Source organism: Salvelinus namaycush, chromosome 16, assembly GCF_016432855.1.
Source record: "Salvelinus namaycush isolate Seneca chromosome 16, SaNama_1.0, whole genome shotgun sequence".
In the NCBI taxonomy this organism is placed as follows: Eukaryota; Metazoa; Chordata; class Actinopteri; order Salmoniformes; family Salmonidae; genus Salvelinus; species Salvelinus namaycush.
In genome coordinates, this window is record NC_052322.1 from 247,261 (window position 1) to 308,208 (window position 60,948).

General features: G+C 42.5%; 1 protein-coding gene across 1 annotated transcript; it reads left to right on the forward strand.

Annotated features, from left to right (window-relative positions):
• The first annotated feature begins 20,502 nt into the window (after positions 1-20,502).
• Positions 20,503-50,266, forward strand: LOC120060834 (meteorin-like). The gene is made up of 4 exons (XM_039010254.1): positions 20,503-20,735; positions 40,535-40,971; positions 46,823-46,882; positions 48,171-50,266. Exons 1-4 carry the CDS (start codon positions 20,503-20,505, stop codon positions 48,482-48,484), a joined length of 1,044 nt encoding a protein of 347 aa, XP_038866182.1. The 3' UTR covers positions 48,485-50,266.
• Positions 50,267-60,948: the final 10,682 nt, after the last annotated feature.

The window sequence follows — 60,948 nt, forward strand, 5'->3', positions numbered from 1 at the left end:
ATGAGCCTCATGATTTACCTAAAATCACAGAAAACCAACAGTCTCTTTTTCGCTCGCTCACTCAAAAGCTAAAGCAAGGACAGAATAGATGCCCTACTACTGTAGGTTCTACTACTATGACATTCAAATGTACAAAAATGTATCTGACATTTTTTATACATTTCCCCAACATTTTGAAAACCTGTTTTCACTTTGTCATTAGGGAGTATTGTGTGTAGACTGATGAGGAAAAAATATTATTTAATCCATTTTACAATAAGGCTGTAACATAACATTTAAAAAAAGGGAAGTTGTCTGAATACTTTCTGAATGCACTGTATAAACAAAAGTGTGTGGACACCCCTTCAAATTAGTGGATTCGGCTATTTCAGCCACACCCATTGCAGACAAGTGTTTAAAATCGAGCACACAGCCATGCAATCTCCATAGACAAACATTGGCAGTAGAATGGCCTTACTGAAGTGCTCAGTAACTTTCCATGTGTAACCGACATAGGATGCCACCTTTCGAACAAGTCAGTTTGTCAAATTTCTGCCCTGCTAGATCTTCCCTGGTCAACTGTAAGTGCTGTTATTGTGAAGTGGAGATCGTTGTGGAAGAACTAGTTGCAACTTCAAGTGGAAAGCCTTCCCAGAAGAGTGGAGGCAGTTATAGCAGCAAAGGGGGGTCCAACTTCATATTAATGCCCATGATTTTGGAATGAGATGTTCAACGAGCAGGTTGGTCATGTAGTGTAAATCATGCACTTGTTAATTGTATTGTATATATTGTATACATCCAATAATCTTTCAGCTATAAGATTTTGATGCTGCAGTTGGTTAAGTTAATTAAACAAAAATGTAGACTTGCTTTACTGTGTGGTTTTCTACATACTTTCTAGATTCATTACAGTATTTACGTATTTATAGATTATCTATCTGTTAGACTTTACTGTATATTCACCAAAGCAGCCTCAGTATCATGTAAGGCTCTGTAGCTGGATTTAAATGTTTGTTTAACTAACTAATCCTGATGTGCATAGTATATTTAGACCTGCCAGACCACAACACACACACTGACCTGAAATTGTATATCGGTATTCAATGACAGCAAGAGAAACCAATTCCAAAAGACTTAACTTCTTATGGCTGCAGGGGCAGTATTGAGTAGCTTGGATAAAAGGTGCCCATTTCAAACGGCCTCGTACTCAATTCTTGCTCGTACAATATGCATATTATTATTACTATTGGATAGAAAACACTCTCAAGTTTCTAAAACCGTTTGAATTATATCTGTGAGTAAAACAGAACTCATTTTGCAGCAAACTTCCTGTCAGAAAGTGAAAAATCTGAAATCGAGGCTCTGTTCCAGGGCCTGCCTATAAATGTGCTTGAAATCTATTAGTATACATGCACTTCATACGCCTTCCACTAGATGTCAATAGGCTGTGAGAGGTGAAATGGGGTTTCTAGGTATTTATATGGTCAAAAGAGAGAGCTTGGAATGACATGACCCCCGAATTCCTTTGTTCAGGAAGTGCATAAAGGTCATCAGTATTGGCTTCTGAAAAGCATTCGCTATAGACGTCTAATATCTCCGGCTTTGATTTTATTTGATAAATGTGATAATATCATTGTAAAGTATGTTTTTTCAATATAGTTTTATCCGATTATTTAAAAAATTTCGGGAGTTTAGGCGTGTTGCGTTCTCTACGTTTGGTGACGATGGACAGCTTAGCGCCACTTGGCTAGTTTTGCTTGGTAATTCGAGAGGGAAAAAGGCCATTCTAAAACCAAACAACAATTGTTCTGGACGAAGGACCCCTTGTGCAACATTTTGATGGAAGATCATCAAAAGTAGGACCCATTTATGATGTTATTTCATATATCTGTCGAACATGTTTACTATTAGTTTGCGCCCAGATTTTGGGCGCTCTCTCGCTATAATGTAAGCTGCATGTCGTACTGAAGTTATGTTTAGAATTCTAACACGGCGATTGCATTAAGAACTAGTGTATCTATCATTTCCTATACAACATGTATTTTTTAGTAAAGTTTATGAATAGTTATTTGGTCAGAATAGGTGAGTGTCAGAAATATATCCGGACATTCTGGGAAAAAGATGCTAAGTTTTCACAATGTATAACCACGGATTTCAGCTCTAAATATGCACATTTTCGAACAAACCATATATGTATTGTGTAATATGATGTTATAGGACTGTCATCTGATGAAGTTTATGAAGGTTAGTGAAATAATTAATATCTTTTGCTGGTTTTGTCGCTATCGCTACTGTTGCCTTGAATCAATGTAGCTGTGTGGTTGGCTATTGTAGTAAGCTAATATAATGCTATATTGTGTTTTCGCTGTAAAACACTTAAAGAATCAGAAATATTGGCTGGAATCACAAGATGTTTGTCTTTCATTTGCTGTACACCATGTATTTTTCATAAATGTTTTATGATGAGTATTTAGGTATTTCAATTTGGTCTCTGTAATTGTTCTAGCTGCTTCGGTGCTATTTCCGATTGTAACTGCAATGTAAAACTATGATTTATACCTCAAATATGCACATTTTTCGAACAAAACATAGATTTATTGTATAACATGTTATAAGACTGTCATCTGATGAAGTTGTTTCTTGGTTAGTTTGGTTGGTTCTTGGTTAGTTTGGTTGGTTTTGTGCATGCTACCTGTGCTGTGAAAAATGTCTGCCCTTTTTTGTATTTGGTGGTGAGCTAACATAAATATACGTGGTGTTTTCGCTGTAAAACATTTAAAAAATCGGACATGTTGGCTGGATTCACAAGATGTTTATCTTTCATTTGCTGTATTGGACTTGTTAATGTGTGAAAGTTAAATATTTCTAAAAAATAACTTTTGAATTTCGCGCCCTGCACATGGACGGGCTGTTGTCATATTGAGCCCGACACCGGCCTGCAGCCATAAAAGGTTAATGTGATGGTATCTTACCTATAGCTTTTGTGAGAGTTCAGTGACCAGCCGGAGGAAGACGACACAACAGCACCCTCCTCAGGGGATAGGTACTCAGTGTAAAGCCAAATATTACACAGCTGGGCCCACTAATTGCTTTGGGTCTTCCTCTATATAGGTGTGACAGGAGAGGAGCTCAGGGAGAATGGGGAGTAGCTGTTTTTTGTGTTACTTTCCCTTTTTGGCCACGGCCTTTTGGTCAAAGGTGTAGTTTATTTGTTACGTTACGCTGGTGTTTCAGCGTTGGACATTCCCTGTACTGGAGTTATTTTGTCAGGCGAAAGAAGACCTGTTTAGTAAACGATATAAAAAGATAAGGAACCACAACGACTGCCTCTGGTCTGTTCATTTTATGCCTCCCGCCTGTGTTAGGGTGTTTCGGACAAGCTGATTCGTTCACACTTAACTAAATGTTATTTTACCTATTAGCAGTTTCATTATATTGCAGAGTGGGTGGAGGGGTTGTTAGATTGGAACAATCAGGGGTTTGGGGGGAGTCAAAGTATTGGCATGTTTCTATTGTCCAATGCACACAATTGTCTACGTTTAAACCGTTTCTGTGTGTGTGTGTGTGTGTGTGTGTGTTCATCAAAGGTAAGGAAACGTTTATCATGTATTTTCTGGTTTCTGTTGACTCCAACATGGCGGCTAAATTTACTATTGTTCTGAGCTCCGTCTCAGATTATTGCATGGTTTGCTTTTTCCTTAAAGTTTTTGGGAAATCTGACACAGCGGTTGCATTAAGGAGAGGTATATCTATAATTCCATACTCAGATTTTTTTATATAAACATGAACTTTATCAAACAAAACATGCATGTATTGTGTAACATGAAGTCCTATGAGTGTCATCTGATGAAGATCATCAAAGGTTAGTGATTAACTTTAGCTATATTTCTGCTTTTTGTGACTGCTATCTTTCGCTGGAAAAATGGCTGTGCTTATTGTGGTTTGGTGTGACCTAACATAATCGTTTGTAGTGCTTTCGCTGAAAAGCATATTTGAAATCGGACACTTTGGTGGGATTAACCTGTTTGGGCTGAAGGGGCAGTATTGAGTAGCCAGATAAAAGGTGCCTATTTCAAACGGCCTCGTACTCAATTCTTGCTCGTACAATATGCATATTATTATTACTATTGGATAGAAAACACTCTCTAGTTTCTAAAACCGTTTGAATTATATCTGTGAGTCAAACAGAACTCATTTGGCACAAACTTCCTGACCAGGAAGTGGAAAGTCTGAAATCGAGGCTCTCTTCTAGGTCCTGCCTATAAATGGGCATGATACGTATTAGTATACATGCACTTCATAGACCTTCCCCTGGATGTCAAGAGGCGGTGAGAGAAGAAATTTAGTGTTTATCTTGGTCTGAAGTGGAATACAAGCTCTTTGTATGACGTGTCCCCCATTTCCGGTTTTCTGGAGAGCGCGAAGAGGGACCTGGATTTGCCTTCTGTTTAGCTGCCGTTATAGGCGACTACTATCTCCGGCTTTGATTTTATTTGATACATTTGACCATATCATCGTAAAGTATGTTTTTTCAATATAGTTTAATCAGATTATTGAAATTTTTTCGGGAGTTTTGCCGTGTTCCGTTCTCTGACTTTGTTGACGATGGAGAGATTCGTGCCACTTGGCTAGTGTGCTTGCTAAATCGAGAGGGAAAGTGGCCGTTCTAAATCCAAACAACGATTGTTCTTGACAAAGGACCCCTTGTCCAACATTCTGATGAAAGATCAGCAAAAGTAAGAAACATTTTATGATGCTATTTCATATATCTGTCGTACATGTGAACTAGTCGTCGGCGCCCAACTTTTGGGTACTCTAGCTATACCGAAGCTGGATGTCGTAATGAAGTTATTTTTTAGAATTCTAACACTGCGATTGCATTAAGAACTAATGGATCTATCATTTCCTATACAACATGTATTTTTTAGTTATGTTTATGAATAGCTATTTGGTCAGAATATGTGTGTCAGAAAAAGTGTCAGAAAAAAATCCGGACGTAGTGGGAAAAAGTAGCTAAGTTAGCACAATGTATAACCATTGATTTCAGCTCTAAATATGCACATTTTCGAACAAAACATAAGTGTATGTATAACCTGATGTTATAGGACTGTCATCTGATGAAGAAAATCAAGGTTAGTCAAAAATTATATATCTTTTGCTTGTTTGTTACGATCGCTAACTTTTGCTACTGGGAAATTGCTTGTGTTTTTGGCTATTGTGGTAAGCTAATATAACGCTATATTGTGTTTTCGCTGTAAAACACTTGAGAAATCGGAAATATTGTCTGGAATCACAAGATGCCTGTCTTTCAATTGCTGTACACTATGTATTTTTCAGAAATGTTTTATGATGAGTATTTAGTTATTTGGCGTTGGTGTCTGTAATTATTCTGTCTGCTTTCGGTGCAATTTCTGATTGTAGCTGCAATGTAACTATGATTTATACCTGAAATATGCACATTTTTCGAACAAAACATAGATTTATTGAATAACATGTTATAAGACTGTCATCTGATGAAGTTGTTTCTTGGTTAGTTTGGTTGGTTCTTGGTTAGTTAGGTTGGCTTTGTGCATGCTACCTGTGCTGTGAAAAATGTCTGTCCTTTTTTGTATTTGGTGGTGAGCTAACATAAATATACGTGCTGTTTTCGCTGTACAACATTTAAAAAATCGGACATGTTGGCTGGATTCACAAGATGTGTACCTTTCATATGCTGTATTGGACTTGTTAATGTGTGAAAGTTAAATATTTTAAAAAATATATATTTTGAATTTCACGCCCTGCACTTGAAGTGGCTGTTGTCATATTGTGGGCGGCCTCGGGCTTGCAGCCAGAAGAAGTTAACAACAAGATTACCTTTAAAATGGTATAAGACACATGTATGTCTGAGGAATTTTAATTATGAGATTTCTGTTTTTTGAATTTGGCGCCCTGCACTTTCACTGGCTGTTGTCATATCATCCCGTTAGCGGGATTGCAGCCATAATTAAGTAAATCAATCAAACCTTTATTAATGCAATTGCAGACAGAAGTTGACAATGGAAACAGCACGTATGTTTCAGAGTAAGTTCTGCAAAATAAAACAGGTCAAAGTTGCTTTAATATACTTGCAGTCAACCCCTAGTGCTATAACTGCCTACGTCAACACCTTCTACTCATGAGACTAAGCACATGCATATACAGTTATACAAATTTGCAGGAGAAAACAATAGTCCAGTGTTTACTAGGGGCTCAGCAGTAATTTTCCATTCACGTATGTCTGACTTGTCTCTTATCTATTTACTCCCCTGCAGTTGTCTGTGTCTATGTATCTCTTTTAGCTTTGAGTCGCTTTCTTACACACACCCTGTTTTGACCGCAATGGCTCACACATCTGCTCAGACCGTTTCTATAAGAGGCAGAGACTAGAAAAGAACTGTTAAACTTTATAATGCACACACACGCACACACACACACACACACACACACACACACACACACACACACACACACACAGTATCTATCTCAAATACTCCAGTCCGCCTGCACATTGTACATTTGGTACTGGCACTGACCCTGTACATAGTTTACATTGTTCAGTTTTATTTCTTGTTTCTCGTGTAAACATTTTTGAAATTTTAAATAAGCCGCTGTTGAGTAGGGCCTACAAGTTAAGCATTTCGCTGTACTTGTGCATGTGACAAATAAAACTTGGAACTTGAAAACTTGAAACATCATAAGGAGAAGTACACAATATAGATAGATGTTGTTCCCTCCAAAACACACCCACGCTTAACTCACCCACACCCCCAAACACACCAGCGCGTAACTCCCCCACTCCCCAAAACACACCCATGCTTAATTCACCCACACCCCAAAACACAACCACACTTAACTCACCCACTCCCCAAAACACACCCACGCTTAACTCCCCCACTCCCCAAAACACAACCATGCTTAATTCACCCACACCCCATAACATACCCATGCTTAACTCAGCCACCCCCCAGAGCAGGCCTGGGCAATTATTTTCCATGGAGGGCCACATTAGAATATATTTTTGCCATTCCAGGCCACAATCATATTACAGGATTATACATCATGTGTATGACTATGTTGACAGATACAGTTGAAGTCGGAAGTTTACATACACTTAGGTTGGAGTCATTAAAACTCGTTTTTCAACCACTCCTCAAATTTCTAGTTAACAAACGACAGTTTTGGCAAGTCGGTTAAGACATGTACTTTGTGCACGACACAAGTAATTTTTCCAACAATTGTTTACAGACAGATTATTTCACTTATAATTCACTGTATCACAATTCCAGTGGGTCAGAAGTTTACATACACTAAGTTGACAGGGCCTTTAAACAGCTTGGAAAATTCCAGAAAATGATGTCATGGCTTTAGAAGCTTCTGATAGGCTAATTGACATCATTTGAGTCAATTGGAGGTGTACCTGTGGATGTATTTCAAGACCTACCTTTAAACTCAGTGCCGCTTTGCTTGACATCATGGGAAAATCTAAAGAAATCAGCCAAGACCTCAGAAAAAATATTGTAGACCTCCACAACTCTGGATCATCCTTGGGAGCAATTTCAAAACGCCTGAAGGTACCACGTTCATCTGTACAAACAATAGTACGCAAGTATAAACACCATGGGACCACGCAGCCATCATACCGCTCAGGAAGGAGACGCGTTCTGTCTCCTAGAGATGAACGTACTCTGGTGCGAAAAGTGCGAATCTATCCCAGAACAACGGCAATGGACCTTGTGAAGATGCTGGAGGAAACAGGTACAAAAGTATCTATATCCACAGTAAAACGAGTCCTATATCGACATAACCTGAAAGGCCACTCAGCAAGGAAGAAGCCACTGCTCCAAAACCTCCATAAAAAAGCCAGACTACGATTTGCAACTGCACATGGGGACAAAGATCGTACTTTTTGAGGACAACATAGTCAAGTTATTGGACTGGCCATCACAAAGCCCTGACCTCAAGCCTATAGAAATCCTATAGATTTGTGGGCAGAACTGAAAAGGCATGTGCGACCAAGGAGGCCTACAATCCTGACTCAGTTACACCAGCTCTGTCAGGAGGAATGGGCCAAAATTCACTCAACCTATTATGGGAAGCTTGTGGAAGGCTACCCGAAACGTTTGACCCAAGTTAAAACTTCTTGTCAATAGGGGCGCGCTATTTCCACTTTGGAAAAAATCGTGCCCAATTTAAACGGCCTCGTACTCTATTCTAGATCGTACAATATGCATATTATTATTACTATTGGATAGAAAACACTCAAGTTTCTAAAACCGTTTGAATTATATCTGTGAGTAAAACAGAACTCATTTTGCAGCAAACTTCCTGACAGGAAGTGAAAAATCTGAAATCGAGGCTCTGTTCCAGGGCCTTCCTATTCAATTGCCTGAAATCTATGGATATACATGCACTTCATACGCCTTCCACTAGATGTCAACAGGCAGTGGGAGGTGGAATGGGGTGTCTAGCTTGATCTGAGGTCGAACAAGAGCTCTTGGAATGACGTGACCACAATTTCCTTTGTCTACCAAGGCGCGGGAAGGACATCAGCATTGGCTTCTGAAAAGCGTTCGGTATAGACGGTGGATGTCTCCGGCTCTGATTTTATTTGATAGATGTGATAAAAACATCATAAAGTAGTTTTTTTCAACCGAGTTGTATCAGTTTATTCAACGTTTATTGCGAGTTTTGGAATTTTCCTTTCTTTGCATCAGGAGAATTTGGGCATGTTCACGCCACATGGCTAGCTAATGTTGCTAATTCGACAGGAGAAGAGGACATTCTAAAACCAAACAACGATTTATTCTGGACAAAGGACTCCTTGTACAAGATTCTGATGGAAGCTCAGCAAAAGTAAGAACCATTTATGATGTTATTTCGTATTTCTGTGGAAAATGTTTAGTCCTATTTTCCTTCCTTTTTGCGGGCGCTGTCTCGCTATAACGTAAGCTGTTTGTTATGGTAAAGTTATTTTTAAAAATCTAACACGGCGATTGCATTAACCTCTACTTCATCACCATCCCTGATCCGGGAGCATCCTCATCAGTAAAAAAGCTGACTAGCATAGCCTAGCATAGCGCCACAAGTAAATACTAGCATATAAATATCATGAAATCACAAGTCCAAGACACCAAATGAAAGATACACATATTGTGAATCCAGCCATCATTTCCGATTTTTTAAATGTTTTACAGCGAAAACACAATATGTATTTCTATTAGCTAACCACAATAGCAAAAGACTCAACCGCATATTTTCACCATTTTTGTACCGCATAGGTAGCTATCACAAAACCGACCAAATAGAGATATAATTAGTCACTAACCAAGAAACAACTTCATCAGATGACAGTCTTATAACATGTTATACAATAAATCTATGTTTTGTTCGAAAATGTGCATATTTGAGGTATAAATCATAGTTTTACATTGCAGCTACAATCACAAATAGCACCGAAGCAGCAAGAATAATTACAGAGAGCAACGTGAAATACTTAAATACTCATCATAAAACATTTATGAAAAATACATGGTGTACAGCAAATGAAAGATAAACATCTTGTGAATCCAGCCAATATTTCAGATTTTTTAAGTGTTTTACAGCGAAAACACAATATAGCATTATATTAGCTTACCACAATAGCCAAACACACAACCGCATTCATTCACCGCAAAGGTAGCGATCGCAAAAAACCAGCAAAAGATATAAAATTAATCACTAACCTTGACCAACTTCATCAGATGACAGTCCTATAACATCAGGTTATACAATACACTTATGTTTTGTTCGAAAATGTGCATATTTTGAGCTGCAAACCGTGGTTATACATTGTGAATATGTAGCATCGATTCACCAGAATCTCCGGAGAAATTTTGGACAGTCACCTAATCTAATCAAAGAACTCATCATAAACTTTACTAAAAAATACATGTTGGACAGCAAATGAAAGATACACTAGTTCTTAATGCAATCGCCGTGTTAGATTTTTAAAAATAACTTTACCATAACAAACAGCTTACGTTATAGTGAGACAGCGCCCGCAAAAAGGAAGGAAAATACGACTAAACATTTTCCACAGAAATACGAACTAACATCATAAATGGTTCTTACTTTTGCTGAGCTTCCATCAGAATCTTGTACAAGGAGTCCTTTGTCCAGAATAAATCATTGTTTGGTTTTAGAATGTCCTCTTCTCCTGTCGAATTAGCAACCTTAGCTAGCCAAGTGGCGCAAAGATGTCCATCTTCACCTAACCCAAAGAACGGAAAACTCCAAAACTCCCGATAAAAGTTCAATAATCTGATAAAACTATATTGAAAAAACATACTTTACGATGATATTATCACATGTATCAAATAAAATCAAAGCCGGAGATATTAGCCGTCTATACCGAACGCTTTTCAGAAGCCAATGCTGATGTCCTTCCCGCGCCTTGGTAGACAAAGGAAATTGTGGTCACGTCATTCCAAGAGCTCTTGTTCGACCTCAGATCAAGCAAAACACCCCATTCCACCTCCCACTGCCTGTTGACATCTAGTGGAAGGCGTATGAAGTGCATGTATATCCATAGATTTCAAGCAAATGAATAGGAAGCCCCTGGAACAGAGCCTCGATTTCAGATTTTTCACTTCCTATCAGGAAGTTTGCTGCAAAATTAGTTCTGTTTTACTCACAGATATAATTCAAACGGTTTTAGAAACTTGAGTGTTTTCTATCCAATAGTAATAATAATATGCATATTGTACGATCTAGAATAGAGTACGAGGCAGTTTAATTTGGGCACGATTTTTTACAAAGTGAAAACAGCGCCCCCATATTGACAAGAAGTTAAGAACTAGTGTATCTTTCATTTGCTGTCCAACATGTATTTTTTAGTAAAGTTTATGATGAGTTCTTTGATTAGATTAGGTGACTGTCCAAAATATCTCCGGAGAATTTTGTGCATTTTGGCTACGTATTCACAATGTAAAACCAAGATTTGTACCTCTAAATATGCACATTTTCGAACAAAACATATATGTATTGTGTAACATGATGTTATAAGACTGTCATCTGATGAAGTTGGTCAAGGTTAGTGATTCATTTTATATCTTTTGCTGGGTTTAGCGAATGCTATCTTTGCGGTGAATGAATGCGGTTGTGTGTTTGGCTATTGTGGTAAGCTAATATAATGCTATATTGTGTTTTCGCTGTAAAACACGTTTTGTTTAAAAATTAAAAAATCTGAAATATTGGCTGGATTCACAAGATGTTTATCTTTCATTTGCTGTACACCATGTATTTTTCATAAATGTTTTATGATGAGTATTTAGGTATTTAATGTTGCTCTCTGTAATTATTCTGGCTGCTTTGGTGATATTTTTGATGGTAGCTGCAATGTAAAACTATGATTTATACCTCAAAAATGCACATTTTCGAACAAAACATAGATTTATTGTATAACATGTTATAAGACTGTCATCTGATGAAGTTGTTTCTTGGTTAGTGACTAATTATATCTCTATTTGGTCGGTTTTGTGATAGCTACCTATGCGGTAAAAAAATGGTGAAAATATGCGGTTGAGTCTTTTGCTATTGTGGTTAGCTAATAGAAATACATATTGTGTTTTCGCTGTAAAACATTTAAAAAATCGGAAATGATGGCTGGATTCACAAGATGTTTATCTTTCATTTGCTGTATTGGACTTGTGATTTCATGAAAATTATGTTATATGATATCCCTGTGGCGTTAGTCTAGGCTATGCTAGTCAGCTTTTTTGATGGGGGGGATCCCGGATCCGGGTTTGTGACTTGTTAGATTAAACAATTTTAAGGCAATGCTACCAAATACTAATTGAGTATATGTAAACTTCTGACACACTGGGAATGTGATGAAAGAAATAATAGCTGAAATTATTCATTCTCTCTACTATTATTCTGACATTTCACATTCTTAAAATAAAGTGGTGATCCTAACTGACCTAAGACAGGGAATTTTTACTAGGATTAAATGTCAGGAATTGTGAAAAACTGAGTTTAAATGTATTTTGCTAAGGTGTATGTAAACTTCCGACTTCATCTGTATATCTACTGTAAATCACGTCCAGATATGCTACTCATTTTACTTTTTTAACATGCACAGAAATAAACCACATCCATGTCCTCCTTTTGGTAGGTATTTTCATTATTAAACGTGCAATGAACTACACGGAGGAAAAAGTACACTGTGCATTCAGTACCACGGACAGAACTCTTGTTAACGGGTATGTACAAAAACACAAGAAAGAGAGAGAGCTCAACATTACATTTGGACTACTCAATCAGTGTGAGGAGTGAAGTCTCTGATCGGCATTGACCAGAGCAGTGAAGTCAGGTATAGTTTCTGACGTCGCTATGCACAGGATTGCTGAGACGTGAGAGTCAGTAAGAGATGATCTGTGCCTTGCCTTGTTATATTTCATCACTGAAAATGTCTGTTCACATACATAGGTGGACCCAAACAGTACAAACATCTTCTGAGCATGACTTCTAATCTTTGTAAAATGTTGTTTATTGAGAGATGCATAGAACCTCATCAGTGACATTGTTTTGAATAGTTCTCCAATCACTGCATCAGACTGAAGATCGATAAGCTCAAGTTGCAGGTCAGTGGGAGCGTTATCCACATTGAAGTTGAAAAGAGAGGAAACCAACAGCATGTCATTTTCCAACACCTTGAATACCTCAAAACGTCGAGAAAACTCACCGTTCAAAGCACGCAGCAGCGATGTATATTTCTCCTGCTGGTCATCTGATAGAGAACAGACTAGTAGTGTCGGAAGGTGGGTGAGATGGTTGGCTTCTACTTGGTGGTTAGGAGGAGTAATTTTCCCTTGAACGCTTTGACAAGGCTATACATCTGATGTGCATAAAGGCCCTTCCCTTGTAGTTTGGAATTCAGTTCATTCATGAGGGCCATGATGTCCACGGTGAAGGCAAAATCAGCCAACCATTCTTTATCTTGCAGTTGAGAGAAATCCACATATTTTATTCTTTCATATGCAAAAACTCAGCAATCTCCGACTTTAGGTCCCACACCCTTTTAAGCACCTTCCCCAAACTCAGCCATCTCACATTTGTGTGGTAGGGGAGATCTGCATGACCCGAATCTGTCTCTTCCAACAGTGAGACAAACTGCCTGTGGTTTAAAGATTATGCTCTTATGAAGTTTACCACTTCAGAGACTGTATCCGCAACATGGCTCATTTTCAGAACACATTTACAGAGCACCTCCTGATGAATAATGCAATGCAGGAAAATATTTTTTCTGATCTGAGTTCAGCTCAGCTACTTGATCCTTTTCATAAGGCCAACGTTTTTTTTCTGTCAACTGTGGGCAAACATCAATGGTCACACTGGATAACTTTTCAAAACTCCCAGCTTTGCCACACACGATCGTGGTGTTGCCCTGTGATGAAGGAAGATCTGTCAGGAAGTCCACCGACAGGTGCGACCACAGCCGATGTGGAACGGGTAGGGGTTGTAACTTTCCTCTGGGCAGGTGCCTGGGAGCCTTGCACTGGGCGCACACTGAGCAGGAGGAAACATAAACCCTCACGTACTTGGCCAAGGTGGAACACCAGTACTTCCCACTAAGGCAACGCACCATCCGACCGATGCCAGGGTGACCAGAGGAGGGTGACGTGTGGGCCCAATAGATCAAACGGTCGTGGACAGTAGTCAGAACGTACAGGCGCCCAGCTGGACACTGAGGGGAGTGGGCTCTGTGCGTAACTGTCAAGAGAATTATGTTCTCAATGTTCATAACCCAATTCAATTATACTACTCAGTCTGCGACCTAGAATTTGTAAGATACTGGTCGAATGAAACAGACGGAGGCCCGGCTAAAATAGTCAAAAAGGTTTATTCACAGGAACGTTCTAAAGTCAAGAATACAAAACAATTCATTTTATACTGACTTCTCACGCACACCCATTCACACAAACATACGCACACAATGTCCTGCTACGCACACACATTCACACTAACAGAAGGTATCCTACGCACATACTGTCTCACTACCCAGCCGACAGAGATTAGGGAGACCTTGACCTTGAGACATACTCCCCGTTCTCTCCCAAATCTCCAGTCAGGTCGGCACCGAGCTCAGACAGTCTGTGTTTAAAATACCATAAAGACATCATTAGCTATATTGTTTTACACTACTTCTGACTAGGACTACACATTTATTGATGTTATACATTCTAAACAATTCCATACAATTATATGTTTCAGGGCGGAATATTCTAATCATTCAATTAACAAATAAATCCAACTAACAGTAACACCCGCTCTATGTCCGCGTCCAACTCCCACATCACCGGTGCCACCAGGCAAGAGGCCGGAAGTATGGGAGTGTGATCCATGGACCGCTCCTCTGTGTCATACATCCGGAACAGTGCATCTGCCTTAGCGTTCTGGGAACCTGGTCTGTAGGACAGAGTGAAAACAAAATGGGTAAAGAACATGGCCCACCTTGCCTGGCGAGGGTTCAGTCTCCTCGCTGCCCAGATGTACTCCAGATTGCGGTGGTCAGTACAGATGAGAAAAGGATGTTTAGCCCCCTCAAGCCAATGTCTCCACGCCTTCAGAGCCTTGACAACAGCCAACAGCTCTCTGTCCCCCACATCATAGTTTCGCTCTGCTGGGCTGAGCTTCTTCGAAAAGAAAGCACAGGGGCGGAGCTTTGGTGGCGTGCCCGAGCGCTGAGAGAGCACGGCTCCTATCCCAGCCTCAGACGCGTCCACCTCCACTATGAACTCCAAAGAGGGATCCGGATGAGCCAGCATGGGAGCCGAGGTAAACAGAGCCTTCAGGTGACCAAAAGCCCTGTACGCCTCAGCCGACCACTGCAGCCACACTGGTCCCCCCTTTAGCAGTGAGGTAATGGGAGCTGCTACCTGACCAAAACCCCGGATAAACCTCCGGTAGTAGTTGGCACACCCTAGAAACTGCTGCACTTCCTTTACCTCGGTGGGAGTCGGCCAATTACGCACGGCTGAAATGCGGTCACTCTCCATCTCCACCCCTGAAGTGGAAATGCGGTACCCTAGGAAGGAGACGGACTGTTGGAAGAACAGACATTTCTCAGCCTTGACGTACAGGTCATGCTCCAACAGTCGACCAAGCACCCTGCGCACCAGGGACACATGCTCGGCGCGTGTAACGGAGTATATCACAATGTCGTCGATATACACCACTACACACTGCCCGTGCAGGTCCCGGAAAATCTCATCAACAAAGGCCTGGAAGACTGATGGAGCATTCATCAACCCGTATGTCATGACGAGGTACTCATAGTGCCCTGAGGTGGTACTAAATGCCATCTTCCACCCGTCCCCCTCCCGGATACGCATCAGGTTGTAAGCGCTCCTGAGATCCAATTTTGTGAAGAAGCGCACCCCGTGCATTGACTCGATCGCACTGGCGATGAGAAACACCGGGTAGCTGTACCTCACAGTGATCTGATTGATCCCTCGATAGTCAATACACGGGCGCAGACCCCCATCCTTCTTCTTCACAAAAAAGAAACTCGAGGAGGCAGGTAAAGTGGAGGGCTGAACGTATCCCTGCCCCAGGGATTCGGAGACATATGTTCCCATAGCCACCGTCTCCTCCTGTGACAGAGGATACACGTGACTCCTAGGAAATGCTGCGTCTACCAGGAGATTTATGGGATGCGCACGGTGGAGACCTGGTCTGGACTTTCCATCCACCGTAGTCGCACCGATGGAAACCCCCACACACCTCCCTGAGCACTCTCGTGACCACCCCTTGAGAGCCCTCTGTTGCCACGAAATAGTGGGGTCATGACAGTCCAACCAGCACCACGGGAAACGCAGGAGAATCAATAAGGAAGAGACTGATTTTCTCCTTATGACCCTCCTGCGTAACCATGTCAAGTGGAGCGGTGGCCTCCCTAATAAGCCCTGACCCTAATGGTCGACTATCTAGGGTGTGCACAGGGAAGGGCATTTCCACAGGAACAAGGGGAATCCCTAAACTATGAGCAAATAAACAGTCAATAAAATTCCCAGCTGCGCCTGAATCTACTAGCGCCTTATGCTGGGAATGCGGGGAAAACTCAGGAAATGAAATAAACACATACATGTGAGCAACAGGGGACTCAGGGTGAGCCTGGAGCCGACTCACCTGGGGTGACACGATAGTGCCCTGCCTGCTGCCTCGACTCCCTGAGGAGCCCCCCCAGCACGGACCAGCAGTGTGCCCTCTGCGGCCACAGATGGTGCAGGGAATGGCCCCTCCTCCGGTCGCCCTAAGTGCAGCACCTCCCAGCTCCATGGGCGTCGGAGCGGAGGTGCTGGGGGATGGAACTGATAGGTCCCGATCCGGACGTCCGCGGGCAGTCAGCAGGTTGTCCAGCCGGATGAACATGTCCACCAGCTGGTCCAATGTGAGGGTGGTGTCTCGGCAGGCCAACTCCCGACGGACGTCCTCGTGCAGACTCCACCTGCAGGGATCGATCAGGGCCCTGTCGTTCCATCCCACGCTGGCGGCCAGGGTCCGGAAGTCCAAGGCAAAATCCTGCACGCTCCTCGTCCCCTGCCTCAGGTGGAACAGACGTTCACTCGCCGCTCGACCCTCAGACGGGTGGTCGAACACTGCCCGAAAGTGGCGGATGAACTCTGCGTAATGATCCAACTCCGCGACCCTCACTCCATACGGCGTTGGGCCACTCCAGGGCTTTGCCTGAGAGGCAGGAGACGAGGGCGGACACACTCTCACGCCCCGAAGGAGCCGGGTGGACGGTCGCCAGGTAGCGCTCCACCTGTAGTAGAAACCCCTGGCATCCGGCAGCCATCCCATCATACTCCCTCGGGAGCGCGAGTCGAATCACGCTGGGACCAGGTGGAAGAGGGGTGGACAGTGGGACCTGTTGTGGTGGGGCTAGTGAAGGCGCTGGAAAACCTCCTGCTCTCTCCCAACGATCCATCTTCTGCAGCACGCGATCCATGGCGGTGCCCAGATGTTGCAATATGGTCGCGTGCTGCTGGACACGGTCCTCTATCTCTGAAGGGAGGGTGTCTGCTACTGCTGACTCCATTCTTTCGGGTGAGTGATTCTGTAAGGAAGTCTGTCTGTAGCTGGAGTATAGGAGTCAGGCGCATGACAGCAGACATGAGTAAATAAACGTATTTTACTCAACATATAATAAATGCAATACAAAACAGAGCCCACAATAACGGACATTCCTACATAGAAACAATCACTCATAAACAAACATGGGGGAACGGAGGGTTAAATAATGAACAGGTAATTGGGGGATTGAAACCAGGTGTGTAAGATAAAAACAAAACAAATGGAAAATGAAAAGTGGATCGGCGATGGCTAGAAATGGCCGGTGACGTCGCCCGCCGAACACCTCCCGAACAAGGAGTGGGACCGACTTCGGCGGAAGTCGTGACAACGACTGAAATCGGCCACATGCCACAAACCTCATAAGGGGATAACACTATATATAAGGTAAATGACAGGACAGGCCATGGTTAGAGTAAAATTAAGTTCAACAGCAGCTTGTTTCCATTCAGGCTACAGTAAATAGCTGGGGGGCCTTAAGATATGTATTTATTTTTAAGTATATGATCGATTAATATTGATAAACCTTCACAAATTGATTACCAAATCTTCTATCCTGAGAGAGAGAGAGAGAGGAGGGGGGGTGATCTCCAACTCTCTCTACCACAAGCAAGGGAGATAACGATAGCTTGATTCAAATTAAATTGGCTTTCAAAAGAGGGGAACGTCAACAGAGCAGCCAACCTTACCTGGGGTTTGAGTTGGTTCGTGCATTCCTCAGTGTTCAAAAGCGCACAGGAGAATGCTTCAGCTTATCAGCAAACATGGCAGATGGATTTACTGGTGCTACGTTGTCTCATGACAATCAATGCATGGTCACAGGCTCCACAGGTGGGAGAGAGGGAAAAATAGAGTAAGAAGTAAAGCAGCCACAGAATACACACAGGAAGTATACCGTGGTATTTGGTTTGAGATGCAAATACAGTATAATAGGGTTACTGTACTGTTAAACAAAGGACAAATAGCTTTCAAATTGCATTCCTGTCCCTTCTTACAGCTTAACCTGTTTGGCGTGCAAGCCCGACGTCGGTACACTTATGACAACAGCCAGCTCAAAGTGCAGGGCGCGAAATTCAAAAGATATTTTTTTTAAATATTTAACTTTCACACATTAACAAGTCCAATACAGCATATGAAAGGTACACATCTTGTGAATCAAGCCAACATGTCCGATTTTTAAAATGTTTTACAGGGAAGACACAATATGTAAATCTATTAGCTAACCACATTAGCAAAAGACACCACTTTTCTTACTCCATCAGTTTTTTACTCCATCAGTAGCTATCACAAATTCGACCAAATAAAGATATAAATAGCCACTAACCAAGAAACAACTTCATCAGATGACAGTCTGATAACATATTTATTGTATAGCATATGTTTTGTTAGAAAAATGTGCATATTTCAGGTATAAATCATAGTTTACATTGCAGTTAGTCAGAAATTGCACCGAAAGCAGACAGAAAATTTACAGACACCAACGCCAAATAACTAAATACTCATCATAAAACATTTCTGAAAAATACATAGTGTACAGCAATTGAAAGACAGGCATCTTGTGATTCCAGACAATATTTCCGATTTATCAAGTGTTTTACAGCGAAAACACAATATAGCGTTATATTAGCGTAGCCACAATAGCCAAAAAACACAAGCAATTTCCCAGTAGCAAAAGTAAGCGATCGTAACAAACAGGCAAAAGATATATAATTTTTGACTAACCTTGATTTTCTTCCTCAGATGACAGTCCTATAACATCAGGTTATACATACACTTATGTTTTGTTCAAAAATGTGCATATTTAGAGCTGAAATCAGTGGTTACCCATTATGCTAACGTAGCTACTATTTCCCACAACGTTCGGATATTTTACTGACACTTTTTCTGACACACATATTCTGACCAAATAGCTATTCATAAACATAACTAAAAAATACATGTTGTATAGGAAATGATAGATCCATTAGTTATTAATGAAATCACAGTGTTAGAATTCTAAAAATAACTTCATTACGTTATGCAGCTTCGGTATAGCTTAGAGTAGCCAAAACGTTGGCCGCCCACGACTAGTACACAGTTCGACAGATATATGAAATAGCATCATAAAATGGGTCTTACTTTTGCTGATCTTTCATCAGAATGTTGGACAAGGTGTCCTTTGTCCAGAACAGTCGGTGTTTGGATTTAGAACCTTCAATTTCCCTCTCGATTTAGGAAGCGCACTTGCCAAGTGGCACAAAGCTCTCCAACGTCAACAAAGTCAGAGAACGGAACACGGCAAAACTCCCGAAAATTTTTCAATAATCTGATGAAACTATATTGAAAAAACATACTTTACGATGATATGGTCACATGTATCAAATAAAATCTATCCCGGAGATGTTAGTCGTTCATAACGACAGCTAAACAGAAGGCAAATCCATGTCCTCTTTCGCGCGCTCCAGAAACAGGAAATGGACGGTCACGTCAAACAAAGAGCTTTTATTCCACCTCAGACCAAGATAAACACGAAATTTTTTCTCTCACCGCCTCTTGACAACCAGGGGAAGGTGTATGAAGTGTACGTAGACTCTTACGTATCATGCCCATGTATAGGCAGGAAGTTGAACAGAGCATTGATTTCTGACATTCCACTTCCTGGTCAGGAAGTGTGCTGCAGAATGACTTCTGTTTCACTCAGAGAAATAATTAAAACGGTTTTAGAAACTAGAGAGTGTTTTCTATCCAATAGTAATAATAATATGCATATTGTACGAGCAAGAATTGAGTACGAGGCCGTTTGAAATGGGCACAATTTAACTGGCTACTCAATACTGCCCCTTGCAGCCATAAGAAGTTAAAAAAAGAATGACTATCAGTTCACTCTCCTATCCCTGTTGATTCAAATGATTAGATTTTTATTTAGGTTTTATTCAATTTGTCATAAAAGCCATATTCCCTCCAAAGTTTCCCTCCAATGTTTCCCTCCAAAACAAGACAGCTAGATGACTTGGAGGGGGTTGGGGAACGACAAAAGCACTGGTAGTAATATGTATATGTCACGCTCTGACCTTAGATATCTCTGTTTTCTTTATATTTTGGTTAGGTCAGGGTGTGACGAGGGTGGGTATGCTAGTTTTTGTATTATCTAGGGTTTTTGTATGTCTAGGGGTTTTGTACGTCTAGGTAATTTGTATGTCTATGGGGGCCTAATATGGTTCCCAATCAGAGGCAGCTGTTTATCGTTGTCTCTGATTGGGGATCATATTTAGGTAGCCATTTTCCCTTTTGTGTTCGTGGGTTCTTGTTCTATGTTTAGTTGCCTGTCTGCACTATTTATATTAGCTTCACGGTTCGTTTTGTTGTTTTGTTAGTTTGTTCAGTGTTCATGCTTTTAATAAATATAGAATGTACGCATACAACGCTGCACCTTGGTCCGATCCTTATGACGAAGGTGACAGAAGAACCCACCACAAAAGGACCAAGCAGCGTGTTAATGAGGAGCGGACATCCTGGGCCCGGGAGAAAGATGAGTGGAGGACATCCTGGACCTGGGACGAGGTAATGGCGGGGGACAAGACCTTGCCATGGAAGCAGGTGGAGATAGCGCAGGAGGAACGGCGACGATACGAGGGGACACGGTTAGCACGGAAGCCCGAGAGGCAGCCCCAAGAAAATGTTGTGGGGGGGCACATGAGGAGACTGGCTGAGTCAGGTTGGAGACCTGAGCCAACTCCTCGTGCTTATCGTGGGGAGCGTGTGACTGGTCAGACACCGTTTTACGCAGTGATGCGCACGGTGTCTCCGGTGCGTTCTATTCCAGCTCCTCGCATTTGCCGGGCTAGAATGGGCATCCGGATGGTGCCGGCTCAGCGCTCCTGGTCTCCAGTACACCTCCTTGGACCAAGAAATCCTGCGCCGGCTCTGCGTACTGTGTCTTCGGTGCGTCTGCACAGCCCAGTGCGCCCTGTGCTAGCGCCCCGCACTTGCCGGGCTCAAGTGAGCATCCAGCCAGGACACATTGTGCCAGCTCTACGCTCCAGATCTCCAGTGCGCCTCCACAGTCCAGTACGGCCTGTGCCTCCTCTCCGCACTCGCCCTGAGATGCGTGTCATCAGCCCGGTACCACCAGTTCCAGCACCACGCATCAGGCCTCCAGTGCGCTTCCACAGTCCAGTAAGGCCTGTGCCTCTTCCCCGCACTCGCCCTGAGGTGCGTGTCCTCAGCCCGGTACCACCAGTTCCGGCACCACGCATCAGGCCTCCAGTGCGCTTCCACAGTCCAGTACGGCCTGTGCCTCTTCCCCGCACTCGCCCTGAGGTGCGTGTCCTCAGCCCGGTAACACCAGTTCCGGCACCACGCATCAGGCCTCCAGTGCGCTTCCACAGTCCAGTACGTCCTGTGCCTCCTCTCCGCACTCGCCCTGAGATGCGTGTCATCAGCCCGGTACCACCAGTTCCGGCACCACGCATCAGGCCTCCAGTGCGCTTCCACAGTCCAGTACGGCCTGTGCCTCTTCCCCGCACTCGCCCTGAGGTGCGTGTCCTCAGTCCGGTACCACCAGTTCCGGCACCACGAATCAGGCTTCCAGTGCGCTTTCACAGTCCAGAGCTTCCGGCGACAATTCCCAGTCCAGAGCTTCCGGCGACAGTTCCCAGTCCAGAGCTTCAAATTAAAATGGAGATGACTGCATTAAAATATACAGTGCATTGGAAAGTATTCAGACCCCTTCACTTTTTCCACATTTTGTTATGTTACAGCCTTATTCGAAAATTGATTAAATTGTTTTCTTCCTCATCAATCTTCACACAATAACCCATAATGGTGGATAGAGATGGGAAGACACCAGCCTCACAATCCCACCGACTCATCAGAAACTAGCACTGATGTGGCGGAGTATGAGAATGCCACAGTTTCTCTCTGGAAAACTGAAGTTTCATTCAGGCATGCCAAAGTTTCCCATCCACTCTACGTTTTTTCCCAGGATTACAATACATTCCTGGCTAATAAGCCATGTACTCCACTCAATCCTTGACATATTTGAACTTCTTAAATACTGTAAAACATAATTAAGAGAGATCGTATGAGGCCATACATAAACCCTTTACATGAGGTGGCTGTAGTAAACCCATTATAACACTGTCTTAAGGATAACAAAGTGTCTGTGGTACACGGTCTTAAAGATTACATAATGTCTGAGGTACAATGAGCAGTCTGATTAGCAGAGAAAAAGGAGTTGGACATTCTCATTACCGGGGATAGATGTCACAGAGCTGGAGAACAAATAGCAGGAATGTCAGATAAAGTAGATTTGCACTGATTTGCCATGGAAAGCTGCCGTGAGGGTGGGGAAGGGTAGGATTACAGAAAAACATTTACGTAAGTAACATTTTAGTTTGGAAAGTTATTAAATGATGCATACATTTTAGTTTGGATAGTTATAACATAAAAACTGAATTATATGCATATTATACATAGTGAATCAGTAGCCTACTGCTTAGGTAACATTTTAGTGATGCATACATTTTAGTTTGGATAGTTTTCACGTACAAACTCAATATATGCATATATTACAGTATGAATCAGTAGCCTAATTCATAATTCATTTGTTAATTATTCTTGTTAAATGTACAACATTTTGGCAGCAATTCATCTCCATACTCCATACTATTTATCTCCATACTATATACACACTTATCCCACTATTGTGGGAAGGAAATGCAAAGTAGGCCTCCACTTATGGACACATAAAACTGCTAGCTACATATACAGGTGCACACACAGATTAGCCCTCCAGCTATGGGAAAAGTGCTCTGTAGCTTGGGTCTTTGATCCAGGAGTAGCACCAGGAGAGGTCAGCCATGTTGGTCAGAGGGCTAATTTCTGATTATGGGCCTGGGAAAGACTGACAGAGATGGCACTAGACCTGCTCCAGAGTCAGGCTTCCGTAAGCGTCAGGTAACACTACACTGCCCTCCTCCCAGCATACACACACACACATACACACACAAGCATATATGTACGCACGCACATACACAGAGGAATAAATATACCAAATACAGTGCATTCGGAAAGTATTCAGACACCTTCACTTTTCCACATTTTGTTACTTTACAGCCTTATTCTAAAATTGATTAAATTAAAAATGTTCCTCATCAATCTACACACAATACACCATAATGACAAAGAAAAACAGGTTATTATTAATTTTTTGCAAATATATTGAAATTCTAAAAATGAAATATCACATAATTTCACACCTTTAAATAAGTATTCAGACCCTTTACTCAGTTCTTTGTTGAAGCACCTCTGGCAGCGATCAGCCTTGAGTCTTCTTGGGTATAATGCTACAAGCTTGGCACACCTGTATTTGGGGAGTTTTTCCCATTATTCTCTGCAGATCCACTTAAACGCTGTCAGGTTGGATGGGGAGCGTCGCTGCACAGCTATTTTCAGGTCTCTCCAGAGATGTTCGATTGGGTTCAAGTCTAGGCTTTGGCTGGGCCACTCAAGGACATTCAGAGACTTCAGTCTCCCAGTCCCCGAAGCCTAGTCTCCCAGTCCCTGCCACTGAAAAACATCCCCACAGCGTGATGCTGCCAGCACCGTGCTTCACCATAGGAATGGTGACAGGGTTCCTTCAGACGTGACGCTTGGCATTGAGGTTTCATCAGACCAGAGAATATTGTTTCTCATGGTCTGAGAGTCCTTTAGGTGCAAACTTAGGTGGCAAACTCCAAGCATGTGCCTTTCACTGCAGAGAAAAGTGGCTTCCGTCTGGCCACTCTACCATAAATACCTGATTGGTGGAGTGCTGCAGAGATTGTTGTCCTTTTGGAAGGTTCTCCCATCTCCACAGAGGAAGTCTGGAGCTCTGTCAGAGTGACCATCGATTTCTTGGTCACCTCCCTACTTCTCCCCCAATTGGCCAGTTTGGCCTGGTAGCCAGGTCTAGGATGAGTCTTTGTGGTTCCAAACTTCTTCCATTTAGGAATGATGGAGGTCAAGGTGTTCTTGTGTTCTCTTTTTAATCCATTTTAGAATAAGGCTGTAACGTAACAAAATCTGGATTAAGTCAAGGGGTCTGAATACTTTCCGTATGCACTGTAAATACACAAAGTGCACACGCACAAGTATGGACATACACACACACACAGAGAGAGAGGCATACGTATACCAAATAAATATGCAGTGTTTAACCTGTTATGGCTGCAAGGGGCAGTATTGAGTAGCCAGTTAAATAGTGCCCATTTCAAACGGCCTCGTACTCAATTCTTGCTCGTACAATATGCATATTATTATTACTATTGGATAGAAAACACTCTCTAGTTTCTAAAACCGTTTGAATTATTTCTCTGAGTGAAACAGAACTCATTCTGCAGCACTTTTCCTGACCAGGAAGTGGAATGTCAGAAATATATGCTCTGTTCAACTTCCTGCCTATACATGGTCATGATACGTAAGAGTCTACGTACACTTCATACGCCTTCCTCTGGGTGTCAAGAGGCTGTGAGAGAAGAAATGTTGTGTTTATCTTCATCTGAATTGGAATACAAGCTCTTTGTATGACGTGACCGTCATTTCCGGTACTCTGAAGCGCGCGACTTGGACAGTGGGATTGCCTTCTGTTTTGCTGCCGTTATGGACGACAACTATCTCCGGCTCGGATTTTATTTGATACATGTGACCATATCATCGTAACGTATGTTTTTTCAATATAGTTTAATCAGATTATTGAAATTTTTTCGGGAGTTTTGCCGTGTTCCGTTCTCTGACTTTGTTGTCGTTGGAGAGATCCGTGCCAGTCGGCTAGGGTGCATGCTAAATGAAGAGGGATATTTGCCGTTCCAGATCAAAACAACGACTGTTCTGGACAAAGGACAACATTCTGACGGAAGATCACCAAAAGTAAGAAACATTTTATGATGCTATTTCTAATATCTGTCGTGCATGTGAACTGGTCGTGGGCGCCCAAGTGTTTCTGGCTATTGTGGCTACGCTAATATAGCGCTACATTTTGTTTTCGCTGTAAAACATTTAATAAAATCGGAAATATTGTCTGGAATCACAAGATGCCTGTCTTTCAATTGCTGTACACTATGTATTTTTCAGAAATGTTTTATGATGAGTAATTAGGTATTTGACGTTGGTGTCTGTAAATATTATGGCTGCTTTCGGTGCAATTTCTGATTGTAGCTGAAATGTAAACTATGATTTATACCTGAAATATGCAAATTTTTCGAACAAAACATATGCTATACAATAAATATGTTATCAGACTGTCATCTGATGAAGTTTTTTCTTGGTTAGTGGCTATTTATTTCTTTATTTGGTCGAATTTGTGATAGCTACTGATGGAGTAAAAAACTGATGGACTAAGAAAAGTGGTGTCTTTTGCTAACGTGGTTAGCTAATAGATTTACATATTTTGTCTTCCCTGTAAAACATTTTAAAAATCGGACATGTTGGCTTGATTCACAAGATGTGTACCTTTCATCTGGTGTCTTGGACTTGTTAATGTGTGAAAGTTAAATATTTTTAAAAAATATCTTTTGAATTTCGCGCCCTGCACTTGAGCTGGATGTTGTCATAAGTGTACCGGTGTCGGGCTGCAGCCCAAACAGGTTTTAATATACACATGCAAAGTGTCATACTCACAGAAGTACAGTGTTTAAAGATACTGCATTCACAAGCCAATGAGAATACTGTGAACACAGACTCATGAGAAGATGAGTAAACTCTACAACAGAGAAAATCTGGTTCACTGTTTGAAGCATGGGAACAGTCAAACCTTTGTTTTGTAATCAATGATCACATTGTGCTAAGAATGAGGACATTTTACAATACTTACACACTCACACACACCGCTGACTACTCCCTAAATTGGCAAAAGCATCCTCTCTGTTCTCTGAAACTGTGCTGTGTGCTGAACTGCCGGTGTAAACTGGAATTGCAAAAATGCAACCCAAGCAAGAAAACAAGTTTGAGATGGAGGTGCCCTCCCTGGGGAACTGCTTAGGTCATGGTAAGAGTGTGAAATCAAATTGTATTTGTCCCATGCGCCAAATACAACAAGTGTAGACTTCACCATGAAATGCTTACTTACGAGCCCTTTCCCAACAATGCAAAGTTAAAAAGTAAGAACATTTGCACCAAAACAAAAGCTATATACAAGGAACAAAGTACGGAGTCAATGTCCTGGGGGATTGAGGTAATATGGACATGTAGGTTGGGTTAAAAGTGACTAGTTAATCAGGATTGTGTGTGTGTGTCGTCAATATGCATGTGTTTTGTGTGTGTGAGCGTGTGTGTGTGTGTGTGTGTGTGTGTGTGTGTGTGTGTGTGTGTGTGTGTGTGTGTGTGTGTGTGTGTGTGTGTGTGTGTGTGTGTGTGTGTGTGTGTGTGTGTGTGTTGGAGTGTCAGTGTAGTATATGTGAGTGTGTGGGTAGAGTCCAGTGAGTGTGCATAGTGCAGTGCAAGAGAATCAGTGCAACAACAAAAATTAGTGCGTCAATACAAATTGTTCGAGTAGCCATTTGATCAACTGTTCAGCAGTCTTACGGCTAGACGCTGTTCAGGAGCCTTTTGGTCCCAGACTTGGCGCTCCGGTACAGCTTTGCCATGCAGTAGCAGAGAGAAGTCTATGACTTGGGTGGCTGGAGTCTGACAATTTATAGAGCCTCCCTCTGACACGCCTATTATAGAGGTCCTGGATGGCAGGGAGCTCGGCCCCAGTGATGTACTGGGCCGTACGCATTACCCTCTGTAGCGTCTTGCGGGCGGATACCAAGCAGTTGCCATACCAAGCGGTGATACAGCCAGTCAAGATGCTCTCAATGATGCAGCTGTAGAACTTTTTTGAGGATCTGAGGGCCCATGTCAAATCTTTTCAGCCTCTTGATGGGGAAGAGGCATTGTCGTGCCCTTTTCACGACTGTGTTGGTGTGTTTGAACCATGATAGGTCCTTAGGGATGTGGACACCGAGGCACGTGAAGCTCTCAACTCGCTCCACTACAGCCTCGTTGATGTGAATGTGAGTGTTTCCTGTAGTCCCCGTTCAGCTCTTTTGCCTTGATGACGTTGAGGGAGAGTTTGTTGTACTGGCACCAACTGCCAAGTCTCTGACCTCCTCCCTGTAGGCTGTCTCATCATCGTCGGTGATCAGGCCTAGCACTGTCGTGTCGTTGGCAAAATGAATAATGGGGTTGGAGTCGTGTGACAGCCATGCAGTCGTGCGTGAACAGGGTGTACAAGAGGGGACAAGCACGATCCCCTGAGGGGCCCCAGTGTTGAGGGTCAGTGTGATGGATGTGTTGTTTCCTACCCTCACCACCTGGGGGCGGCTCGTCAGGAATTCCAGGATCCAGTTGCAGAGGGAGGTGTTTAATCCTTACATTAATCATTACCTTAGTGATAAGCTTGGAGGGCACAATGGTGGGCTTGCATTACATGGGCTAGCTCCTACCTATCTTTCCGATTTGGTCCTGCCGTACATACCTACACGTATGATACGGTCACAAGACGCAGGCCTCCTAATTGTCCCTAGAATTTCTAAGCAAACAGCTGGAGGCAGGGCGTTCTCCTAAAGATCTCAATTTTTATGGAATGGTCTGCCTACCCATGTGAGAGACGCAGACTCGGTCTCAACTTTTTAGTCTTTACTGAAGACTCATCTCTTCAGTGGGTCATATGATTGAGTGTAGTCTGGCCCAGGAGTGTGAAGGTGAACGGAAAGGCTCTGGAGCAACGAACCGCCCTTGCTGTCTCTGCCTGGCCGGTTCCCCTCTCGCCACTGGGATTCTCTGCCTCTAACCCTATTACAGGGGCTGAGTCACTGGCTTACTGGTGCTCTTTCATGCCGTCCCTAGGAGGGGTGCGTCACTTGAGTGGGTTGAGTCAGTGACGTGATCTTCCTGTCTGGGTTGGCGGCCCCCCTTGGGTTGTGCCGTGGCGGAGATCTTTGTGGGCTATACTCGGCCTTGTCTCAGGATGGTAAGTTGGTGGTTGAAGATATCCGTCTAGTGGTGTGGGGGCTGTGCTTTGGCAAAGTGGGTGGGGTTATATCCTTCCTGTTTGGCCCTGTCCGGGGGTATCATTGGATGGGGCCACAGTGTCTCCTGACCCCTCCTGTCTCAGCCTCCAGTATTTATGCTGCAGTAGTTTATGTGTCGGGGGGCTAGGGTCAGTTTGTTATATCTGGAGTACTTCTCCTGTCTTATCCGGTGTCCTGTGTGAATTTAAGTATGCTCTCTCTAATTATCTCTCTCTTTCTCTCTTTCTTTCTCTCTCTCGGAGGACCTGAGCCCTAGGACCATGCCTCAGGACTACCTGGCATGATGACTCCTTGCTGTCCCCAGTCCACCTGGCCGTGCTGCTGCTCCAGTTTCAACTGTTCTGCCTGTGGCTATGGAACCCTGACCTGTTCACCGGACGTGCTACCTGTCCAAGACTTGCTGTTTTCAACTCTCTAGAGACAGCAGGAGCGGTAGAGATACTCTTAATGATCGGCTATGAAAAGCCAACTGACATTTACTCCTGAGGTGCTGACTTGCTGCACCCTCGACAACTACTGTGATTATTATTATTTGACCATGCTGGTCATTTATGAACATTTGAACATCTTGGCCATGTTCTGTTATAATCTTAACCCGGCACAGCCAGAAGAGGACTGGCCACCCCTCATAGCCTGGTTCCTCTCTAGGTTCTTCTACACCTGCATTGCTTGCTGTTTGGGGTTTTAGGCTGGGTTTCTGTACAGCACTTTGAGATATCAGCTGTTGTAAGAAGGGCTATATAAATACATTTGATTTGATTTGAATGGTGTTGAATGCTGAGGTGTAGTCAATTTACAGCATTCTCGGTACACGGTCTTAAAGATTACATAATGTCTGAGGTACAATGAGCAGTCTGATTAGCAGAGAAAAAGGAGTTGGACATTCTCATTACCGGGGATAGATGTCACAGAGCTGGAGAACAAATAGCAGGAATGTCAGATAAAGTAGATTTGCACTGATTTGCCATGGAAAGCTGCCGTGAGGGTGGGGAAGGGTAGGATTACAGAAAAACATTTACGTAAGTAACATTTTAGTTTGGAAAGTTATTAAATGATGCATACATTTTAGTTTGGATAGTTATAACATAAAAACTGAATTATATGCATATTATACATAGTGAATCAGTAGCCTACTGCTTAGGTAACATTTTAGTGATGCATACATTTTAGTTTGGATAGTTTTCACGTACAAACTCAATATATGCATATATTACAGTATGAATCAGTAGCCTAATTCATAATTCATTTGTTAATTATTCTTGTTAAATGTACAACATTTTGGCAGCAATTCATCTCCATACTCCATACTATTTATCTCCATACTATATACACACTTATCCCACTATTGTGGGAAGGAAATGCAAAGTAGGCCTCCACTTATGGACACATAAAACTGCTAGCTACATATACAGGTGCACACACAGATTAGCCCTCCAGCTATGGGAAAAGTGCTCTGTAGCTTGGGTCTTTGATCCAGGAGTAGCACCAGGAGAGGTCAGCCATGTTGGTCAGAGGGCTAATTTCTGATTATGGGCCTGGGAAAGACTGACAGAGATGGCACTAGACCTGCTCCAGAGTCAGGCTTCCGTAAGCGTCAGGTAACACTACACTGCCCTCCTCCCAGCATACACACACACACATACACACACAAGCATATATGTACGCACGCACATACACAGAGGAATAAATATACCAAATACAGTGCATTCGGAAAGTATTCAGACACCTTCACTTTTCCACATTTTGTTACTTTACAGCCTTATTCTAAAATTGATTAAATTAAAAATGTTCCTCATCAATCTACACACAATACACCATAATGACAAAGAAAAACAGGTTATTATTAATTTTTTGCAAATATATTGAAATTCTAAAAATGAAATATCACATAATTTCACACCTTTAAATAAGTATTCAGACCCTTTACTCAGTTCTTTGTTGAAGCACCTCTGGCAGCGATCAGCCTTGAGTCTTCTTGGGTATAATGCTACAAGCTTGGCACACCTGTATTTGGGGAGTTTTTCCCATTATTCTCTGCAGATCCACTTAAACGCTGTCAGGTTGGATGGGGAGCGTCGCTGCACAGCTATTTTCAGGTCTCTCCAGAGATGTTCGATTGGGTTCAAGTCTAGGCTTTGGCTGGGCCACTCAAGGACATTCAGAGACTTCAGTCTCCCAGTCCCCGAAGCCTAGTCTCCCAGTCCCTGCCACTGAAAAACATCCCCACAGCGTGATGCTGCCAGCACCGTGCTTCACCATAGGAATGGTGACAGGGTTCCTTCAGACGTGACGCTTGGCATTGAGGTTTCATCAGACCAGAGAATATTGTTTCTCATGGTCTGAGAGTCCTTTAGGTGCAAACTTAGGTGGCAAACTCCAAGCATGTGCCTTTCACTGCAGAGAAAAGTGGCTTCCGTCTGGCCACTCTACCATAAATACCTGATTGGTGGAGTGCTGCAGAGATTGTTGTCCTTTTGGAAGGTTCTCCCATCTCCACAGAGGAAGTCTGGAGCTCTGTCAGAGTGACCATCGATTTCTTGGTCACCTCCCTACTTCTCCCCCAATTGGCCAGTTTGGCCTGGTAGCCAGGTCTAGGATGAGTCTTTGTGGTTCCAAACTTCTTCCATTTAGGAATGATGGAGGTCAAGGTGTTCTTGTGTTCTCTTTTTAATCCATTTTAGAATAAGGCTGTAACGTAACAAAATCTGGATTAAGTCAAGGGGTCTGAATACTTTCCGTATGCACTGTAAATACACAAAGTGCACACGCACAAGTATGGACATACACACACACACAGAGAGAGAGGCATACGTATACCAAATAAATATGCAGTGTTTAACCTGTTATGGCTGCAAGGGGCAGTATTGAGTAGCCAGTTAAATAGTGCCCATTTCAAACGGCCTCGTACTCAATTCTTGCTCGTACAATATGCATATTATTATTACTATTGGATAGAAAACACTCTCTAGTTTCTAAAACCGTTTGAATTATTTCTCTGAGTGAAACAGAACTCATTCTGCAGCACTTTTCCTGACCAGGAAGTGGAATGTCAGAAATATATGCTCTGTTCAACTTCCTGCCTATACATGGTCATGATACGTAAGAGTCTACGTACACTTCATACGCCTTCCTCTGGGTGTCAAGAGGCTGTGAGAGAAGAAATGTTGTGTTTATCTTCATCTGAATTGGAATACAAGCTCTTTGTATGACGTGACCGTCATTTCCGGTACTCTGAAGCGCGCGACTTGGACAGTGGGATTGCCTTCTGTTTTGCTGCCGTTATGGACGACAACTATCTCCGGCTCGGATTTTATTTGATACATGTGACCATATCATCGTAACGTATGTTTTTTCAATATAGTTTAATCAGATTATTGAAATTTTTTCGGGAGTTTTGCCGTGTTCCGTTCTCTGACTTTGTTGTCGTTGGAGAGATCCGTGCCAGTCGGCTAGGGTGCATGCTAAATGAAGAGGGATATTTGCCGTTCCAGATCAAAACAACGACTGTTCTGGACAAAGGACAACATTCTGACGGAAGATCACCAAAAGTAAGAAACATTTTATGATGCTATTTCTAATATCTGTCGTGCATGTGAACTGGTCGTGGGCGCCCAAGTGTTTCTGGCTATTGTGGCTACGCTAATATAGCGCTACATTTTGTTTTCGCTGTAAAACATTTAATAAAATCGGAAATATTGTCTGGAATCACAAGATGCCTGTCTTTCAATTGCTGTACACTATGTATTTTTCAGAAATGTTTTATGATGAGTAATTAGGTATTTGACGTTGGTGTCTGTAAATATTATGGCTGCTTTCGGTGCAATTTCTGATTGTAGCTGAAATGTAAACTATGATTTATACCTGAAATATGCAAATTTTTCGAACAAAACATATGCTATACAATAAATATGTTATCAGACTGTCATCTGATGAAGTTTTTTCTTGGTTAGTGGCTATTTATTTCTTTATTTGGTCGAATTTGTGATAGCTACTGATGGAGTAAAAAACTGATGGACTAAGAAAAGTGGTGTCTTTTGCTAACGTGGTTAGCTAATAGATTTACATATTTTGTCTTCCCTGTAAAACATTTTAAAAATCGGACATGTTGGCTTGATTCACAAGATGTGTACCTTTCATCTGGTGTCTTGGACTTGTTAATGTGTGAAAGTTAAATATTTTTAAAAAATATCTTTTGAATTTCGCGCCCTGCACTTGAGCTGGATGTTGTCATAAGTGTACCGGTGTCGGGCTGCAGCCCAAACAGGTTTTAATATACACATGCAAAGTGTCATACTCACAGAAGTACAGTGTTTAAAGATACTGCATTCACAAGCCAATGAGAATACTGTGAACACAGACTCATGAGAAGATGAGTAAACTCTACAACAGAGAAAATCTGGTTCACTGTTTGAAGCATGGGAACAGTCAAACCTTTGTTTTGTAATCAATGATCACATTGTGCTAAGAATGAGGACATTTTACAATACTTACACACTCACACACACCGCTGACTACTCCCTAAATTGGCAAAAGCATCCTCTCTGTTCTCTGAAACTGTGCTGTGTGCTGAACTGCCGGTGTAAACTGGAATTGCAAAAATGCAACCCAAGCAAGAAAACAAGTTTGAGATGGAGGTGCCCTCCCTGGGGAACTGCTTAGGTCATGGTAAGAGTGTGAAATCAAATTGTATTTGTCCCATGCGCCAAATACAACAAGTGTAGACTTCACCATGAAATGCTTACTTACGAGCCCTTTCCCAACAATGCAAAGTTAAAAAGTAAGAACATTTGCACCAAAACAAAAGCTATATACAAGGAACAAAGTACGGAGTCAATGTCCTGGGGGATTGAGGTAATATGGACATGTAGGTTGGGTTAAAAGTGACTAGTTAATCAGGATTGTGTGTGTGTGTCGTCAATATGCATGTGTTTTGTGTGTGTGAGCGTGTGTGTGTGTGTGTGTGTGTGTGTGTGTGTGTGTGTGTGTGTGTGTGTGTGTGTGTGTGTGTGTGTGTGTGTGTGTGTGTGTGTGTGTGTGTGTGTGTGTGTTGGAGTGTCAGTGTAGTATATGTGAGTGTGTGGGTAGAGTCCAGTGAGTGTGCATAGTGCAGTGCAAGAGAATCAGTGCAACAACAAAAATTAGTGCGTCAATACAAATTGTTCGAGTAGCCATTTGATCAACTGTTCAGCAGTCTTACGGCTAGACGCTGTTCAGGAGCCTTTTGGTCCCAGACTTGGCGCTCCGGTACAGCTTTGCCATGCAGTAGCAGAGAGAAGTCTATGACTTGGGTGGCTGGAGTCTGACAATTTATAGAGCCTCCCTCTGACACGCCTATTATAGAGGTCCTGGATGGCAGGGAGCTCGGCCCCAGTGATGTACTGGGCCGTACGCATTACCCTCTGTAGCGTCTTGCGGGCGGATACCAAGCAGTTGCCATACCAAGCGGTGATACAGCCAGTCAAGATGCTCTCAATGATGCAGCTGTAGAACTTTTTTGAGGATCTGAGGGCCCATGTCAAATCTTTTCAGCCTCTTGATGGGGAAGAGGCATTGTCGTGCCCTTTTCACGACTGTGTTGGTGTGTTTGAACCATGATAGGTCCTTAGGGATGTGGACACCGAGGCACGTGAAGCTCTCAACTCGCTCCACTACAGCCTCGTTGATGTGAATGTGAGTGTTTCCTGTAGTCCCCGTTCAGCTCTTTTGCCTTGATGACGTTGAGGGAGAGTTTGTTGTACTGGCACCAACTGCCAGGTCTCTGACCTCCTCCCTGTAGGCTGTCTCATCATCGTCGGTGATCAGGCCTAGCACTGTCGTGTCGTTGGCAAAATGAATAATGGGGTTGGAGTCGTGTGACAGCCATGCAGTCGTGCGTGAACAGGGTGTACAAGAGGGGACAAGCACGATCCCCTGAGGGGCCCCAGTGTTGAGGGTCAGTGTGATGGATGTGTTGTTTCCTACCCTCACCACCTGGGGGCGGCTCGTCAGGAATTCCAGGATCCAGTTGCAGAGGGAGGTGTTTAATCCTTACATTAATCATTACCTTAGTGATAAGCTTGGAGGGCACAATGGTGGGCTTGCATTACATGGGCTAGCTCCTACCTATCTTTCCGATTTGGTCCTGCCGTACATACCTACACGTATGATACGGTCACAAGACGCAGGCCTCCTAATTGTCCCTAGAATTTCTAAGCAAACAGCTGGAGGCAGGGCGTTCTCCTAAAGATCTCAATTTTTATGGAATGGTCTGCCTACCCATGTGAGAGACGCAGACTCGGTCTCAACTTTTTAGTCTTTACTGAAGACTCATCTCTTCAGTGGGTCATATGATTGAGTGTAGTCTGGCCCAGGAGTGTGAAGGTGAACGGAAAGGCTCTGGAGCAACGAACCGCCCTTGCTGTCTCTGCCTGGCCGGTTCCCCTCTCGCCACTGGGATTCTCTGCCTCTAACCCTATTACAGGGGCTGAGTCACTGGCTTACTGGTGCTCTTTCATGCCGTCCCTAGGAGGGGTGCGTCACTTGAGTGGGTTGAGTCAGTGACGTGATCTTCCTGTCTGGGTTGGCGGCCCCCCTTGGGTTGTGCCGTGGCGGAGATCTTTGTGGGCTATACTCGGCCTTGTCTCAGGATGGTAAGTTGGTGGTTGAAGATATCCGTCTAGTGGTGTGGGGGCTGTGCTTTGGCAAAGTGGGTGGGGTTATATCCTTCCTGTTTGGCCCTGTCCGGGGGTATCATTGGATGGGGCCACAGTGTCTCCTGACCCCTCCTGTCTCAGCCTCCAGTATTTATGCTGCAGTAGTTTATGTGTCGGGGGGCTAGGGTCAGTTTGTTATATCTGGAGTACTTCTCCTGTCTTATCCGGTGTCCTGTGTGAATTTAAGTATGCTCTCTCTAATTATCTCTCTCTTTCTCTCTTTCTTTCTCTCTCTCGGAGGACCTGAGCCCTAGGACCATGCCTCAGGACTACCTGGCATGATGACTCCTTGCTGTCCCCAGTCCACCTGGCCGTGCTGCTGCTCCAGTTTCAACTGTTCTGCCTGTGGCTATGGAACCCTGACCTGTTCACCGGACGTGCTACCTGTCCAAGACTTGCTGTTTTCAACTCTCTAGAGACAGCAGGAGCGGTAGAGATACTCTTAATGATCGGCTATGAAAAGCCAACTGACATTTACTCCTGAGGTGCTGACTTGCTGCACCCTCGACAACTACTGTGATTATTATTATTTGACCATGCTGGTCATTTATGAACATTTGAACATCTTGGCCATGTTCTGTTATAATCTTAACCCGGCACAGCCAGAAGAGGACTGGCCACCCCTCATAGCCTGGTTCCTCTCTAGGTTCTTCTACACCTGCATTGCTTGCTGTTTGGGGTTTTAGGCTGGGTTTCTGTACAGCACTTTGAGATATCAGCTGTTGTAAGAAGGGCTATATAAATACATTTGATTTGATTTGAATGGTGTTGAATGCTGAGGTGTAGTCAATTTACAGCATTCTCACGGTGTTCCTTTTGTCCAGGTGGGAAAGAGCAGTGTGGAGTGCATCAGAGATTGCGTCACATTTGGATCTGTTGGGGCAGTATGAGAATTGGAGTGGGTCCAGGGTGTCTGGGGTTATGATGTTGATGTGAGCCATAACCAGCATTTCAAAGCATTTCATGGCTACATATGTGAGTGCTACGGGGCGATAAACATTCAGACAGGTTACCTTGGCATTCTTGAGCACTAGGACTATGGTGGTCTGCTTGAAACATGTAGGTATTACAGACTGGGTCAGGTGAGGTTGAAAATGTCAGTGAAGATACTTGCCAGCTGGCAGCGCATGCTCTGAGTATGCGTCCTGGTAATCCATCTGGCCATGCTGCCTTGTGAATGTTAACCTGTTTAAATGTGTTACTCACATCGGCTACGGAGAGCGTGATCACACAGTCATCTGGAACAGCTAGTCCTCTCATGCATGGTTCAGTATGGCTTACCTCGAAACCAGCATAGAAGGCATTTAGCTCGTCTGATAGGCTTGTGTCACTGGGCTGCTCGTGGCTGGGTTTCCTTTTGTAATCAGTGATTTGCAAGCCCTGCCACATCCGACAAACATCAAATAGTAGTATTCGATCTTAGTCCTGTATTGACGCTTTGCCTGTTTGAATGTTCATCGGAGGCCTAAGAGGGATTTCTTATAAGCATCCGGATAAGTGTCCCGCTGCTTGAACGCGGCAGCTCTTACCTTTAGCTCAGTCGGATGTTGCCTGTAATCCATGACTTCTGGTTGTTATATGTACGTATGGTCACTGTGGGAATCATTGATTTTATGGATACGCGTGTACTGTACAGTGTATGTATTCATACGTTTGTGTGCAGGATGCACAATGTGCAAATGAATGCATATTCATAGCAATAGTGCCCATGACTAAGTTTAGCCACTAATATATTAATATCGTCGTTGACTCTATTACCCTCCGCCTCTGTTTCCTTGAGATGCTGGTCCTTTGAATTGCCCCAGGGCGAACAAAGCTCTGTCCTCACAGAGACAATGGTGTCTGAGGCCTTCTCATAACTCAAATCAGAAGAAGGCCTTTCCCTGCTTTTCATCACAGGCAGAAATGCATGCAGACACACACACCATAGGCCGTATAAAACACACACATTGCAGAGAGAAACAGAAGCATGCACACACACACACATACGTACAGTATCAGTCAAAAGTTGACACACCTACTCATTCCATATTTTTTTAACTATTTTGTACAGTGTAGAAAAATAGTGAAGACATCAAATCTATGAAATAACACATATAGAATCATGTAGTAACCAAAAAAGTGTTAAACAAATCAAAATATATTTTCTATTTTAGGTTCTTAATAAAAGCCACCCTTTGCCTTGATGACAGCTTTGCACACTCTTGGCATTCTCTCAACCAGCTTCATGAAGTAGTCACCTGGAATGCATTTCAATTAACAGGTGTGCCTTGTTAAAAGTTAATTTGTGGAATTTATTTTCTTCTTAAAAATTGTTAGCCAATCAGTTGTGTTGTGACAAGGTAGGGGTGCTATACAGAAGATAGCCCTATTTGGTAACATTTCAAGTCCATATAATGGCAAGAACAGCTCAAATAAGTAGAGAGAAACAACAGTCTATCATTACTTTAAGACATGAAGGTCAGTCAAAGCAGAAAATTTCAAGAACTTTGGACAAGTGCAGTCGCAAAAACCATCAAGCGCTATGATGAAACTGGCTCTCATGAGGACCTCCACAGGAAAGGAAGACCCAGAGTTACCTTTGCTGCAGAGGATAAGTTCATTAGAGTTACCAGCCTCAGAAATTGCAGGCAAAATACATTTTTCACAGAGTTCAAGTAACAGACACATCTCAACATCAACTGTTTTTATTTAATCTTTATTTAACTATGCAACTCAGTGAAGAACAAATTCTTATTTACAGTAACAGGTTAGGAACAGTGGGTTAACTGCCTTGTTCAGGGGCAGAACAACACATTTTTACCTTGTCAGTTCGGGGATTCAATCTAGCAACCTTTCGGTTACTGGCCCAACACTAACCACTAGGCTACCTGCCACCCTAACCACTAGGCTACCTGTTCAGAGGAGACTGCGTGAATCAGGCCTTCATGTTCAATCGCTGCAAAGAAAACACTACTGAAGGACAAGAATCATAAGAAGAGACTTGCTTGGGCCAAGAAACACGAGCAATGGACATTAGACCGATGGAAATCTGTCCTTTGGTCTGATGAGTCCAAATTGGAGATTTTTGGTTCCAACCGCCGTGTCTTTGTGAGACGCAGAGTAGGTGTACTGATGATCTCCACATGTGTGGCTCCAGCCGTGAAGCATGGAGGAGGAGGTGTCATGGTGTGGGGGTGCTTTGCTGGTGACACTGTCAGCGATTTTTTCAGTACTTAAGGCACACTTAACCAACATGGCTACCACAGCATTTTGCAGCAATACACATCCCATCTGGTTTGCGCTTAGTGGCACCATAATTTGTTTTTCAACAGGACAATGACCCAACACACCTCCAGGCTGTGTAAGGGCTATTTGACCAAGAAGGAGGGTGATGGAGTGCTGGCCTCCACAATCACCCGACCTCAACCCAATTGAGATGGTTTGGGATGAGTTGGATCGCTGAGTGAAGGAAAAGCAGTCAACAGTGCTCATTATATATGGGAACTGCTTGAAGACTGTTGGAAAAGCATTCCTCATTAAGCTGGTTGAGAGAATTCCAAGAGTGTGCAAAACTGTCATCAAGGTAAATCTTCTACTTTGAAGATTCTAAAATACGTTTTGATTTGTTTAACACTTTTTTGGTTACTACATGATTCCATATGTGTTATTTCGTATTTTTGATGTCTTCACTATTATTCTACAATGTAGAAAATAGTAAAAATAAAGAAAAAACCCTTGAATGAGTAGGTGTGTCCAAACGTTTTGACTGGTACTGTACATACATACCTACATTCAAAGTCACTGTTTCAGTCCAGGAAGATGGATGGGGATACGAGTACAAAATAATGTTTGATGAGGTTATAATACTGCCACATGAAAGAGAACCCCAGCTGGGTGAGGGCACAGCACCCAGCGGGTACACCCTCCACCTCTTCATCCATCTCCTCTTCATCATCCTCATGGTCATGGGTCTTGTCACAAGTTAGCTATGAGTAACGGATGAAGCTAACCAAGGAGTTAAACCTTTCTAAGTCCTTAGTTAGCATTAGCATAACGTCTCTGCTCCGTCCATACTGTTCTGTCTCTAGGTTTAATTTTCTCTGTCAGTCTTGCTTGTGCTTCTAACATTTGTTTCTAAACCTCTTCTTGTTCATGATGGAATCATTGTTTTCCACTGAGAGGTTTCTTCTACTTTTGAGGAGGTGGGATCCAACACATGTAGTCCTATATTGTCAAGAACATTCAAGTCAATATTTTTACTCACCCTGATAAAATATGTTTTCTGTGATTTTGCTTATTATATGTCAGAGAAAATACGAGGACATAGAGACCTCACATTTCAACAAAGGAGGTCAGATTGGGTTATCATCTCCAAACTCGTATTTCTGCCCAAGCAATTCATTATTGTCCTACTTTGCGCACGCTTGTTTGACACAATGGTAAATGCCTCTTATCTATTACCAACATAGTTTATTATTGCATACTGAACATTCTTCTTCTGTCACAGGCAACAGATCACACTCCTCCCCCTCTATCCTGTGAGTGGTTTAAAGTTGATCCTCTCCAACTCTGATTGGTCGACAAACGTGTGCTCAAAGGCAAAACCTTCAGACGACTCCTCTCTTCATGCACTAGGATCAGTGAGTCAGAATAGAGGTAGGGACACTCCTTTAAAACTGTAGCTGGAAATCCGCAAGAAGAGGAGGCTACCGCGCTATGGAGGTTGCCAAGAACAGCAAAATACAATTTGCTTAGATAGGGGATGGTGGAGATTCCCATGCTTAAAGGTTGAAGGGACTGCATCTTTGTAACATTTACGTTTTTCTCGAATTCGTAGCACGTACTGAAGGAAATGGCTATTTCTTGGATTTACAAAGTTTGGATCCTACTCTTACCCATTGTTGACAGCGCTCGGTCCAGTTATTCCGAAAACCAATGCAGCTGGAGGGGGAGGCAAGAATCACTTTATAACGATTTATTCAAGTTTGATTTGTTTTATGGCGAAACCTTCAGATTATTTTCTCAAATGTAGGAAGGTGCAAAATAAAATTGCGTTTTCATTCGTTCTGAATGTATTTGAAGAGTTCCGTTCAGCTTTGGTGGTCAATTATCAGACCTTAGTTGGATCAAGACCAGACAGTTGTTGGGCGCAATTAAATGTTTCCAGTGCTTTGCAACAAAGTATCACGCATGCTTTAGGGTTGCAGTCTTGCAGAGTGAGCTAGAGAGGAGAAAGTTATGCTGTTAAACTATGATTTTTAAAAAATGTTAATTCCACATGGCACCGACGCAGTCCATTGGTGACCAATAGGCGGCACTCCTTTTTTTCTGCGAATGGAAACCTCAGTTCAATGTGTATTTTGAAAGCCTGTTTTAATCGTTTTCAAATGAGTGAAATGCACTCCAAGCAAAATCGCAGGCTTGAAAGGTTCATCTGTTGTCATTCATTTTAGCCAGATTTCTTTGATGTTGCAAGCTCTCCCTCAGTCCCTCTCAAGTTTCACCACATCTAAAGCCCTACACCCAAACCACATATCCTGCAAGATCTAGTGCAATTTCCTTCATGGTTTTTGAGAATTGCACCACATCCTACAAGCGGTATATTGGTGACTCCAATTTCAGCCAAGAGGACTAGTCTGTCTGGCTTGGAGGTCATAGAAGTCCACTTGTATAACTATCTCCTTTCTCTCCCTCCATCTTTCCATCCCACAGTGGTCTGTCCCAGCAGCAAGGCAGTGTGGAGCAGATCTCCCTCCACTGTTCTGAGGGTGCTCTGGACTGGCTCTATCCTAAGGGGGCGCTCCGCCTCACCCTGTCCCCCAGGTTGCCCTCTGCGGCAGTGGGGCCTGGGGGAAGCAGCTCGGGCCTGATCACGGCCTGCGTCAAGCCCTCCGAGCACTTCCACGGGGCCCAGCTCTACTTGGAGAGAGACGGGGTCCTGGAGCTCCTGGTAGGGGACCGTCTGGAGGAGTCTCCCCCAACCCGGGTGCGCTGCTTCAGCCGCCTGCCCGGCGAGAAGGTGGCCCTCTTCCTCCAGGCCACTCCTCACCAGGACATCAGCCGCCGCATTGCATCTTTCCGCTACGAGCTGCGAGGGGATTGGACAGCTCGCCTGTCACTCGACTCAAACCCCATCAGCAGTAATGAAGGTGAGTTGGACCTAGGAGGGAGGCAGCCATGTTGGATCAGTCTGGGTCATGGAAGTGTAATTTGGGCTGAAATAGATAAATATAAAATAAATTAACATAAAAGCGTGAACTATAAAGATTTCTCTCAACGCAAAGCAAGGAAAATAGTGTTTGAATATGCTCCTTGATAGTCGATGGGCCTATCAAACAACTTTTAGAATTTGTTTTAGCTCAGATTCGATCATTCAGTTCTCCTCTCCCCCACATATTTCCTGTATTTCTCTTTGTGTTGGTCTCTGAGTTATATTTCGTCAAACCCCCCCTAAAGATGTTTCCATACAAACAGACCTGCTTTTTGGTGTTTATTTTCTGTTTTCTCTGTGTCCAGGCAGAGTAGAGTGGGGGAAGTGTCCTCTAGTTTCCCTGGAAGCATAGGCCTACAGATCCTGTCCCCTGGTTTAGATTTGAAGGCGAATGGAGAGAGGAGAGGGGAGGGTTAGGGGGGACAAAAGCCCAGTTTGTGGGGCCTTCGCTCCAGAGCCTTTACCGCTCCTTTCAATGGAGAGTGTTCTGAGATTACTGCCGTTGCCTTGGCGACATGGAGACCTCTGCCCCAGCTGAGATGCTCCCCTCTTTTGTTGAACGGCCCCTCTTTAAAGAGGCTTGGCTCTAGGAATACACCCCCTCCCCGCTCTAGAGTACACACACACACACACACACACACATAATTATTCTGGTTGGGCATGTGGGGAGGTTTTCTCTATGGGCCAGGGAGGAGGCAGGAATCTCATTTATCAGACATTTTCACTAAGAAGGGGAATGTGTGGAGGGGGCAGCTAGGTGGGTTGGGGGGTGAACTTCTTGGAACTTGCAAGGCCAGCAGAACAAAAACAAATGCCAGGGTGTTTTTGTACAATGCAGTCAATTCAATGCAGCCAGGGTTTGGTTTCGCTCTGTGTACCTTGTGGCCATCTGTGGACTGGGTCCTTGTATGAAACGGAGGAGGATGTATTTGATTTTCCACTGTGACATTTTTAAACTGATTAACAGCTGTGAACAGTAGTGGTGCGTGTGTAAAATCACTGGGGAAGCCAAGCCAGGAAAAAAGCCATATTACAACCTATTTTGTGATAATTGCGTTGTTTGCTCTATAACCCATCCATTCATATGCCACCATCATATACAATAAGGCAGAGACAACAAAGACAAGTCACACATTGGCGGAATAAATTCAACCACACACACCTTTGTTTCATCACAAAACCGGTGAGCAACTGTCACGCCCTGACCATAGTTTGCTTTGTATGTTTCTATGTTTTGTTTGGTCAGGGTGTGATCTGAGTGGGCATTCTATGTTGTATGTCTAGTTTGGCTATTTCTATGTGTTTGGCCTGATATGGTTCTCAATTAGAGGCAGGTGTTTGTCGTTGTCTCTGATTGGGAGCCATATTTAGGTAGCCTGTTTTGTCATTGTGGGTTGTGGGTGATTGTCTATGTGTAGTGTTTTGTGGCAGCACTATTATTCGATAGCGTCACGTTCGTTGTTTGTTATTTTTGTATAGATCGTTCAGTGTTCTCTTTTGAAATAAATATCAAGATGAACACTTACCACGCTGCATATTGGTCCTCCGATCCTTCCAACTGCTCCACCTCAGAAGAGGAGGAAGACGAACGTGACAGCAACATGTATCTGGTGAAGTCCATAAAGCAAATATTGCATGTAAAACAGTTGCTTAATCATGTTGTAGGTCATGTAAGTTAATGTTTCTAACAGTTACAGCAAGTCAGCACAAAGAAAACAGGAGCACTGCTTCTGCTATTCCAGCACCACTTCAACTTAAACATTTAAACATCATTTTTTTATTTAACCAGGTAGGCTAGTTGAGAACAAGTTCTCATTTACAATTGCGACCTGGCCAAAATAAAGCAAAGCAGTGCGACACAAACAACAACACAGAGTTACACATGGAATAAACATACAGTCAATAATACAATAGAGAAAGTCTATATACAGTTTGTGCAAATGAGGTAGGATAAGGGGGGTGAGGAAATAAATAGGCAATAGTGGTGAAATTATTACAGTAAAGCAAATTAAACACTGGTATGATAACTGAGTGTGCAAGTAGTGGTACTGGGGTGCAAAGGAGCTTTATAAATAACAATATGGTGATGAGGTAGTTGGATGGGCTATTTACAGATTGCCTATGTGCAGTGATCTGTGAGCTGCTCTGTCAGCTGGTACTTAAAGCTAGTGAGGTAGATATGAGTCTCTAGCTTCAGTGTTTTTTGTAGTTCGTTCCAGTCATTGGCAGCAGAGAACTGGAAGGAAAGACGGCCGAAGGAGGAATTGGCTTTGGGGGTGACCAGTGAAATACACCTGCTGGAGAGCGTGCTGCGGGTGGGTGCTGCTATGGTGACCAGTGAGCTGAGATAAGGCGGGGCTTTACCTAGCAATGACTTATAGATGACCTGAAGCCAGTGGGTTTGGCAACGGATATGAAGCAAGGGCCAGCCAACGAGAGCATACAGGTTGCAGTGGTGGGTAGTATATGGGGCTTTGGTGACAAAACGGATGGCACTGTGATAGACTGCATCCAATTTGCTGAGTAGAGTGTTGGAGGCTATTTTGTAAAGGACATCGCCGAAGTCAAGGCTCGGTAGGATGGTCAGTTTTACAAGGGTATGTTTAGCAGCATGAGTGAAAGATGCTTTGTTGCAAAATAGGAAGCCAATTCTAGATTTAATTTTGGATTGGAGATTCTTAATTTGAGTCTGGAAGGAGAGTTTACAGTCTAACCAGACACCTAGGTATTTATAGTTTTCCACATATTCTAAGTCAGAACCGTCCAAAGTACTGATGCTCGGCGGGTGGGTAGGTGTGGGCAGCGATCGGTTGAAGAGCATGCATTTAGTTTTGCTTGCATTTAAGAGCAGATGGCGGCCACGGAAGGAGAGTTGTATGTCATTGAAGCTCATCTGGAGGGTTAACACAGTGTCCAAAGAAGGGCCAGAAGTATACAGAATGGTGTCGTCTGCGTAGAGGTGGATAAGAGAATCACCAGCAGCAAGAGCGACATCATTGATGTATACAGAGAAAAGTGTCGGCCCGAGGATTGAGCCCTGTGGCACCCCCATAGACTGCCAGAGGTCCGGACAAAAGGCCCTCCGATTTGACACACTGAACTCTGTCAGAGAAGTAGTTGGTGAGGCAAGGCAGTCAGTTGAGAAACCAAGGCTGTTGAGTCTGCCGATAAGAATGTGGTGATTGACAGAGTCGAAAGCCTTGGCCAGGTCGATGAATACAGCTGCACAGTATTGTCTCTTATCGATGGAGGTTATGATGTCGTTTAGGACCTTGAGCGTGGCTGAGGTGCACCCATGACCAGCTCGGAAACCAGATTGCATAGTGGAGAAGGTACGATGGGATTTGAAATGGTCTGTGATCTGTTTGTTAACTTGGCTTTCGAAGACCTTAGAAAGGCAGGGTAGGATAGATATAGGTCTGTAGCAGTTTGGGTCTAGAGTGTCTCCCCCTTTGAGGAGGGGGATGACCGCTGCAGCTTTCCAATCTTTGGGGATCTCAGACGATACAAAAGAGAGGTTGAACAAGCTAGTAATAGGGGTTGCAACAATTTCGGCGGATAATTTTAGGAAGAGAAGGTCCAGATTGTCTAGGGGTCCAGATTTTTCAGCTCTTTCAGAACATCAGCTATCTGGATTTGGGTGAAGGAGAAATGGGGGAGGCTTGGGCAAGTTGCAGTGAGGGGTGCAGGGCTGTTGACTGGGGTAGCCAGGTGGAAAGCATGGTCAGCTGTAGAAAAATGCTTATTGAAATGATAAATTATTGTGGATTTATTGGTGGTGACAGTGTTTCCTACCCTCAGTGCAGTTGGCAGCTTGGAGGAAGTGCTCTTATTTTCCATGGACTTTAGTGTCCCAGAACTTTTTGGAGTTAGTGCTACAGGATGCAAATTTCTGTTTCAAAAAGCTAGCCTTTGCTTTCCTAACTGCCTGTGCATATTGGTTCCTAACTTCCCTGAAAAGTTGCATATCGTGGGGGCTATTCGATGCTAATGCAGTACGCAACAGGATGTTTTTGTGCTGGTCAAGGGCAGTCGAGGGCTATATCTGTTCCTGGTAATAATTTTTTTTTTTTTGAATGGGGCATGCTTATTTAAGACGTTGAGGAAAGCACCTTTATAGAATAACCAGGCATCCTCTACTGACGGAATGAGGTCAATATCATTCCAGGATACATGGGCCAGGTCGATTAGAAAGGCCTGCTCGCTGAAGTTTTTTAGGGAGCGTTTGGCAGTGATGAGGGATGGTTGCTTGACCGCATCAAATCAACTAGGCTATATTGTATATGATTAGCCTAATACAGTGAAAACAAATTTAAAGATTTCAACTATTTAGTCCAATCAATGTTGCTAAATATCATTTGACTCTCCATTGTACTGATTTCTGTGTGTGTATGAGCGCAAGTAGAAAAAAAATGTTGACCTACCCTACTTGTCGACTAGATGAACACCAATGCCATCTTCCTGGCTTTCATGTTGGCACAAGGGTCTGACTGTCATACACAGTACACACTTTTTGCCCTAGAGAGCTTGCTAGCCTAACTTTCTCGCATGTGCAACAATGAACCAGCTAAGTTAGCTTGTTAGTTAACGTGAGCCTGCTACATATTTAACTTCAATCGTCTCAGGCCAGTGGCAAAAGGAATTAATTTATGGTTAGATCAGAATAGCAGTTATAATCATTGGCTTGTTTGGAGAATAAGTAAAAACACCAAGTCCATCCATGGCTGATTTTTAGCTAGCTAGCTACTTCAGGACAACTTCTTTGCTTTTGATGTGATTTCATTGGTGTGATGCCAAATCCAAACTGGCCTCCCTATGTAGACTTTTTGCTGCACCAGGACCACCAACCATTGATCTCAGCTCAATGCTGATTGGCTAATTATTTATAAACAAATGTATCAACTGAGGCAAAATGCTCGCTGGCATCAATCAATCAAAATGCTTCTGCGGCAACATATCCCACTATTTTTGTCCAGACAGCATCCAGATGCATGGGCTACACATATTTAGACAGAGGTGCTGTTTCCCTCTCTTGGATGATTTCTCCAGTAAGATACAACCAATTGCGAATTGAAGGAATATTATGAAAACAAATTGAGACGAAAGATACATTTGACCAATACATTTTTTTGGGGGGGAGCCTGGCTTCGCTTGGCATCCACGAATACACGCTACTGGCTGTGAAAGAAGCCGTCACAACACTTAGGAAGGAAGTGCCTTCTGAAAAAGTGTAGAATGTGCTCTGCCCATTTTAAATCTTTAAAGTTCTCCACCCTCCTCTCTTGGCCCTGTCTGGTTCACTTTGATGAGGTGTGGGTGCAGACACCCTAGCAGGAGCTAGGGTGAAGGTGGAAGGTAGGGTGGCTGATACATTTGGCTTTAAAAACGTTTGGGGCCAGTGGAGTCTCACACCTTTTTAAGTTTCACTGGCCTTCCTCTCCGAAACCGTAAAAGGAGCCGCTGTCTGAACACTGCGGTGTGTATCTCTTTGCATGGTGGTTTGTTCTGGCTATTCACATCACGCCTCCAGAGCATTTGATCTTCTTTATAAGCTCATCTCCACCCTTTTTTGTGTACTTTATGTGTGCAGCAGGATAGGTTAAAGCTCAACAACTTTTTTTTACATAAAGCTTTGAAATATAATAACTTAACCATGTCATACCTATTTTTTTTGTTTTATGTGGTTTACAATATCAAACAAGAGGGTAAGCGAAGAGTGGATGGAATTGGCGTTTGTTTGATTAGTGGAGCTCCAACTGACTGGTTCTTTCTTCCCCCTCTCTCCCTAGGTGCCTGCAGACCCTGTAACAACACAGAGCTCCTTATGGCTGTCTGCACCAGTGACTTTGGTGAGCTCTCCTCTTTTACAACCTCCTGTTTTGTTGTCCGGGCTGCCGTATAACAATAAAATAACATGCCAGACCAGGAACAGTTTGGCAGAGGTGTGGACTCGAGTCACATGACTTGGACTCGAGTTACAAATTGGATGACTTGAGACTCAACTTGATACAGAATAAAATAACTCTCGAGCCTCAAGACGGGACTTTGACTTGAGACTGATGACTTGAAATTATCTGGCCAGTGTTTGTCACTTATTTTGTGGCACTTCAAGAGCAAAGAAATCAAACAAGCAATATATCATGACCGGTCAACCAATAGTGGCCGAGTCTTTGAAAGCTGCATCCTCTGAAGATTTATGGCGATCCGCTCTCTACAATTTGACATTTTGAGCTTCACCCGATCCTATAGCTGTGCAGCAAATCAACAATATTCGCTAGACCGATCAGTGGTTCTCAAAAAATTGCTGTGCAAATGTGGCCTGTCATTACAGCCATAAATGGTGATGCATTTTCAAAACGGAAGATACTGAGCTTTACATCGGCATATTGAGCTTATCATTTGAGACTCGGACCTTGTGACTTCCATGTGACTCGAATAATAGTGACTTGGTCCCACCTCTGCAGTTTGGTGTCATTGCATTTTCTACCCCAATTCAAACTACATATACTTCAATACAAAATGGCTAGAAAAGCTATTCAGTTTCAACCAAAAAATGTCATAATTTTGTGTCATGATTCAGGAACTACAAATCGGTTGTCGAATCATCTTACCCCAGCTCTAAGGTTGGGCTGACAGTGATCCAAATTCTCATCCCTCTGAACTACTTAATGTATGCAGAGGTGAAACTGAACAACTTTTTCCTCTCCAGTTCCCTAAAGTTAACCTACCCCCCCCCCTTCTCGAGGCACTGTAGTGGACAAATCCGCATGGCTCTAATTCAGACATAATTAGGCTGAATTATGTCGGGATTATGGAACTGTTCCAGGAAGTTCTCCAATACTCATTTAACTGACTCTAATTAATGTTAGCCTCTGGTGGGCTAGGATCCTAGTTACTTGTTTTATTACTTCAGCTGTTTTTTTTACGGCTAATACATGACCGGTTTCCCAGCAATTTCAAAAATGTTTTTAGAATGTGAAGAGCAGGTATTCAAGACAATTACATTAATTAAAATATATTTCCTCCAACTTTAGTCCACATTTTGTTGAATTATGATCTTCATATTTGTAACCACTGTTACAAACTAATCTGGGCAATAGAGCTTGTGACTAACTGGTGTGTCTCTTCTCCCCACAGTAGTGCGTGGTAACATCAAGGCGGTGGATGAGGACAGTGAGCTACGGGCGGCGGTAATAAAGGTCAGCACCACCCGAGTATTTCGCCAGAAATATGCCCTGTTCACCGGGACAGGCCGCCTGACCCTCTCAGGCGAGATCAGGACCCTGCTGCAGTGTGGTGTCCGGCCCGGGGCAGGAAGCTTCCTCTTCACCGGCCGCATACACTTCGGCGAGGCGTGGCTGGGCTGCGCGCCCCGCTACAAGGACTTCCTCCAGGCCTACACTCAGGCCAAGTTGGTCCAGCAGCTACCCTGTGAACTGGCTGTGGACTGAGCAGACCACCCCAAATCTCGGCTGACTACTTCCCTGTAATAGGGCTTGCCTCACAATACAGCCTTAACTCAATCAGCCTGTCCTCTGGTTTGCCAAACCTCTGAATGAAAGGCGAGGAAGATGGAAGCTCACCCGATGGTGTAGCTTCTTAGTCTTCCCCAAAGGACTGAGGAGTTGGGCATGGACATTCTTAGCAACATTCCCAGTGCAATATGCAGTCCTGTGGAGATATGAAGGACACCGTGTGGACTAGATGAGATTAAATAATTTGGCACGGGACAAGTTTTCCAGATGCCAATATACATATTCGGAATTCTCAGAAGAGCTTTCCGTAACAACAAGGCAGGCATGGCATGGATTCAGAGCTATTGAGTGTGACTGTGTCTTTTAAACTCAGGAAAATATGTGAAAAATTCTGTGGTGAAGTTAGTCTGTTTTAGAAGTTACACAATTGCTATTCCAGTAATTAACCACAAGGCTGTGTTTTTCTATGGTAGTCTTCAGTGGCCACTCATTTTATTCAATGGTTTTTGTTTGGGAAATCTACCATTTTGTGTCCAAGATGTTCGCACAAATGTGTAGTTAAAACAAACAATGGTGGACTATTCTTAGTGTTACGATTCTTTATTGGAGATTAGGGAGGGGCTTTCTCTTTTTCAAATGTTTTTTTTTTATCGTAATTTGCACTGATAAGGGAATGATCTGGAAAGTCTGATGCTGCAAGCACTGAAAACCAAAATGAAAAGCTGATTTATGTAGCGTAGAAGAGGTGTGATCAGAACTTAATATATGTATAGATATTGCTAGCGCATCTTAATGCTAGGCTAGGGCTGGCACATGTTAGCGCTTGTGTAGAAGGTTCAAAGCTCGCTTCGCTCTAGTGCTGAAAGCACTTTCATGACATTAGTCAACTCAGAGAAAAACAATCTCCAAGTACACACGGCAATTCTGCCTTTTAGAACCCTGCATAAATATTTAATGAAGAGTTTTTATGGTACTGTTGACTTCCAAGATTTCATTGTGTTCTCAGTTTGGTTGAAAACTTTTAAAGTTTTATATGTTGATTTATTTTAATTTGAAACTGTTTTTCCAGTTGAATATAATTATTTTGCAGTAGTGTTTCCTATTGCAGCCATTTTGTAGTTATTCATACCCATTTTCCACATGAAAAAATTGCCACCTGTAAGCCTAAGAAAGCTGTCTGCAAAATTTTAACAAAACTGATGTCTTGATATTGAGATGCTATAAGGCCTACTGGCCCAGATTTATGTAATTGTTACTGTATTAATGGGAGTTTGTGAGGACATTTTTTAAATGTTTGTGGGACTACAACTGTTGACAACAGCAATATTCCCCTCAGTAAAAGTCCAATGGGATATGTCTCAAAGCTGGCAGAAAGAGTTGCAGTAGCGATCTAATTTTCACAAGCATGCGTCCGAAATGTTGATCACCATGTTGAGCCGTGAAAACCTCAAGCAATTTTGTCCAAATATCAGTACTGAATTCTTCAAGCAATATTCAATGTATTTGCGTAATAGTCTTTACACCAGCTTTGGGGTTAGCAGTAAGTATGTCTGGGATAAGTTATGAGGGGGACAAAACATGTCTATGACAATTCTGGTCAGTCAAAAGACGTCACGTCTTATGTGCACTAATCGATGAAGGGAGCGGTTAATATCAAATTAACGTGATGTGGTATGTAAAAAGAAATACGCAATACTGCCATGTTTGCTGATATTGTCAATTGTTTCTGTGTGATTTTTGTGTACCAATGTGAATGTAAATAAGAACATCTAAAAAACAAACTACTTATGGAGGGGGGGGGGAATTTTTCAGTATTTTGGAGTGTTTATGTGGCCTGTGACAAAGTCTGAAAAGCTCATTTGAATCTCATGGATTTTTCTTAAATCTCTGCATGGTTGCTTCTCTCACTAACTTTTTATAGTAAAGTTATATAGTTGTACAGTTTTATAGTTGTTCCCTCTCATGCACACATCTTTAAAACATTAGGCTAACTGAGACTACAGATGACCATGGTTGAAAAACATGGCCCAATTTGATTCAAACCACAACCTCTAGTTGTCCCTTGGATATATGTGGGAGAAGATACAGACTTTTCCAACAATGTCAAATCACTATAAGTGTCATTAACCCTGATTTCTGTGGGCCCAAAATGAATTGCTTGAATGAAAGCGAGATTTAGAGGGGTGCAAACAGACCTAATGGGTTGCAGGGAGAGAGTGAGAAAAGGACGGTTGGAATTCTGTTGTGCTCTGACTCCCGTTTTCAGGATTCAGGAAGCAATACATTACCATTAAGGGAGCAGTGTTCAGAGCGGGCTGGGAGGAATGGAGATGCCGCAGTCGCTCACTCTGTCCTCATGCCAGTCAGCCAGGTTTAAAGGGTTATATACTCCCTCTCAGCCAACAGAAAGCAAGACTGAACACATAGTGTCTTAGTGTTGATACACATTGGCTTACTCCACATTTTGTTGTTATAGCCTGAATTCAAAACTGATTTAAAAAAAAAATAATCCTCACCCGTCTACACGCAATACCCCATAATGACAAAGTGAAAACATGTTTTAGAAATTGTTGCTAATTTATTGATATTTAAATGAGATTTCTGTATTTAAGTATTCACACCCTGAGTCAGTACTTTGTAGAAGCACCTTTGGTGGGGATGACAGCGCTGAGTCATCTTGGGTCTGGATGTTGTGATTTTTTCCCCCTCCCATTTTATGTACAGATTTTCTCAAGCTCTGTCAAATTCTTGTTATGAAGCCATTCCAGCATTGCTTTGGCTGTTTATGCTGGGCGTCATTGTCCTGTTGGAATGTAAATCTTCACCCCAGTTTAAGGTAGTTTGCACTCAAAAGCAGATTCTCAACAAGGATTTTACTGTATTTGGCTCCAATCATTGTTTTTCTCTCCTTACCAGTCTCCGAGTCCCTGCCGCTGAAAAGCATCCCCATAGCATGATGCTGCCACCACCGTGCTTCACGGTAGGGATGGTGTTAGATGGGTGATGAGGTGTGCCTGGTGTTCTCAAGACATAGTGTGACAGCATGCCTGAAGTTGACAAAAAGGCACATGAAAAACTGAGATCAAAATGCAGATTCTGTGGTCTGATGAGACAGAAATGTAACTCTTTAGCCTGAATGTAAGGACATAAGGACTTAACACTTATGTTAAGTCCGCAAGCTAGATCCCTGCAATGTCTCATTAAAGATATAACTTTTCTGTACTCTCTGGACTAAAACCTAATTATGATAAGTGTACAATATTACGTATTGGATCTTTAAAAAATACTACTTTTACATTACCCTGCAGCTTACCTATAAAATGAGTTGATGGTGAAATAGACATACTCGGTATTCATATCACAAAAGATATAAATAAGCTCTCCACAATGAATTTCAATAGAAAACTTGTAAAAATAGACAAGATCCTGCAACCACGGAGAGGTAAATACCTGTCTATTTATGGAAAAATTGCCCTGATTAACTCCTTAGTCATATCTCAGTTTACTCACTTACTTATGGCGCTGCCTACTCCTGATGATTCGTTTTTCAAATCATATGAGTATATTTCGCATTATCTGGGATGCTAAACCAGACAAAATAAAATGAACCTATCTATATAATGAATATGAATTGGGTGGGTTGAGATTATTAAATATAAATGCACTAAACCTCTCTCTAAAAGCTTCACTCATTCAAAAGTTTTATTTGAACGCTAAATGGTTCTGAAGTAGATTAATAAGAAAAGCTCATCCATTATTTAAAAATTGCCTTTTTGCCATTTTCGATTAATTGAAAATGATACTTTTTTCAAAGTATCTGTCTTTTTCAAACAAGCATTGCAGAGCTGGCTACATTTTCAATTTCATCCCCCTGAAAAGATAGAACAAATATTATGGCTGAACTCAAATGTGCAGGGTTGATAAAATACCTGTATTTATGGGAAAGTTGTTTGAAAAGGGTATTTTGTTCTTAAATGATATTGTAAATTGTAATGGTAGAGTTATGTCCTTCATGGAGTTGTACGGGAAGGTCTGCTCAATCCAAGAGTACAACCAATTGATTACAGCATTGCCCCAAAAATGGAGGAGGCAGGTGGCAGCGGGAGGAGGTAGGGAAATGGTCTGTCTGCCCAATATAAAGGATCAAAACAGGCGGAGGAATAAAAATAGCATAAATAGGAAAGTATACCAGTTTCATTTGAGGACCAGGATGTTGACAACTGTGCCATACAGATTGCAAAATAGTTGGGGAGAGATTTTTTTTTAATGTACCGATTCCATGGTACATAAAATGAGTTGAGTTGATATATAAAACAACGCAAGATTCAAGACTTTGTGCTTTTCAGCTAAAATTATTATATAGAATTCTTGCCACCAACAAAATGTTGAATATTTGGGGCATAAAATCATCGAAGCTCTGCAGATTTTGTTGTGAGGATACAGAATCAATAGACCATTTATTTTGGCATTGCCCTCAGGTAGCCTGTTTCTGGTCTCAGGTTCAGGAATGGCTGAAAATGCATAGCATTGATCTAAAATTGACCCTAGAAATAGTACTGTTAGGAGATCTGGAGAGACCGGGTCACTCAATTACTAATACTCTTAGTAAAAGTATTTATCTTCAACACGCAATCTGTAGATTCTATTCGATTAGATAGATTGAAATTGTACGTTAAACATCACAGCATAGTTGAAAGATATGTGTTGCGTAGAAACACGAAGTGGGTGGCCAGCAGAGATAGATGGGATGGGCTGAGGGAAGCTGAGGGTTGGTATGTGGAATTGGAGACAAGTGGGAGTGGAGTTGCTGTGTGAGAGAGAGAATGATGGTCAAAAGATAAAGGCGAAAAAAAGTCGAAATAAAACATAATAAAAGTACATTTGAATGACACCTAAGTGGCAGTGTTTTTACAACTAATGCCGGTTTGCCTGAGGCTGATGCCGTGCAGGTGTTTGTACACATGCATATACACACACTCTCATTCAAATAAACACATACAAGAACACACACATACATGTAATAGTGCCAGACATGCACACAAACATGTACAGTTGGCATTGCTGTTATGATTTCAGATGTCCTTTTTTTTTGTTGCATTGTTGTTTGCTGTTTTCTTCTGTATTTTCCTTTTTTCTCTTTAGTTCATTCTCTTGGTTGTTGGTGCATTGGGGGATTCTTGGGGGTGGGGAATGGAATTAATTGTATTTTATTATTTTTTTCTTCCGGGGGGGGGGACTGTGGGACGGGTTTCGAATGGTTGAGGGACAGCTATTGGGGAACTGTGGGGGGATCTTGGAGGGTTCGGGTTTCACAAGATTGTGATCATGAAAAAGGAAACTATGACATATATTTTATATCACTATCATGCACACGCACCCTGACACATAAGGAGGGCTCTGTTGCGGAAAGACTGATACATGTTTGATAGTGTATTGATGCTGTATTGTTTGTCCTTCATGTTCTAATACTTTAATGTTAATCCTTCCTTGTGTTTTTTGTAATGAATTTTGTAATAAAAATTTAAAAAAGAAGCTGATGATCATTACACAAGTGAACCTTATGGTGGGGATAGTAAAATGTGCCGTTTTGTCACAACACAATGCCATAGATGTCTCAAGTGTTGAGGGAGTGTGCAATTGGCATGCTGACTGCAGGAATGTCTACCAGAGCTGTTTCCAGAGAATTTAATGTTTATTTCTCTACCATAAGCTGCCTCGTTTTAGAGAATTTAGCAGTATGTCCAACCGTCCACACACAACCGCAGACCTCGTGTAACCATGCCAGCCCAGGACCTCCACCTCCGGCTTCTTCACCTGCGGGATTGTCTGAGACCAGCACCCTGATGAAACAGATAACTATTTTTGTCTGTAATAAATCCCTTTTGTGAGGAAAAACTCATTCTGATTGGATGGGCCTGGCTCCCCAGTAGGTGGGCCTATGCCTTCACAGGCCCACCTATGGCTGCGCCCCTGCCCAGTCATGTGAAATCCACTCAGTAAAATCGTTGATATTGTTGCATGTTGCATTTCTATTTTTGTTCATTATATATCATGTCCAAACAATTGAATTGGCCACAGGTGGATTTGAAGTTGTAGTGACGTCTCAAGGATGATCAACGGAACCTGGATGCAACTAAGCTCAATTTGGAGTGTCATAGCAAAGGGGTGTGAGTACTTATGTAAATCTAAAAACATGTTTTCAATTGGTCAATATTGTATAGATGGGTGAGAAAAAAATATATTTAATCTATTTTTAATTCAGGCTGTAAAACAAATAAATGTGGAATAAGTCAAGGGGTATGAACACTTTCTGAAGGCCCTGTATACACTGTCACACTCCAAGTATTATTACTGGTTACTGAACACCGGGGTTATGTTCAATTAAATGCCTATTTAATCCACGAGTTGAAAGATTCACATGGAAAATAATGAGCATTTTTAAATGAATGAAATGCATATCTTTTCATCCTTCTATTAATTTATTCCATTGACATGGAATAGACCTCTGGACACACAATAATACTAGAGACAGATGCTGGTTTCTCACTTCTACAGTAGAAGGATACTCCTATAAGGATAACACTAAACCGCTATGTTAAATTGACCACCTGTTTGTCTCATAGCAAAACTCAGTTAAATCAAAAATACAATTGTATTTGTCACATGCTTCGTAAACAAAAGGTGTAGACTAAAAGTGAAATGCTTACTTACACGTCCTTTTCCAACAATGCAGAGTGACTCAGTGCAACCATGTCCTGAACCTTTATGCTTCTCTGAGAATTATATCTACCTCGGTAAAATCTCATAAATGTATTGCAAATGTTAAATCTGTTTGAACAAGAGCATGTGGGAAATTGAACATGATGTTACATTTATGTGGAAAAAACAGACTGAATATGCTTCCCATCCAATGGCATACATAGTATCACCCTTGGAAACCCCATAACATGTTTGCCTCTGCATCAGTAACTGATCTAAACCTCTTATGTTTGCCTCAGCTGGGGCACCTGAAATTCCCCAGCACCCCTCCCTCCCTCTACATCTTAGCCATCTGAGGTTTCTGCTGAATGACTGATAAGCCAAAACAAAAAGCACTAAAGTTATGCCCACTCCACTACCAGTAATATATCATGTGACATTTCCTGGTAGCCCATATACTCCCTTCATCCCTCCCAATTTTCTCTTAATAACGTCAACATCAACCGTTTCGGGAGAATACAAACACAGATAGCATTTATAGAGTCTCCATAAGCATGCATTCTGAGAATACCGCATTGTGCGTCTGGCACGAAGGAATAGACACAACCAAGTTATTCTTTCTTGCCGATAACAAACAGTTATTATGGTGTCATGACGTTGCCTGTTTGGGTACAGCAAGCCCCATCCCCCTCTCCCTGCCTCTCCCTACCCCCTACAACTAGGCTGCTGTGGTCAAAGAGAGGTCGTAAATTCCTAAGGAAGACCCTGCCTCATGGCCACACAGTATTAGAGAGAGGGTAAACTTTCACAGAGGACAAAGGAAATCCTTCCACCTCACAGAACTTGAGGTACGGACACATTTCATGTTCCGGGAAAGTATAAAAGATCGGTGAATGTTCCAGCTATGAACTGGTCCGTTTGTCACAACTTGGGAAACTCACGGGAGACTGTGTGGCTACATTACCATACCGCTGTTTATATAATAGCCTCAGATATGAGGTTTACATCTAATTGTTGTATAAGATGAATGAGTGAGTATGATACTGTTTGTATAATTGTGTAATATGATTTTGGACTGTTTAATGAAGAAAAATACAATTCCCTTTTGATTTGAACTAAATCCGAGGACCCGCCCCTGAGCCCAGTTAGGGTCAGACATCCTGGGAGAGCCCCTTTCTGCAATTCCGAATAAAAACCCAACTTTGAGAAGTTATCACTAGACCATGTTTTTCTCCATTAGGAGTAGACGAAGGTTGTGGACCATTGCTGAATCGTTTAACCTGTTATGGCTGCAAGGGGCAGTATTGAGTAGCCAGTTAAATAGTGCCCATTTCAAACGGCCTCGTACTCAATTCTTGCTCGTACAATATGCATATTATTATTACTATTGGATAGAAAACACTCTCTAGTTTCTAAAACCGTTTGAATTATTTCTCTGAGTGAAACAGAACTCATTCTGCAGCACTTTTCCTGACCAGGAAGTGGAATGTCAGAAATATATGCTCTGTTCAACTTCCTGCCTATACATGGTCATGATACGTAAGAGTCTACGTACACTTCATACGCCTTCCTCTGGGTGTCAAGAGGCTGTGAGAGAAGAAATTTTGTGTTTATCTTGGTCTGAGGTGGAATAAAAGCTATTTCTTTGACGTGACCGTCCACTTCCTGTTTCTGGAGCGCGCGAAAGAGGACATGGATTTGGCTTCTGTTTTGCTCCCGTTATGGACGACTAACATCTCCGTCTTAGATTTTATTTGATACATGTGACCATATCATCGTAACGTATGTTTTTTCAATATAGTTTAATCAGATTATTGAAATTTTTTCGGGAGTTTTGCCGTGTTCCGTTCTCTGACTTTGTTGCCGTTGGAGTGATCCGTGCCACTTGGCAAGTGCCCATGCTAAATGAAGAGGGATATTTGCCGTTCCAGATCAAAACAACGACTGTTCTGGACAAAGGACACCTTGTCCAACATTCTGACGGAAGATCACCAAAAGTAAGAAACATTTTATGATGCTATTTCTAATATCTGTCGTGCATGTGAACTGGTCGTGGGCGCCCAAGTGTTTCTGGCTATTGTGGCTACGCTAATATAGCGCTACATTTTGTTTTCGCTGTAAAACATTTAATAAATCGGAAATATTGTCTGGAATCACAAGATGCCTGTCTTTCAATTGCTGTACACTATGTATTTTTCAGAAATGTTTTATGATGAGTAATTAGGTATTTGACGTTGGTGTCTGTAAATATTATGGCTGCTTTCGGTGCAATTTCTGATTGTAGCTGAAATGTAAACTATGATTTATACCTGAAATATGCAAATTTTTCGAACAAAACATATGCTATACAATAAATATGTTATCAGACTGTCATCTGATGAAGTTGTTTCTTGGTTAGTGGCTATTTATATCTTTATTTGGTCGAATTTGTGATAGCTACTGATGGAGTAAAAACTGATGGAGTAAGAATAGTGGTGTCTTTTGCTAACGTGGTTAGCTAATAGATTTACATATTGTGTCTTCCCTGTAAAACATTTTAAAAATCGGACATGTTGGCTTGATTCACAAGATGTGTACCTTTCATCTGGTGTCTTGGACTTGTTAATGTGTGAAAGTTAAATATTTAAAAAAAATATCTTTTGAATTTCGCGCCCTGCACTTGAGCTGGATGTTGTCATAAGTGTACCGGTGTCGGGCTGCAGCCATAAGAAGTTAACCATACCACGTGGTTAAACTCTTAGACTATCGATACCGACAGAATAAGAACAAGTCTTTGATATTGATTACTAGTCTGCAGCTAGGAATTCGGTATCATTGAACACGAAGAACGACAACCGCCGAAACATCCACTCGATAACGAAACTAACAAATGTCACTCTGAACTATCCCCTCTAACCACAAGCGAGAGAGAGAGGGAGAGAGACAGACAATTCTACAAAAGACACAAACTTTTCACCGGCGATCAAGACGACACACTGAGCGCAAATATATATATTGATTGCAATTGTTCCCGAATGAGTGAGCGTTCATGTGCAAAGGATTAGCATCTCAATTGTTATAATTAACTCTGTAGTGACTTCTTAGTCGAAGCCCCCATTTCCCCTTTGTCTAACAAGCCGCCATGCCGGTTTAGCCCACTAGGGCATATTCTCCTATCATTTCATGTAACCACATTTACCAAGTTTGTTTGTTTGTTTGTTTATGCATTTCTGTGAATTACTTAGTTAGTAATAAATAAATTATTTAAGACAATTGATGTATGGATGACTCATAGTGAAGACTGGGTTCGTGCAGATAACCAACAATTTACAACGTTTGGAATGAGACTAACGTGAGGTAAAATAAATAAATCATTAATCAGAAGACTATTGATCAGATATGAAAATATCTGAAAGGTTATATTGGGAAATTATAACTTTGTAATCTGAATACTTTCCTTGGTGCCCCAACTTCCTAGTTAATTACAGTTACATGATTATTCAGTTTAATCGAGTAACTAATTACAGAGAATCTTTGATAAAAACTATAAGTCTTCAATTTAATGATAGTAAAGACACGACAATGGACAGCGGTTGCTTATCAAATAGGGATTTTTAATCACAGATTAGTTATGATGCCATGCTTCATGCTATACACTCTTATAACAAAGGGTTCCAAAGGAGAACCCTTTTTGGTTCCAGGTAGAACCCTTTTAGGTTCCATGCACAGTAGAACCCTCTGTGGAAAGGGTTCTACATCAGCGGTTCCCAACCTTTTTTGCAACACGGACTGGTCTAATATAGACAATATTTTCCCAGACCAGCCGTCGGGCGGTGGTTGGGGGTTCACGACACAACCGGAATATTGATTAGGCCTATAGGTTTAGTATAGCCGCTTTCTTATAACATTTTAGTTTAAGTAGGTCTAACGTGATGATATTATAAAAACATAAAGTTAATATTTTTCTCTAATGACCATATTAATAAAAACATTGCAACTCATCGTGTCGCTGAATCAGTGGGAGCCCTGAGCTTGTTTCCCGGCAAACAAGACGGTCCCATATAGGGGTGATGGGAGACAGTGACACCCAAAGGGTGTTCCTTATGTCTACTCCGTAATTTCGTTTATGTTGCCATTATTGCGGAAAACCATGCTTCGCAGAGATACAGTAGGATGTTGGAAATGGAAGCAACGTTTTCAGTGCTTTTGTGGCTATCAGGATATTCAGCCTTGATTTTAATCCAGAAGGTTGGCAGAGATGAAGTTCTCAAACATACTTTTAAGGCCACCCTCAATTGCAACCTCAAGGAGTAGAACTTCTTCCTACATGGACATGGACGATTCACCTGGGACATTCACAAACAGGTCGTGGATCCATTCCTTCGCACTTCGTGGGTCTTTGGCGGTTGGGAAGTAACGCTCGAACTCCAATGACAGCGAAGCTAGGTGATTGCGCACCAGCTGGGAGAAAGACAGCCTAGTCTCAATCTCTCCCAAAATATTTGGAACATGTCAAATATGCCCCTGTCCACTTGCCGTCCCCACAGTTCCAGTTTGGCTTTGAATGCAGCCACTTTATCTGCCATCTCAAAGACAGTTGACATTCTCCCCTGAAGTGACAGATTGAGTTCGTTGAGCAGGTTGAATATGTGGCACAGGTAAGCCAGTTATGTGACCCTCACTGAAATGGGCTGCCAGTGGTGACTTTTTTCTGAAAGAAATCTCTGCAGCGGCTCTCGTAACTCAAACACTCTGGCAAGTTATCTCCCCCTGGATAGCCATCTGACTTCTGTGTATAAGAGAAGGCGTTTGTGCTCTGCGTCCATTTCCTCACAAACCTGCCCTAACAGACGCAAGTTAAGGGCATGTGCTTTGATGTGATTGATAACTTTAATAACATCATGCAATATGACGTTTTCAGGTGACATTTTTCGGCTAGCCAGTATTTCTCTGTGAATGACACGTGCGTAGTGCGTAGACTCACATTCAGGCGCAACCTCTTTAACCCGGGTAGTGAAATCATACAGCCGCCCAGTAATGGCAGCAGCCCCATCCGTGCACATGCCAACACAGAATGACCAATCCAATTTTCCTGACATGTAATCATCCATAGACTTGAGTAGTTCTGCGGCCGTTGTGTTAGTCGGCAGGGACAGCGCACACATCATATCCTCATGCACATCGTCCTGAAATATGTATTGCCTTGTTCTCGACAACGGTAGATTCGTCGACCTGGATTGCATACCATGGTGACTCATTAAGCCTCTCTAACAATTGTGCTTCAATGTCCTCCGTTATTTCATCAATCCGCAAAGTGACGGTGGTAGCCGAAAGAGGAACCTGTGATATTGTTTTAGCTGCAGCCTCTCCTAAGAGTTCACCGCAGTGAAAAGCTTCTCGGCCTTAGCAATACGGCTAGCCACTAAGTATGACACTGTCAGTGCAACCACGTTTGTTGATGCGGTGGCTTTCAAGACTTGCTTCTGTCCTTCTTGTTCATGTTGTCTTTGCTCAAGGAATTCAACAGGTTTGTCTTTCAGTGCAGGGTCCTTGGATTCGATGTGTCAAGGCAATGAAGGAGTTTTGAGGGCTTCATTGCCTCGTTGGATAGCCTATCTCCACATACTACGCACAAGGGGCTTGGAGCATGCGAGTCAGCTGTCGCAATAAAGTCATATTTTAGGTAGGACTCATCATATTTTCTATTGAATTTTTTGCAGTCTCGGACTCTGCTGTCTCTGCATTATCGACATCGTCGTTGG

Bases quoted from the DNA above. Each gene is read 5' to 3' on its own strand.
- LOC120060834 (XM_039010254.1), top strand. From the start codon at position 20,503: ATGTACGCATACAACGCTGCACCTTGGTCCGATCCTTATGACGAAGGT. The intron at 20,736-40,534 runs GTTAGCACGGAA...TCCATCCCACAG, and splicing joins CGACGATACGAGGGGACACG to TGGTCTGTCCCAGCAGCAAG. The intron at 40,972-46,822 runs GTGAGTTGGACC...CTCTCTCCCTAG, and splicing joins CCCCATCAGCAGTAATGAAG to GTGCCTGCAGACCCTGTAAC.